This window comes from Pinus tabuliformis, chromosome 5_2 (genome assembly GCF_031772625.1).
Source record: "Pinus tabuliformis cultivar Carrire ecotype Pingquan chromosome 5_2, CPIR1, whole genome shotgun sequence".
Classification (NCBI taxonomy): domain Eukaryota; kingdom Viridiplantae; phylum Streptophyta; class Pinopsida; order Pinales; family Pinaceae; genus Pinus; species Pinus tabuliformis.
In genome coordinates, this window is record NC_142306.1 from 250,468,250 (window position 1) to 250,540,338 (window position 72,089).

A 72,089-nucleotide genomic window follows, 5' to 3' on the forward strand; every position below is an offset into this window, starting at 1 on the left:
TGACAATGGAGTAATGAAGAAGACAACGGTTGTACCCAGGCGAGTGACCATGACCAACACGACAAAGCCCGAACATGAGAATCATGTCAATGAGAGCAACTCCAACCAATTGAGGTAGCATTAGCAATAAAAAACCCAAACGCCAAGAACAACACTTGCAAGTGGTCATGGCGAAGCACAAACCAATTGAAAAAATAGAGAAGACAACATGAAATACAGGGTGAAGGCGGATAGGGTTTTAGCCACTAGGTCCACCCCTATTTCGTGAAGTGAAATTCAATTTTAAATATTACTTATATATATTATAAATTAATAATTACACATTAATAATATAGACTAAATTTAATTATTGATACATATAGATTAATAATTACAAATTAACAATATAAATTAAGTGATAACTATTAAATTTAATTTCTCACTTTTTTTTTGAGTAAGATATGATGATGATGATTAGAATTCACTAAGACTTATATGGTATCCCCGACCTTAAGAAGGTAAGAGATTAATTAGAATTTTTTAACATTTTCTTTCTATGCTAAAAAAAAGTGAGAGAAACTCTCTCATATCACCATAGTTTTGCTAAGATAATAGGTCAAGAAGGTTGGTAGTGTGACAAATATTTTGGAAATTAGATCGAACGTGAGTATAAGATGGACGATCTGAGAGAAAATATTTTTCATCTTCAACCCTGTAGCATTGCACATGTGACAAACTCTTTCATCACATGGTGTTTTGGGAATTGGCCAACGCTCAGTTTCACTATGAAGCTTATGAGAATTAGTTCTAATCTTGGTGATGTTCATTTTCTTCTTAACACTAGTTAACACAAAGATATAATTTTGGTTTTCAAGATTGGGTTAGACCACCTCCTTATAATATCACAATTTCCTTTTTCCCTCCACCTCTTTATATCCCCACAATTTCTCCTTAAATTTGGAAGTAATATTTTTATATTATCCAAATTTTGCAAGATTATCTCCTCCTCTGTTCCCCAATGGTCTAGCCAAGACTAGGTATCCTTATGTCACCCTTGCTTGAGTTGAAGGTGGAAATTTTGGCTAGAGATAGAAGCAATTTTGGAAAACTCTTGGCATCCATGTTGTATAACTTCTTTTTATACATAATATACCTAGTCATAGTCATGCTCTCGCTAGGGAAATTATTGTTTTAATTGGGAGGATAGGGTAGGGAGTATTTCCTTTAATCTTAAGGTTGTAGGTTATGAACTACTTTTGGATTTGTTTCCAACTTGCATTCGCGCTTTTCTCAATGTTATAATTCCAAGTGAACATATGATGGATGTCAATTCTAAGATATTTGTCTGAAGGAACTTCCTCCAAGGATTTGTTGTCATAAATCAAAGTATCATAAGTGATCTTTTGTATTTAATTATCATGACTTTATTTTTGTTGATATTTACAGGCATATCCATCTTGGAATAGAAATCATAAAATATTTTGAGGTGCTTGCCAAGATCATAACGGTTTCTTGCCAAAAAAACTATATCGCCACCATAAAAGAGTAGAGTTATGACAATATTGTGAATAATGTTAGAGCTTGTTTTGGACAATGTTATTATTTGTTTATTTTAAACTATTTATTGATACATAAATAAATATCTATTTTTTTAAGATTTGAAAATACTAAAATTGGGAAGAAAATAAAAAGATATGGAATATTAATATAATAATTTAATTTTTAAAAATTAAAAAAAAAAAAAAAAAAAAATATTTTAAATAATAATTAGTATTGATTTAAAATTAACAATATTTGTTTATTTTACGGAATAAGGAATAAAATTAACATTATTAAATAATAATAAAATAAAAATATCTCTCATTTCATAATGAAATTGTGTGTTGGACAATTCTCAAAATATCATAAAATGAAATAATTTATTTGACAAGAAAATTGAAGATGAAAAACACTTTTTCTTAAAATATCTTATCTATACCTAAATTAAATTATAGTTCCAAAATATTTAACATAATATTGACTTTCCTACCTTCTAAATCATTAAAATTACATAATATAATTTATAATGATAATGATTACTGATATAATTGAATAAAAATGAAAAAATAACTTTTTTTAAAATACCTTGCAAATTCCCAAATTAATATATAAAAAATTTAATTATAAAGTAAATAATTTTTATATTTAATTTATAAATTTATATATAATTTATATTTCTTTATTCAAATAAGTAAATTTTAACAAATACAAATTCTGAAATATTAAATTTACTCATCTCACTTTCAAATTATAAAATTACACATAAACATAAAATAAATCTTCCTAAAATAATAAAAATAAACATAAGATAATGAACAATATGGGTAATATGGGTATGTTTATTTTGTTCTCATTTTTTAAATTGTGATTCTGTGTACATTTAAAGAAATAGGTTAATGGAGAGAGAGAGAGCGCATGCAAATGAATTATTATAAGTGATGTGATTTTTCTTAATAATGATGATGCCACCATAAATGTGTGAATAGTAATTACATCAAGATGTGTTAAGATGTGTTTTTCAACCATAATATAAAAGAAATGTTATAATGTTATGTCGTAATGTAAACAAAAATAATAAAATAATAAAAATAAAAATAACTATACATTAAAATAAAAACAATGTATTGGGCCATGTTATGCATGTGGAATATTGTTTATTTAAATGGGAAAAATTCTTTATAGGGGGAAAGACCAACCTAGATCCATCTTAACTCTCGATCTACCCAGCGTTGAGAGGGGTCAAATCGCTTTTCATTCTAAAAGAGGTTTGCACCTCAAGAGATTTGATCTCTCTCGATGTTTGGTAGATTCAGAGTTAAGATGGATCTGGGTTGGTTATTATTACTTTGTGTACTGCATTATTCAGAATACCGGAGGTATCCCCACCTTCCGCCATTTCTTTGATCTCTGCTAAGCAATGCAGTAAGATGATCTCTGAGATTGGGATTTTTTTGTCTTTTTTATTGATTATTAAAGTACGAGGGAGACCATGGCCACATAAATGGGCCCCATGAAGGGTTCCTTCACGCAGCAGAAGCAGGTGGATAAGGTCATGGAAAAATATAGGGACATCTTCTCCTCGCCCACAATGGTACCTTCATACTGTCAGGTCAAGCATTCTATCAACCTGACTCCCATAGCACCTCTACGCAATGGGATAATATACCACTAATCTAGTCTAGAAAATGAAGAAATCAAGTGACAGATCTAAGAGTTGCTACAAAAGGGTGTTGAAAATAGCAACAAGAAATGCTAAAAATAGAATTGCTATAAATAGCACTGCTATAAATAGCAGTTCAAGTACCAGTGTTAGACTGAGAAACAAGAAATGAAAAATGGAAGTGATAAAAATAGCATTGCTATTTTTAGCTGTTCGGGATAGATTCTTATTTTAGTTAGTCCCTGAACTAAAATAGTGAAGTAAAATTCGAATTTGATCTTAGCAGCTGTTTGTAAAATAATTAATTAATTCATCTTGAGTTAATTAGTTGTAGAAAATCAAACATGAAGTCTATGTGGGGACATGCAACAGTTTCTCCATTAATTGAGGAATTTATCCATCAGTTAAAGAGATAAGGATGAGTTGTAATATTGAGTTGTAATTAGTTGACTTAGTTAATTGAGTCAAGTCCAGTTAGATTAATTCAAATAGTTTGTTGAATTAATTGTGAGTTCAGTTAGTTAATGCTTGCATGCATGTAACTGCTGCTGTCCAGACAACTGAATATTCTCTCATAAATAACTCATGCTTGTCAGTTTAGTCAGAGACCCAGTTGACATTAGAGGAAGAGACAGTGTACTATCAGTTGGAGGATTTTTCCTATATAGGAAACTCATCCATGTAGAAGGAATAATCTCCTTCAGGTTTGTGCAGTTATTTCAGAGGTTAGTGTTGTGTGAGGTGAGAATCACATAGGTGGCAGCCAGAGGACCCAAGAGAAAATGTGCAAGGAAATAGGAGGCTTGGAGGACCGAAGGAAGGCATATGTGTTGTCTATTCTGTCTATGAGCAGTAGTGAGGATTGTACTGAGAGCTGGATAGCTTGTGAGATAAAACTTTGTGTAATCCGAACATATTTACACTTGTATGATAATACAGAGATTGGGGTTTTAGGCTGAGGCTTTCCCCGGGTTATTTCTTTTGTGTTATGTGTGATTGATTTCTCATTCTCAGTTATATGTGTTCTCTTGATCTTGCTCAATTCGATTAAGCTTCCGCAAAGTGTTGTAGAAGTAGATCTTGTATTGTGTTTTAGTATATTGCATAATTTGTTGATCTACAGTGGAAATTTCTACATGGTATCAGAGCCAAGTTGATTAGAGCTATGAAAAGTATACAAAGAAGAGAAATCGAATAAAAAAAATTAATAATAATAAAATAAATAAATAAAATGGGCCCCGAGTTTGCAGAGCAGATATAAAAAACTTTTGTGCAAAATTTTCAGAAACAAATAGCATATCTGGATTCCTTGCGAAAAAATATCCAAATTCAAAAAAAAAAATCGGTTGAATCGGAGTTTGGATGAGGGAGATATCGCCGATTTAAAATGAGTTATTTTTCCAGAAAAATTCGTGACAGCGGGAAAGATGAAACAGATTAGTGCACTACCAAGAACCTGTATGCTCTTGAGGTTCAAGATGCATGCAAAGCCTTGAGGAGCAAGGCAAAGTTTAGGGACTTGGTGGTTGAGAGGGAGAGTACATTACCTCTCAACATGCAGTGCCAGAAGAAGTCTTAAACAATTGTGGAGGAGCCACAATTGGTGAAGCAACTTCAGGAGGTTGTGGAGCAGCCACAACTAGAGAAGCCATGAGGAGATTGAGTAGAGACATCTACTCATGCAGAGACCTCCAGAAGGGGGAAATTTTGAGTCAAGTATGTAGAGGGATCACATGCATCCATACCTCCAGGTAGGAGGTGGGGCGATGTGGAGTGACAGTCCCAAGAAGGCTAGAATAGGGGCAGGATCATTGAGGTACCCAACCTCTTTGATTAGACCTTGCTATGGGAGCCCCGATGAGGAGTAACAGGACTTGCTAAGTGGGTAGAGATAGATGCAGATGGAGCGGTAGAGACAGATACAGTGTAGGAATCCCAAGACTGTGTAGAGCTAGTAGGCTACAACAATGCTAGAGGCACAGGAGTGTTGCATCAGTGCAGGATGGCACAAAGAGGTGTGCAATGGTGCAAGATGCATGGAGTGTTGCAATAGGTCAGAAGTCAGAGAGGGAGCACTTGTCAGTGGCAGAGGAAGCTTCATCAACAGAGAATGTTTCTAGCCCAACAGGGAGGTCAGTTGGGAGATTTTTTGTTTCTAGAGTTGTTGGAGCAACAACACTTGAGAGAAGTGTTGCATGCAGAACATTCCAAAGGTTCAGGATTGGGTTTGAGTTGAAGCCTTTCTTTTTGAGAGGGAGTGTTGAAAATGGAAACAAGAAATTCTAAAAAGTGCTAAAAATAACACTACTATAAATAACAGTTTAGGCACCAGTGCTGGACTAAGCAACAAGGAATGAAAAATGGAAGTGCTAAAAATAGCATTGCTATTTTTAGAAGTTTGGGATAGATTCCTATTTTATTTAGTCCCTGAACTAAAACAGTGAAGTAAAATTCGAATTTTATCTTAGCAGTTATTTGTAAAATAATTAATTAATTCATCTTGAGTTAATTAGTTGTAGAAAATCAAACATGAAGTCTATGTGAGGACATGCAACAGTTTATCCATTAATTGAGGAATTTATCCATCAGTTAAAGAGATAAGGATGAGTTGTAATATTGAGTTGTAATTAGTTGACTTAGTTATCTGAGTCAAATCGAGTTAGACTAATTTAAACAGTTTGTTGAATTAATTGTGAGTTCAGTTAGTTATTGCTTGCATGCATGTAACTGCTATTGTCCAAATAACTGAATATTCTCTCATAAATAACTCATGCATGTCAGTTTAGTCAGAGACCCAGTTGACATCAGAGGAAGGGACAATGTACTACTAGTTGGAGGATTTTTCCTATATAGGAAACTCATCCAAGTAGAAGGAATTATCTCCTTCAGGTTTGTGCAGTTATTTCAAAGGTCAGTGTTGTGTGTGAGGTGAGAATCACATAGGTGGTAGCCAGAGGACCCAGGAGAAACTGCACAAGGAAATAGGAGGCTTGGAGGACTGAACAAAGGCATATGTGTTGTCTAATCTATCTATTAGCAACAATGAGGCATTGTACTAAGAGTTGGATAGCTTGTGAGCTAAATCTTTGTGTAATCTAGACATATTTCCACTTGTATGATAATATAGAGATTGGGGTTTTAGGTTGAGGCTTTCCCCAGGTTATTTCTTCTATGTTATGTGTGATTGATTTCTCACTCTTAGTTATATGTGTTCTTTTGATCTTGCTCAATTCGATTACGCTTTTGAAAAGTGTTGTAGAAGTATATATTGTATTATGTTTTAGTATATTGCATAATCTGTTGATCTACAATCGGAATTTCTACAAAGGGCACATCTGATCAAGTTCCTCACCTTTTGGGAGCTTGATTATACTTGTATAGAATAAGGATGGGACCTTGAGACTCTGCGTTTATTATCGGACAATATACAAAATCATTGTTAGGAATATGTATCAAATCCCATAGATTCATGAACTTCTTGACAAGATCAAAGGGACCACGTATTTTAGCAATATTGATTTAATTTTTGGTTATCATTAGGTTCGAATTGAACCCACAGATGTATGGAAGACTGCCTTCAAATCCAAGGAGGTAATTTTTGAGTGTTTGTTCATGCCTTTCAGGTTGAAAAAATCCACTACAACTATTATCAGGCTGGTGGACGACATCTTGTATCCCTTTACCAACTTTTTATTTGTATTATATTTAGAAAACATCCTCATATTGAGCAATAGTTGGGAAGATCACTTCCAACACATTCAACAAGTCCTTCAAATCCCACGGTAGCACAAAATATGTGCCAACTTGGAGAAATTCACATTTGGCATTAGACATGTCAAATAAATGGGTTACATCATTGATGAGAAAGGTGTGCATGTGGATCTAGCTAAGATACAAGTCATTCAAGATTGACCAGCCCCAACCACTCTAACAGAGGTTCATAGTTTTTTATGCCTCACCAATTTTTATCAATGTCTCATGTTGAGATTCTCTCATATCACTTGCCCTTTGAGTCAATTTACCTAGGGCAGAGTGAATTTTTTTTTATGGTCTGATTCCCAACAAAAGGAATTTATTGAGCTAAATCACCCCCTCTACAATGCACCAATACTCACATTTTCAGGCCTGCAAAAATTATTTGAAATTGAGACAGATGCCTCTGACTATGCTATTGGTGAATTTCTCACCCAACAAGGACATATGGTGGCCTATCACAATGAGAAACTTTCCAAAACAATTCCAAAATACATCAGCTACGATAAGGAGATGTATTCCATCATGCAAGCTTGTCGGAAATGAAAATAATACATTTTGGGGAAGGAGACAATCATCCACACAAATCAGTAACCCCTATAGTTTATACAAACCCATGGGTAGTTGCAGAATGAAGGCCATCAAAAGTAGTACACATATCTACAAAAATTAATTTTAATATCAAATACAAGAAGGGAAACACTAATCATGTTGTAGATTTCCTCAATCATCCACCGGTTGGAGCAATTACCATTGCTCTCAATTCTTGTTGCCACGATATCTATGGATGCATACAATTATATAAAACTGATCTAGATTTCACCACCAGATACCAAATGGTAGTGGATGGCAAGAAAGTTCTATACTTCCAATTTTAGAATGCATTATTATTCTACCTAGGCCACCTTTATGTTCCTACAAGTGAGTATGCCAAGCTAGTTTGGGAGGCACACTATAGTTGGGTCATAGAACACTTTGGTGTGGAGAAAAATGTGGCCATACTATAAACGTATTTTTATTGGGAAAATATTCAATAGGATGTTGGGAAATACATTAGATCTTGCACTGCTTTTGTCATCCCCACGCCAACTATTAAGAAGCAAGCCTTCTATACTCCTCTACCTACTCCTAGCAGACCTTGGGAATCCATCTCCATGGAATATATTGATGGCCTTCCTTCTACCAAACATGGCAATGATTGTGTATTTTTGGTCATTGATAATTTTTCTAAGATGACCATATTGGCTTCCCGGAAGAAGAGTATCACAACAGAGGCCACTACTAGACTCTTCTTTGAACGAGTGTCAGTACATTTTGGGATCCCACAGAACATTATATCAAATTAGGATAGGAGGTACCTAAACACATTTTGGTCAAGACTTTGCTCATCGTTGGATTCCAAGCTCAATAAGTTGACTGCATTCCACCCCCAGACTGATGAATAGGCAGAGGTCATCAACAAGATAATTGTGCAAATACGATGCATGTAAAACTCTAAGCATCCACGAACATGAGATAAGAGTCTTCCCTATGTGCAAGAAAACTATAATAGAGCTCTCCATAGCTTGACTGTCCACAAACCCTTTGAAGTGGACCTAGGATTTCATCCATTACATCCTCTTGATGTTGCACTGCCTTTTTGAATTACACATAAATAATATGCCCATGTTTAGTCCGAATTTGATAGAGCCACCAAGTTTATTAAGTGTGTTCAACACATCCACTAGTAGGTTCATGACATCTTGGAGAAATCCAGTTCCAAATGCAAATAATAACATGATCAGCATCGAGTGCCCCGTAAGTTTTAGGTGGGAAATAACATTTGGTTACATCTGCAGAAAGAGCACCTCATTGGAACTCATTATAAGATTCAACCACTCTAATACAGGCCTTACACCATCACCAAGGGTGTGGGAGACAATGCTTTCAATCTCAGTATCCCACTATTCCTTGACTTGCAACTTGTATTCAATGTGGCCCACCTTCGACCACAATTTCTACCAATGTTAGATACATCAAACATTATCGATGAGTGAACACCAACAAAACTCAACCTAGGCTTCAATAAATAGGCCACAATTGATCAGATCATGGACACATAGATCAAGAACACTCACAAATAGAGTATCCAAATGTATCAACTTGTAAAATCTAGCCAACTCTTGCACGAGGGGAAGTGGTTGTTAGGTCCCTATAATACTAGTTATCACCCCATTACTATTGTAGTTGTATCCCTTATTAATATTGTTGTGCCCCTATTGTCCCCATATTGTTATTATTGTGCCCCATAGAATCCCTCTATTGTTATTTTTGTGCCTTTATATTATTATTGTTAGGTCGGCTGGGTTATATTGTGACTCCTTAGACTCCTATATATAGGAAGGAGGTTTTTTCATTTGAATCATCAAAGAATCATTCATTTGTGTAATGTAAAGGAGGTTGCCCCCTTGAGGAGACTGAATTCTAAGGTGTTGATCTATCTTTTCTATCTTTTTGTGAGTTGGTTTCATAACATTTGGTATCAGAGCTTTGGATTCTAGGGTTTCGTTGCTCCAAATAGGTCATCGTGGAATTTTCACTATAACATTTTTTCTGTGACATTTTCAGAAGAAAAAAAAACCCATTTGAGATGAAATCGCACTGAAGCTTGGATCCGAATTTCAAAGCTTTTCGTGCTATGTTTGTGGAGATATGATCTGAGGAAGTTGGTTTTGTTGCAGACTCTTGAATTACATTCCAAACAGGTGACTTGGGGAAAATCATCATAACTTTCTCTTTGAGGATCGGATTCAAATTTTGTAAGAAGGTACAAAAAGAGTATGGATTGTAGTTTCTTGTATATATTTTTTAGAGCCAAAGGTCGAAATAGGGACATGTGGCATGTCATACAAGTTCGCTCTACTGAACTAGTCTATAATCAGGTCGCTGTGGGAGATTTGGCATAACTCTCCCTTGGAGAATCCAATTGGGATTAGACTGGTGGCATTAGAAAGAGGACATAGCGGGCTACTACAGGTCACAATTTTAGAACTGGATGATCAAAATTACAGAGATACATCAGAGGCAATATTGAGCTCCTACAAAGTGAAAAAAGGTGTGTAGATTTTTTTTTAAATTTTTGCTTAAGCCTGGTTTGAAAAATTATTTTGAAGGAATTCAAAGGGCATAGTAGAGAATTATTATCGGTAACTGATGCCTCGAGGAAAGAAAATGCAAACACCTAGTAAACAACCTGAAAGCTCTAGCATGACTCATGAAGAAGAGGAAGAAATGCTACATGATATATCAAAATTACAAGACCAAGTGCAACAAATTTCACTCTCACAAAAGCTAGCAGAAGCTAAGATAAATGGTGTGGAATCTAAGATAAAGGGCGTGGAAGCTAAGATTGATGATTTGAAGATAGATTTGAAGACAGATTTGACAGATTTCCTACAAGAAATACTTACTAATGGTGAAAAGGTAGTAAAGGAAACTCATGATGCGAACAAAATAAATGTTAATCATGATTTCATAGACCCTAATGTTGGATCGAATACACACCATATTCCAAAAATCGATATGAGGAAGTTTGATGGCAAGGATCCCACAACATGGATATTATAAATGGAGCAATTTTTCGATCTCAATAATGTGCAAAACACACAAAAGGTACATATTGCAACTTTATATTTGGAACCAAATCAGTTTGTATGGTATCAATGGCTTTTCTCTTGTAAACAAATTATCACTTGGGAAATTTTTACGGAAGAATTGACAGCACATTATGAGGATATAAAAAGCAACACTTTTTTTAGCCAATTGATAAGTCTCAAAGAAAAGGGTTCAATAATGGAGCACATTGAGGAGTTCCAAAAATTTAACATAAGGGTAAAAAATATTCCAGAGGAGCATAGGATTGATGTGTTCATAGGGACTTTAAAGGATAATATCCAACATGATGTTCGCCTTTGGGAACCTGATTCATTAGAGAAGGCATTTTGGTTAGCAAGAAAAATGGAAAGCAAAATTATGGCAACCAGGAAGCATACCACTCACAACTATAAAGATGGAAGTGTTGTTGCCCCTAGTCTTCCACAAACTATAAGGTTGACACCATAACAATTGGAAGAAAAAAGAGCAAAAGGGCTTTGTTACAGTTGTGATAGCAAATACACTAAAGGTCATAAGTGTGCTGAGAAGAAATTATTCTACATAGATTGTGAAGAGGAAGAAGAAAAGGAGCAAGAAAGGTCAAAAGAAGAGGATATACTCTAGGAACAAAGCCTAGATAAAGAACAATGAATCCGACCATATCTTGTAATGCATTGGCTGGAATTACCACTCCTCAAACCATCAATATAGAAGGACAAATCAAGAAGAAAAAGGTAATTGTGTTGATTGATTCAAGAAGTACCCACAATTTGATTCAGGAAGTACCCACAATTGTAAGGTAGCAAAAGAATTGAATTTCTTCCTATATCCAGCACCAGAGTGTCAAGTGATGGTTGCAAATGGAGGAACAATAAATTTCTCTGGAAAGTGCCATAATATCAAGCTATCCATGGGAGAATATGTATTGACTAGCCCAATGCTTTCCATTCCAATGGGAGGTGTTGATGTTGTACTAGGAGTCCAATGGCTACAATCCTTGGGTACAATAGCTTTTAATTTTCAAGAAATTTTCATTAAATTTTTTGCAGAAGGACAGGAAGTTGAATTAAGTGGTATTACAGGGAAATTGGGAAAGATAATTAGCTCTAACTATATGACAAATCTTCTAAAAAAGGAACAATGAGGTGTAATTGCACAATTATGTTCTCTAGATGTTTCCACATTGAAATCATCTATTTCTCTAGTTCTCCAAAAAGTCTTGGACAATCATTCCAAGGTATTTGAGACTCCCAAAGGTCTCCCACCTATTTGTGATCATGATAATTCTATTCATCTGATTCCAGGAAGTGTTCCTCCAAACATCAAGCCGTACAAATATCCCTATGCCCAAAAGAGTGAAATTGAACGTATGGTTGCAGAAATGCTAGAGGCTGGTATAATTCAACCTAGTCAAAGTTCTTTCTCTGCTCCAGTAGTATTGGTGCACAAGAAGGATGGATCATGGCACATGTGTCTGGATTATAGGGAGCTCAACAAGCTCACTATTAAAGATAAGTTTCCTATTCCTGTCATTGATGAATTACTGGATGAATTGCATGGATCAATTTACTTCACCAAGTTGGATCTTCATTCAGGATATCATCAAATTAGAATGAAGACTAAAGACATTCTGAAAACAACATTTAGAACTCATGAGGGTCATTATGAATTTTTGGTCATGCCTTTTGGCCTTACCAATGCACCTTCTACATTTCAAGGTTTGATGAATTCCAATTTCAAACCTTCCTTAGAAAATTTGTGTTAGTATTTTTTGATGATATACTAATCTACAACAAGTCTTGGAAGGATCATGTTGAACATGTTGACAGGGTGCTACAACTATTGGAGGAGAAACAATTATATGCAAAAAGATCCAAATGTTTCTTTGGAGTACAAGAGGTGGAATATCTGGGTCATATTGTATCTCATGAAGGAGTTAAGGTAGACCCTAGCAAAATTAAAGCCATTAAGGAATGGAAAATCCCCACATCCATAAAGCATATGCGAGGATTTCTCGGGTTGACAGGGTATTATCACAAGTTTGTTAAGAATTATGGAAGAATAGCAGCACCTCTAACAACATTATTGAAGAAAGATGCATTTTCATGGACTTCGGAAGCAACAAAGGCCTTCGAACATCTTAAAGAGGCAATGTGACAAGCACCGATCTTAGCTACATTGGACTTCACAAAAACCTTTATTGTGGAATGTGATGCTTTAGGAAATGGAATTGGTGCTATTTTAATGCAAGATGAAAGACCCATTTCTTTTGAAAGTTGTCCAATCAAGGGAAAGTTTTTACACAAAGCTATTTATGAGAAGGAAATGTTGGCAATACTACATGCACTTAAGAAATGGTGACCCTACCTAATGGGAAGACACTTCAAGGTAAAAACGGATCATGATAGCCTTAAATAATTTTTAGAACAAAGATTATCCTTTGAAGAGCAACAAAAGTGGGTCACAAAGATGTTGGGTTATGGCTTTGAAATCATCTACAAAAAAGGGAAGCAAAATGTGGTGGCAGATGCACTCTCAAGAAAGGATGAGGATGTGGAAGCATTGTTGTGCACCATTTCTATTATCCAACCAGATTGGATAAATGAAGCAAGGGAGGAATGGAAGAATGATGAAGAAGTGTTGGTACTTAATTCGAAAGTTACAACAAGATTCTAGTACATCTGATACATTTAGCCGGAAAAATGATTCATTATGGTATAAAGATCACTTATACCTCTGTAAGAATTCCCAACTCAAACAAAAGATTCTTATGGAATTGCACACTTCTCCCTTAGGAGGGCACTCAGGATTTCTAAAAAGTTACCACAGGTTAAGAAGGATTTTTTTTGGGATGGCCTTAAATTGGATATTCAAAATTTTGTGGCAAAATGTTTGGTTTGCCAACAAAATAAAGTCGAAAAAATTAAGACGCTGGGTCTATTACAACCTTTATCCTCCAAGCCAACGTTGGGAGGAGGTTTAAATGGATTGTATCACAGGTTTACCCAAGTCTAAGGGAAAGAGTGTCATCATGGTGGTAGTTGATAGACTTACCAAGTATGCACACTTTTGTGCATTATCACATCCATTTAAAGCCAGTACAGTTTCTACTGCATTTATGGAAACAATTCAAAAGCTACATGGAAACCCAAAGATTATTGTAAGTGACAGAGATCCCATTTTCACTGGAAATTTTTGGACAGAATTATTTTCTTTTCTCGGTACTCAGTTAGCTCATAGCTCATCTTATCATCCTCAATCTGATGGGCAAACTAAGATAGTAAAAAAATGTTCGGAAGGATATCTTCATTGCTTTGTATTTGATAAACAGACACAATGGGTCAAATGGTTGCCTCTAGCTAAATGGTGGTATAACAATTCCTTCCATACAGCAACAAAAATGACCCCATTTATGGCACTTTATGGATATCAGCCACCATCCATCACATCATATTTAAGAGAAAATTCTAAGGTTCAAGCAGTGGAACATCACATCGAGCATCAACAACAAGTCCTCCAGCTCTTAAAGGATAACCCCGGGTTGGCACAGAATAGAATGAAACAACAGCAGATCAACATTGCAGTGTAAGAAGTTTTGATGTAGGTGATTGGGTATTCCTACGGCTACAACCATATAAACAAATGTCCCTCAAGCAAGCTAAGAATGATAATAAATTATCACCAAGGTATTATGGTCTGTACAAGGTGTTGCAAAACATTGGTACTATGGCATACAAATTGGAGCTTCCTGCAGCTTCTCGAGTGCACCCAGTTTTCCATGTTTCATGTTTAAAGAAGGTTATAGGCGAAAAGCTCCTAGTTCAAACAATATTGCCAGAACTTAACGAGGAAGGAAAAATTATATTGGAACCAGAAGCAGTCACAGAAACAAGAACTCGACAACTACGAAATCGATCAATTTCAGAGTATCTCATCAAGTGGAAGAACTTATCCACTGAAGATTCCACATGGGAGGATGAGAATTTTATATAGAAGCATCCAGAACTACTCAAGTGTTGAGGACAACACTTTTTTGAAGGAGAGGGGCATGTTAGGTCCCTATAATACTAGTTATTACCCCATTAATATTGTAGTTGTATCTCTTATTAATATTTTTGTGCCCCTATTGTCCCCATATTGTTATTACTGTGCCCCATAGAATCCCTCTATTGTTATTTTTGTGCCTTTATATTATTATTGTTAGGTCGGCTGGGTTATATTGTGACTCCTTAGACTCCTATATATAGAAAGGAGGTTTTGTCATTTGAATCATAAAAGAATCATTCATTTGTGTAATGTAAAGGAGGTTTCCTCCTCGAAGAGGCTGAATTATAAGGCGTTGATCTATCTTTCCTATGTTTTTGTGAGCTGGTTTCATAATAGTGGCTCACTAGGAACCATCTTTAATATAAATTTCCCATCTCATGGAGGTACTCATCACAATGGGGACCATTACTTCCTTAGGAGGGAGTAATGGTTCAGGTGAATATTAGTGGCCACCCACCCATTCCAATTGGACCTCCAAAACTATTACTTTCAGTTTCCTTAAATATAACAAGATTTACTATTTTTGGCAGTTTTTTGAGTCTTGAACTTCTGAAGCCATTTTTAGGCCCTAAACAACATTTTTCTGGAAAACAGACAAACTAATGGCCCATGGTAGGGTTTTTAGTCCAAATTTGTATTCCTTGGATAGATATTTCTAACAATTTATCGTATGTGTCAAACAAAGATCGAAGTCCAAAGTTACGACCCCTAGAAGTTGGCGTACCAACTAACAACAATGGGGCCCACAAACTTTTGGATCTTCATCTCCTAGGGTTAAGTTTTTAGATGTTTGGAGCTTTCCCTTGTTTCTCAATAATTAAAAGGAATGTGAGTATCATTTTAACACAATTAAGAGGCTTGTAACCGCCACATCTTGATCTAAATTGGATCATTATATTGTTTGTGATCCATCTCAACGAATCATGTCCACTTCCTGTCATAAAAAGTCAAACTAGAATATTTGACCAAATCAACATGTATAAAATATCACATCAGGATAGCTCGAAACATAACCATCAAAATCCTAAATCACATGCATAATAAAACTGTAATAAAACACTGATACTTATCCTTTAATCAATCCTTAGCTTCCACATTTTTCCTTATGCTATATGAACCTCATATCGGTTGCCACACCCGACAAACACCCAGTGCCTTCTCCTCAACCATGTGCACAACAAAACACAATACATGTGCCTATGTCCGATGTACGACACAACACAATACATACATACACCCACACCCGGTGGACAATATAAGACAATACATCTGTACACAATGTGTGCAACCTCAAAATGCATACGCATATACTCAATATACAACTAAACACATACATCTATACGCAATATGCAATGCCACATAATGCATGTACCTACATCTAGTGTACAATAGAACAAAATACATGTACTACATAAAGTACAACACAACAAGTACACATGTAACAATACCACGACTATACAATGCACACACATAGTACCGCATGCCCGCAACCCAACATATATGACCTGCACACAATAACACACATACAATAGTACCATATATAGAACATGTACACAGTTACACTGCACCACCTGCACAGTGTGTTCACAACATCACATGTACATAATGCCACCTTCACAATGTGTACATAACGCCATATGTACACTGCACCACTATACAATGCGTACACAATACCACATGTACACAATACCACACACATGACATGTACGCGACACCACATGTACACATCGCCACATGCACGACATGTACACAACACCTACACACAACGCCACTTGTACAATAGGTACACAACACCACATGCACGTAGCACCCCTTGTACAATCATGCACACCACACCATATGTACATAGTACCAATGTACAACATGCACACAAAACCACTTTTACATAGCACTACATATCCAACATATACATAGCATCATTTGTGCACAACACTGCATACCCAACAGGTGCACAATACCATATGCACACAACATCGCATATCTGTCATGCACATAATACAATATGTACACAACATTGTATATCCAACACGTACATAGCGCCATCTATGCAACATTCATACAACATTATCTGTACTAACACACTGTACATAATATTACATAAACAACATGTACACACACTACATATGGACAATTCTGCATGTGCACAATCATCATAGATGCAACATGTACAACATGTATGACATATGCACAATAATAATACCACACATCCGAAACCACACTACCTCTACCAAGAAACCTTGCTTCTAGTGTCTTATCCATGCTTATCCTAGAATGCCGCAGACCACATTGCTTTCACTTTGCTGATGTATCCCTCGATATAACCTGTCCATAAAATAAGCATTGTATAATTACATAATATAAACTCATAACTACATGTTATTGACCTAGTATATTTGTCATGACTATTATTCCACTTGATTCTTCATAAACCATGAACCTCTTCATGCCATTCTCCTGCATAAGTAATCATTCCTCCACAAGAATGATCCTTGGCAACCTTCCCGAATAGTGACATAGATACATGGATAAAAACATACACACACACACACACACACATATATATATGTCAACATAGAATAATAATGATCTAGTCAGTCAACGACATACATACATACGTTAAACATTAACATAAAATAATCATGATCCATGATAACCATGTCAGACATGACATACATACATACATACATATAAACATCAACATATTCATGATCATAACATAATTACCAGATAACATAAAGTCCAGGCTAAGATAACTTCCTTATTTGTGCACGACATGCACAACATCGAGAACAACCATTCCCAACATAGCCAAGGAATCTAACGCCTCATATCCATTTATTTTACCTTTTTTGGTTACCATTCACATGTTTGTACTGCCACCATCCATTTACCAAAATGGACCCAACCAGTCCAACCAATTGCCACAACCTTACCTTCCGATGCACTTACTCATGCATAGAGCTTCATCTGAATCTTATATTACCTTTCAAGTGCCACACAACTCTCTCGAGCTCCATCAACTTTCCTTTTTCCCAACCAATTCCCAAGACTCAAAACATAAAATTCAAGACAAGAAACAAACAAGAAGAAGATCATGAAAACCAATTACAACAATACGAAAATGCAACCAAAGTGTCAAGGCCTTGCACTAGACATAAACAAAACCGTAAATCAAGCTCAACAAATCATAAAAGACTAAAAGCACAAGACTAGGAACAAACACCATGACTCAATCCCCATGGTTCCCAAGGGAAGCTCAACCTAAGCCTTCTTCAAGATTTCATGAAAACCTCTCTTGTCATGCAACTCCCTGCATTATATGGCCATAAACACATAATGTTAATGCATAAATAAACATAATAACATACTATTTACCTTACCTTGTTGTGCCAAGCACGCTACCTTGCAACTAAACACATCCACACCATCTCTCAAGGAACTCTGATCCTTTGATATCTCCACCTGTAACAAAAAACTAACTAATATACCTTTTAAATACATGTTCATGAATATAGCATGTATCCACATAATGTCAAACAAGATTAAGGTTAAGAAAAATTCCTGTAGCAAAGCACTCATACATTTGTACTTAGGGTTTCCAAACATAGCCAAGGAATTCTTGCCCAATTCCTTTCTTTGACCTTTTCCTTGCTAGAATTGAGTGTTACTTTGCACTATCACATCACCCAACTATTAGTGATTTAAGCACATTAACTATTACCCTATCAGGCTAATACCCACATGATTCCTGCAACTGTTCACACATTTCAACCACATGTTCCAAATATCAAGACAATAGTATCTTTCAATTTGAAATCAACATTTAACAAGATTAAAAATCATGTCATAATCCATAGTCAACTCATAGTCATTAGACCTAATGCTACAACTATCACCTACTACAGTCAAGTACCTATCAACTGTCTAAACACCTATGTGTTAGTACAATCATCATAAAACAAAATCGTTTGAACACATACCCATATTATGCAATTCATAAAACATTCAACCAACTTGCAACATACCATGTTAAATAAATTAACTAGATGACATAATCAAATAGTCAAGTACCAAATATGTGACATAAGCAAACTCGTACCTTACTGTATCTTAGGGGAGGCTATCTTGTCTGCAAAATCAGGCTAGTTATCACGATATAACTTCTCAACACATCATTTTAACATAAATAAGACCATGCTATCCATAACAATCACTAATTAACATGTTCACCTCCTAACTCATAAACAATCATCATTTATGCATAGGAATCACATATGTACGATTAGTCTATATTAGTATGACACTATATCAAAAATATGTCGACTCATACTTGAATATCACAAACCATAACCATTTGCATAGGTCAAACCAGGTTAACACAGTGCATATAAAATCAAGATCTTCAATGCAATTAACATAACCATCATGCATATGACCAATCCAAATTACAACATAAATATCTCAATGAAATAACCCTAATCATCAAGTTAACTAACCTAAGACAATAATAGAAATGCATACCATCATAGGTTACTATCATTCATGACTATCTGACACGTGTGCATATAATTACACTAATCAACCAATATCTATCATGAATGTAACCTTAACATCAAAAGACACTTACATAAATCTAATGCACATAAACCTAATGCATATAACAATCCTTGACATACATACCTACATGCCAAACATACAATACCTATATGGTGATCTTCTTTTACCCAAAAGTCCAATGCCACAACCTCATTATGATGTTCTGCCTCTCCTGCTCTATCTCAACCAACACATTAGCATCATAACATACCAATATCACCCCGATGACCTAAATTGCATACCATGACTTCACAAGGCATGTTTGACATACTATTCATGCATACTATAACCAAGGCCATACATATATAATAACTGCATATAGACATATAACACATAAGTACCAAACCATATACACCTCATTCTAGCTAGAGTCGAATCGTCAATGCATGACCATATCAACTACACAAACCATGACCTCATGCATGACAACAACCATTACTCCATTGTATGCATTGCAACATGCAAACATCAACATGCATAAGCAATACCTAATCAACTATGCATACGCATAAACACACATAGTCGAGCATAAGCAATCGATTATTGTAATCAACCTGCAAGAATTATACATGTAATCCAAAATATTAAAGAATGTAACATAGCATACAAGGATGTAATCAAGTGACATAAAACAACATATAAGAGATATATAACAATATGTAATCAATCATGTACTCATGACAATGCATTCCACAAAATCAACATCAAATTCCTCAGGACAACCTTACTACAACCGTGATCAACATTATGCAATGTAACAAGCACATGGAATGCAAGTGTAAGAGACACACATGCAAATGACATGTACGCATGAACAACACACACTGCCCATCCAGTTCGAGAGTTGAGCCACACTTTGATACCACTTTGTAACACCCTCCTCCCACATCCACCCAAGTAACTAGTCAACCAGAGTAAATATGTGACGAGAGGCTACTATGATGGGATTCGACCTCCTATATGACCTTAAGGAAGTGGAATCGACATAATCATAACATGCAAACATCCAACATCAGCCTAAGGACCCATAGGAACCAAACACGAACTTCAGACAACTTGCCCTTCGGTCCTACTGAAGTTTTTACCAACTTAGGATAGAGTAACACACCTTAGAAATAACCCAGGACAGTTATAATTCTCTCCATCCCTCAACCAAATGCGTTAGTTTCTAGGCTAATGCTCTATTTTTCCAGCATCCCGGGATTTGAGCCACTTTTTCAAGCCCAAATCCCAGGGCACTGCCGAGATTGGAATGATAACTTAAAACCAATAAAAGTACAGGGAAACAATGATGCAAAAGCAATAAGCTAAACAAGACCATATCCAGACCCCTACTAGCCATGACAAGAATTTCGTCAAACATGTCATCAACATTTAACCTATAGGTGTAAACAATAGAATTAAGTGTATGGATCTCATACTTATCTGATAATCACCATGAACCATTGTTTCCTCATGTCATTTGTTGCCTTATCATTTATTAGGTGATAGATACATTATCCATTCATATACAAGTAAAAACATGCTGAGAGAAATACATAGATTTTGTCACAAAAAAAGAAATATATATATATATATATATATATATATATATATATATATATAACTGACATAATAGGAACAAAAATACCATAAACATATCAGCCATCAAAATCCACATATACATCACTACACTCACACATGAAAACCAAGGGAATGAATTTCTCATTAATGAATGCAATGAACCTACCGGAAATGGGACTACCACATTCCACCTGACCATCGATTGGTTGAGCCAAGTCTCGCTTCAGCCAATGATCCCCATGCCATATTCCAAGCATGAATGTGGGACTCATAGAACACATAAGAAAAACACCAATCAACATGGATGCCACGGGAGTTCTTCGCCTACACCGTGAGGAATTTGAGTGCCTCCTAGTCTCTCAGGCTTTACCATGCATACATAGTCTAATCCATGGATCATTAGGCCCTACACTGACACATACTCTCCAGGATTTACCGTGCATTCCATCGTGGAACGACTAGGCCCAATGGAAAGAATATCCACCTCTTGGATTTACCATATATCCTACCATTCACCGACAAGGATTCCTAGGCTCAACAAGGCACACAATCTAGCTTACCTCCACCTACAGTCATGTCCAAGGGTTACTAGGTCAATGGCTTTGTGATCGTTGGTCCGGTTCAGGAACCACTACACCATGTGTTTGTAAATTCATAGATCCACCCCGCTCAGATTCGAATCCAATACGACCATCCCACATAAACCTAATGAGAGAACTCATCTCATCAAACCTATCAGGAAATGGAAAGGATAGGTTGAAAATATTTTCACACCTGGCAAAACCCATGCCATGGTAGAAAAGAAACACATGCAATCTCATGCATGCCAAATCTAGCAAGGAAAATACACATGAAAGTCGATATCTACAATTAAGCTTGTTGTAGTTGCTTGATCCTTGCTCTAACGTGCTTGATCTTTGCTTCCTCTTGCCTTCTTTTCCTTTCTTGCTCCAAGGCCAAAGTACTCCAAGAAAACTCTAAGTGTCCAAGGGTATGTGAGGGAGAGAATAATGAGAGAGCTCAAAAACTCAACTGATCAATCCTTCACTGACCAAGCTTGCCAACTGATCCTCAAAAGCCTTTTTATTAATGAGGCCTCTATTTTCTTCATTTTCCATTATTTTCCTTCATTTTCCTCCTCACATGCAACCTGTGACCTTTCACCTTCCTTTACTTCTAATTTCCATTATTTTCATAAATAATTGTGCCAAAAATTCCATCTTGCCTTCTGAAGCCTTAGCCATTGGCTTTGCCAATTTTTCTTAGCCATAAACAACCAAATGAACACCCACTAGGATGTTTTGTCCAACATTCAGCTTGGAGTACATGTCCCATCAACCATGGTTTTTATATTTTTACATGGAATTTTCACCAAGGTTGTTACATTGTCTCAACATTTGGTCATCTCAAAGGGTTGGTTGGCTCCTAAAGGTGTTGTAGCATGTGTGGAAGGTTAGAATGGTTTTGTATTACTAATCCCACTTCTTTGTTTAAAATTTGGTCCTACATGGACACAATAGACTGGGATGATCATACACAAATTAAATTTTCAAAAGAATAGTTTGATAGATGTGTACCGACAATGAATGGATGTGATCAACATCAAATAAATATTTATTTTAGACTCAATGTTGATGATCATCCTTGCTTGAAGGACACACAACAAATATTTCAATATGATCCTATCATTTATTATGAATAATTTCTTAAGTGATTTGAGTGTCATATCACATTCAATGGAAGATATTTCCTTCTAAAGAAGGCATGAATATATATATATGTCAATATAAGGCAACATGGGATCTGTGTGACGAGTCAAAACTTTATATTGATTAAAATAGAGAAAATAAATATAAACCAAGTTGAAATGATGACAAATTGAATATACACAACCGTGAAGCATTGATGATGTGGAGGGATAATATAGATTGGAAACATATTCTCTCAAAACACGTCGTCATTAATTACATATCAAAATATGCTGCAAAATATGAAAAATGATTAGAAAAATTTCATGATATGTTACTGTGTGTCTCTTCTATTCAAAATACGAATGGGTCACGAACCCATGTATACAATATTTTATTGAGTGAAACCATTATTGACGGGGATATAGGTGCATAAGAGGCAAGGCATTTGCTTCTAGAGTTCCCTCTTTCAAAATGAAGCCATTGGTTTGTGGTTCTAAATGTTGGTATGAAGGTTTTGAAACAAGTACATGTACATATATATAATGTCAACAATGATAATTCCCTTATTGATGCATACTCAAAGATAAATATTGATATTAAACACCTTCCATTGATGGATGCCACAAAATCATGGTCATATGAAAAATATCTATGTGGGAAGAAATTGCTACAATGGAAGAATGTAGCTATTGTACATGTGTTCCCTCGACTTATCTCAATTCCCAATCGAGAAAATGACAATTTTGTTGAATTTTTCTAGTTCATTAGTTCTTTTAGCTCCTACGAGGTTTGCAACTCATTCCGCACTTCAACTTCCAATCAAATACATAAACCTTTAAAATGAAAAGGTTTACCTACATTCTAGGAAGAGATAAAGCATGTGAAATATATTCTCTTAGAGACAATGAGTTTAATTGGAAGAAATCTATTAATAGACATTGATTCGAAAATTTTGACAAAGTTTTAGAGAAAGTGAAAAATATTCAGCTTGGAGTACGTGCCCCATCAATCGTGGTCTTATATATTTTTACATGGAATTTTCAGCAGCGTTGTTACATTGTCTCAACGTTTGGTCAACTCGAAGGGTTGGTTGGCTCCTGAAGGTTCTGTATCATGTGTGGAAGGTTAGAATGGTTTTGTCTTACTAATCCCACTTCTTTGTTTAAAATTTGCTCGTACATGGACACAATAGACTGGGATGATCATACACAAATTAAATTTTCAAAAGAATAGTTTGATAGATGTGTACTGACAATGAATTGACATGATCAACATCAAAGGAATATTTATTTTAGACTCAATGTTGATGATCATCCTTGCTTAAAGGACACACAACAAATATTTCAATATGATCCTATCATTTATTATGAAGAATTTCTTAAGTGATTTGAGTGTCACATCACATTCAATGGAAGATCTTTCCTTCGAAAGAAGGCATGAAGATATATATGTCAATATAAGGCACCATGGGATCTATGTGATGAGTCTAAACTTTATATTGATTAAAATAGAGAAAATAAATATAAACCAAGTTGAAATGATGACGAATTGAGTTCACACAATTGTGAAGCATTGATGATGTGGAGGGACAATATAGATTGGAAATATATTCCCTCAAAACATGTCGTCATTAATTACATATCAAAATATGCTACAAAATATGAAAAAGTATTAGAAAAATTTCATGATAATTTAATGTGTGTCTCTTCTATTCAAAATACGAATGAGACACGAACCCATGTATGCAATATTTTATTGAGTGAAACCATTGTTGACAGGGATATAGGTGCATAAGAGGCAATTCATTTGCTTCTAGAGCTCCCTCTTTCAAAATGAAGCCATTGGTTTGTGGTTCTAAATGTTGGTATGAAGGTTTTGAAACAAGTACATGTACACACATATAATGTCGACAATGATAATTCCCTTATTGATGCACACATGAAGACAAATATTGATATTAAACACCTTCCATTGATGGATGCCACAAAATCATGGTCATATGAAAAATATCGACGTGGGAATAAATTGTTACAATGGAATAATGTTGCTATTGTACATGTGTTCCCTCGACTTATCTCAATTCCCAATCGAGAAAATGACAATTTTGTTAAATTTTTCTAGTCTGAGTTGGTATTATACAAGACCTTTTGTGGTTCTCGCAAAGATATAGGTCAAACAAATGATGAGATAATGCATAATTGGGTAATCTTTTGATACCAACCATGGCATGTTGACCACAATCCATTCCCTCTAGTTCATCCATATGACTCTAACGAAGAAGAAGTTGAAAATCCACTTGTAGATTCCAAAGAGAATGAATGAGTGATTGTTTATGGATTGTATATAAGCACATATATAAATTATAATGAGTTTGAAACATTGGGACATAGATATCGTGATCGTCTGTACAATTTGAAAACATTTTTTGTTGATGAAGTCACCTCTAATTGTGCTAATCATTTCCTATTTGAAAAGATAAAGTGGAATTCTCTTTGCACTAGCAAGCATGGAAATTCTTACTCCTTTGAAAGTCTTGGTGGTGAGAAAAGAAAACATATGATATTATCATTCACCTTTATATATCAGGGTTTGATCCATTGCCCATAATAATCCAAGGAATTGCAAGTACAAGAAAGTATGATTTGATCACAGCTATTAAAACTGGACTTGAAACTGAGTCCTTTCCTAGGAAGAGTTCATTAGTTCTTTTAGCTCCTACGAGGTTTGCAACTCATTCCACACTTCAACTTCCAATCAAATACAGAAACCTCTAAAAGGAAAATGTTTACATACATTCGATGAGGAGATGAAGCATGTGAAATATACTCTCGTAGACGAAATGAGTTTAATTGGAAGAAATCTCTTAATAAACATTGATTCGAAAAGTTGACAAAGTTTTGGAGAAAATGAAAAAGATCTTTTTGGTGGGAGGTCAATTATCTTGGCTCATGATTTGGGATAGTTGCCACTTGTTATGGATTAACCTGTATATGCATGTGGTTCTCCAAAAGAATTATGGAACTCATTGACAATGGTCGTGACACTTGATACTATGTTTTGACAAGATGGACAGAGAAACCGACAAAGAATTTTTCCCTATTGGCTCATGAATGTAAGGGATGTAACAAGAACTACGGAAGACTCAAAAGTACTTATGACTTATACAAATACACACTTGGATACTTCCACAATAGAGTCATTTGATAAGGAAATACATTTGTTTGCGAGAAATGATAATGTGCAAAATCATAATAAGCATTGTTTAACAAACCTAAAGTGTTCCATTGGAGTCACTGTTACTACAAAACGAAAAAGCAAATACATGGAAAGTAGGAAGAAATTGAACTAGACTTATTTATTGTATTTAGAGCTAGAGCGACCCTTACATCAAACATTTAGACTACTCTTAAAATTGTAAAAAAGATTGTGTATAACATTGATGTTTCACATGAGAAAGGTACACATATCTTTCAGTAAGATTTTATAATTACATGGGAGTATCATGGGATCAATCATTCCCGCAAACATTTCTTATTACACCCATTGAAATTTTGTTGAAGCTTAACAATCCATAAGTAACAAAGGTTGACTTTAAAAAAACTATGCTTAATATCTGCAAGAAATAGAGATAGGTATAATATTTAGTGCCATATCTTGAATGGTCTATAATTTCAACTTCCCTTTTTATATAATTAACAAATATGAAAACAAGAAAAGCAAAAAAAAAATTAATATTTTCTAGCTAAAATTTTATTTTTTCCACATAAAAGAACCATGGTTCTTTTCAAAGATGTGATTTCGTGCTGCAACCTTTTCTAAATTACATAAATCATTGAACCAATCAGGCCGACATGATAACCAAACTCCAATTAGTTTATTTTTTTCTAAACGCAACATCATATAGAATTGAGTATAAAAGCATGGACCAATCTTTTCGATTTATATCACGAATACGACACATCCATCTTTGGAGCGTGGAGAGGAGATATACTTCTGTTGTTGAGATAGCGAATTAAAGTAGAACCCCATTTTTTCTCAGTTTATCGAGCGTGGAGCTATATTTCTGTTTTTAAGGCGAAAAGCACAACGCAATACAATTAAGAACTGTATTGAAGAGAAATTAGGAGCGTAACCCATGGAATCAAAAAAGATTCCCATTGAACCTATTGTAGATATAACACTGAGTGCAAAAGATTTGTTAGAGACGTATTTCAGCCATGATGATGATGATGATGATTTGAGGAGCAGGAGCAGGAGATGGTATTCTAGCGATGACAACACAGCTAGCATGAGCATGCTGTTGTCTGGCTCTGATGATCTTTACAGACCCACCACCGACGATGTAGGCAAGGTATTAGTTCTCGAAGTTGAAGGAAAGGGACGTTTTGTTACTCAGCCTGTTATTCCATTAAATCCAAGTCCTCGGCAAATGATACAAATGAAGAACGACACCAACAATGATGGAAGTTTGACATTCACAGTTGTGACATACAATGTTCTCGCAGACGTATTGGCTACTTCACAGCAGTTCCCAGACTGTCCTTCATTCGCCCTCAAGTGGGCATATCGCAGGCAAAATTTGTTGAACGAAATTTTACAGTGCGACCCTGACATCATTTGCCTCCAGGAGGTCCAACAGAACCATTTTCTTGACTTCTTCCATCCAGAATTGAAGAAATTAGGATATGAAGGGGTGTTTAAGGGAAAGGAAAGAGAACCCGGCATAATCATTCCAACTGTTGATGGTTGTGCAACGTTTTATAAACTGAACAAATTTGAGTTGCTAACTCACTGGTGGATTCATTTGATGCATAGAGACAACATTGCTCTGCAAGTGATCCTTTCATTCAAAAATATCAATCGATCTCTATGCATAGCCAATACCCACATCCATGCAAATCCTAAAAATAGAGATATAAAACTATTGCAGGTTCATTACTTGGTCCAACACTTGGAGACATATGTCCGGAATAACCCTGATGACACTCTTGTACTATGTGGTGACTTCAATTCTTTGCCCGGAAGCGCCGTCCACTCACTTCTTACCAAAGGCAGGGTCGATGCATCACACAAAGAATTAAAGAATTTTAATCGATCTGAGTTTCATCATACAATAGGTTTAGGAAGTGCTTATTTTTCCTATAGCCAATGCAATGTTCCCCTGCAAGACGTGGTGAAGAAAATAGCTGTTACAGGGGAGCCACATTTCACTAACTTCGTCCACCAACGGGCGAAGAAAATAGGTGTTACAGGGGAGCCACGTTTCGTCGAATTTAAGGGAACGTTGGATTACATTCTGTACAGTCCCAGGAAGTTGAAGGTGGTGTCGTTACTGGAGCTAATTGACGAGGACGAGGTGAAGGACCGCGCACTTCCTTCAGTTAAGCGTTCTTCTGATCACATCCCGATTGCAGCTGAGTTTAAATACATCTCCGGTAATAAGCAACGCACCAGTTATGGTCGAAACTACAGATAGATAGAAAAGTGGAGAAACTAATTTGCCTTTGGTTTACGCTCATTGTTGCTGTCTTTTAATTTTCTTTGCTTATTTTTAAAACCTGGTTATTCTCGTATTGGGATTTAATATTCAACGTAGCTACTTTGTATCTGATTTATTTAGTCTTGTATATGTTGAATAATCGTTAGTATGTTTACATAGATTAACTTGTATTTGTTTTATTTAATCTTTGTATATGTTGTATGGGGTAATCCTGAATAATCGTTCTTTAGTATGTTTACATTTTTATACTTGTTAAATTAAATTATACGATGATTAATTGGATTTTTTTGAGTATATATTTTATTATTATTATTCAGGAGAATGACTAAAAATTTTTTAGGTAAAAAAGGAAACTACAGAAATTCAACCCTATTTTATGAGAAGTAATGAAACACCTATTTAATGTGGTTAATATAAAAGGTTGGGTGGTAATTTTATAGTTGGTAGGTGTATTGTATGATATTGACTCGTCAAAAAGAAGAATTCTAGACAATATAGTAGCAAATGGATTAAGCCCCTTCTCGAAGCTAACAAGGTTCAAATCGATATACTTAAGTGTTATAATCTTCAAAGTGTTGGATTCTAGTTGAATGCATGAACAATAGGTCTTCAAGAGGCATATCAATAAATGTAGTAGTTCCTAGCAACATATTTAAGTGGGGAAAGTTAGATATATAAAGATACAAATACTTCCTTTTAAAATTGTATGTTTGATTACTAGGATCCACCCACACTAAATAGTCTATTTAGGCGGTAGTGGTTAGGGAAACTCTACACTAATGTAATTGTGATTAATTCAATTGGACGTTCTTTTTAGTGACAATGTCTATCAAATCCACTTATAAAATGGCATCTACACCCAAAAATGGTTTCACAATAGAATAAAAGTTACAAAAAAAAATGATAAGAGCACTTTAGATTTTTCTATTGGAAAAAATTATCAATGAACTAGAAAGGCAATCCTAAAAGCAAATAAACTTGTGAAATATAGATTATCACCTTTATATGAAAATCAAAAATTAATTTTGATTTACACATCATTAAGCAAAAGAAATTGTAGCACTCACATCAAACCAATCTTTTACTTGTTAACCAAAACTTAGATGCTAGCCATGAAAAATATCCCTGGTCAAGGTAGTTCAAATCTCTAAAATAATATGATCATGTCGAGTACACTCATATAATTTTCAAAAAACAATGACACAAAGTTATAATAGTTATATATCATATGAATTATATCTAGAAAAGTGGGGTATTTTGTAATTTGTTATTGATTTTTCTTTTCCTTAATATAAATTTGAATGCAATCTAACTATTAGACATCATCTTCAACGTTTAGCTATATAATACACCTCAAGAAAATGTTTGAAAAATAGAGGAATAAGATTTTTGTAAGTTATTTGAAATTAGTATTTAATTGGAGATGGAAAAAACATTAATTTTTATGCAATAGAAAAGGAGTTGAGCGGGATGCCCAAACTGAAAATTTTGAAAGTTCCCACAAAATAAAATAGGCAACCCACAAGCTATGTTTGAAAATACAAACAAAAAACTGAACAACCTAATTTTCTTTTGGTTGAGACTCGCCGCAAAATTGTGTCATGATTTCTCATTTTTAATCTTTTAGATAAGATCATGATAAATATGATATAAAATAAATCATGGTTGGTGAATTTTAATTTAAATTAGTTACTAAAAAACATGTTATGCTCTTATTTGGATTTTATAAACAACAATGTTCAACATAGTTATTTTCTTGTGTGGATCGTAACTTTTTTTTTTGTTCAGTGTAGTTACAAATATTTAATTAATAAAAGTAATTAAATTTATATGTTTTATTATTTTTGGATTTGATAATCTTCTAGATTTAATTTTTTAAATATTTGTTTTTTTAATATATTTAGTAGATTAAATTTTTATAAATGTTTTTTTTTTTTTGACTTTAACGGTTAGATTTTTATTTAAAAGGCGGCAAAACAGCTGTCGCTTGCATTTACATTGGATTGAGTTTCTCAATTTCATTTCTCTCTGAGTTCATGAAGTCCACGAATCCATGATCAATCTTTGATTCAGGGTCGTCTTTTGGAGAAGCAACGCTGTATCTCTGCCGGATGGTTCTTTACCTTGATGTTACCAGCTGATTCTGACAACCTGAGTATGCCTTTCTGGAGCCTTCCTCTAACTCTGTTGCCAGAGGAGCTAATCGGATATGAGCTATTTCCACTTGGGAGTATGAAAATCGTTTTCCATCTCTAGTCTTCATTCTAACCTTCCAACGCCTTGATTTTTGTCAAAGCAATTTCCCCTGGAGCAGAAAGAGCCGTGCGAAATGGGCAGCTGTCCGATTGAATGTACAGAGCCTGACGTCAAAATTTTGCATTGCTGAAACACCACGATCGGCGTTGCTGAAACACCAGTTTCAGCAACTGATAAAATAACTGTGTTGCTGAAACACCATTTCCAGCAAGCAAATTTCTGGGTTTTCTGTGTTAAAACAGAATTACTGGTTAATCCGATTATGGGATGATGCAGAGAGAATCTTCCAAATTGACTGATAGGGTTCTTTGGCTTCTGGCAGCTCCAAGGTTGGCTTCAAAATCAGCTTGAGTATTTTGTCAAAGCAATTCCCCCTGGAGCAGAAAGAGCCGTGCGAAATGGGCAGCTGTCCGATTGAATGTACAGAGCCTGACGTCAAAATTTTGCGTTGCTGAAACACCACGAGCGGCGTTGCTGAAACACCAGTTTCAACAACTGATAAAATAACTGTGTTGCTGAAACACCATTTCCAGCAAGCAAATTTCTGGGTTTTCTGTGTTAAAACAGAATTACTGGTTAATCCGATTATGGGATGATGCAGAGAGAATCTTCCAAATTGACTGATAGGGTTCTTTGGCTTCTGGCAGCTCCAAGGTTGGCTTCAAAATCAGCTTGAGAATTAAGCTGCCTCATAATGTGGTAGAAGGAGATTTTCTGAAACTTAGCCAGCATGGGTCTTATTTTCTTTAGAATTCGGCCTAAATGAATCTGCCACTGATTCGAGGGAGAATTCATTGCTTGAATGATGAGCCGAGAGTCTCCGAAGACCGTCAATGTTTGAATGTTCCGTTTTAGAGCCAGAGTCAGCCCCTGCCACAAAGCTAGAGCCTCAGCTCTATTATTTGATTCGATTCCCAGACCCCAATGGTACTTGAGAAAAGTAGACCCATCGGGTTTCAGCAGCACTCCACCTCCACCCGCAGCTCCTGGATTGCCTTTAGAGGCCCCGTCGAAGAAAAGACAATGGTCATCTAGTGCCGATCTCCACTTTAGAAATTCCTGTTCTTCCATACGGATTTCCCACTTAGCATGGCAAGTGGTTGGAATAGTAGGGATGGGTTGATTATTTGGAACGATTTCTTTTAGCCACAGCTCCTCCTCATTGTCCAACTTTACTTCATTCCTTAGGGTTGGCTTAGCTTCCAAAGTCTCTCCCAATAAAGCTTTAATTTTGGATATAACATTGTTTACAGTGCAGATTTCTCCTCTGAAGATTCTGTTGTTCCTTTCCAGCCATAATTTCCAACATATGTATTTAGGGGTCCACATCCAAGCAGTCCTAAGGAGGTTTTTATTGTTGGTGCAGATTGGAGGAAGCTTGGCCCACTCGTAGGACAGGGATGGCACACTTCTTGGTAGCTCAATCTTGTCCGCCCTTGAACTCAGGACCCCTTTCCAGACTGCCTTGGCAAAGGGGCACAGCAGCAATAGGTGATCAGCTGTTTCTTCCTCTGATATACATAATGGACATCTGGAGGGCCCTTCCATTCCCCGTTTTCTCAGATTGTCTCCTGTGAGAATACTATTATGAGCAAGTGTCCAGCAGAAAAAGTCTATTTTAGGGAGAGAAGGAAAGTTCCATATGAATTTCCATTGCGTTGGGTCTGGAGGGACATTCGGGACAGCAATTAAACTTTTGTATCCTTCAGCTACCGAGTAGGAGCCAGTATGGGAGCCCCACCCTCTTTTATCCTTGGCTGTTGCTGATAATGGTGATTTCCCTTGCAGATTGTCTAACAGTAAAGAAGCTTCAGATTGCAAATGGTGTGGTACCTCCCCGAGATTCCAGCTGTCCCATCTTCTTTCAGCATCCTCCGTCCAGTTGGTTATGTCCCATAGAGTTTCCTTGTTGTTGGAATGCAACCATAGCTTAATATTTGCCAGGCCTTTTATATGATGAAGAGGCTGGTCTCCAAGAATCTGATCATTCCAAATTCTTATTTTTTTCCCATTACCTGGGATCCAATAGAGGTTGAGGCTGAAGTTGTCCAGAGCAGCGATACAAAGTTTGGATATTGGGGAGCCTTTGGAATTTTTTGGAGGAAGATCAAGACATCTCAATCGTTGACCTTGAAAGTATTTCTTCCACAGCACTTTCTTGCTCCAGCTTATTTTTCCTGCCACAATATTCCACAATATTTTTGAGCCAAGAGCGAGATTTTGGGCAGCCGAGTCTCTAATTTGCAGACCTCCTTCTATGAAAGGTTTCTTAATGGTGTCCCAATTTACTAAATGAAGCCTTCTTTCGTTGTTTTTTCCCCCTTCCCACAGAAATCTTCTCAGCATACCATCCATTTTACTGAGAAAGGTTTTGGGGGCGAGGAGAATGGAATGCTGAAACAGAGGCATGCTTGTTAAGACAGATTTTATAAGGATAATTTTCCCAGCCGTGTTCAGCCAGGAGGCTCCCCAGGCATTAATTCTGAGTTTGAGCTTGTCCAAAAGGGGCATCCAATGGGAAACTTTGGGGATGGATCTGAAAATTGGGATCCCAAGATATTTGAAAGAATCCCAGTCTTGACAGATTTTCATTTCAAGAAGCCTAGCTATATCAGCAAGGTTTTTAGCTGAGCAATTCCAGCCATAAATTGTACTTTTTGAGTAGTTAATCTTGCTGCCGGATGCTTCCTTATAGATGTCCAGTTCCTTTTTGAAAGAATTGGCCGAAATAATACTCGCTCCACCTAGTAGCAGAGTATCATCGGCAAATTGAGCATGGTTTATTTCTTTGACATTTTGCACCATTCTGAGACCTGGCAGAATTTGGATTTGCTGACAGTAGTCGAGCTGGAAACTCAACACTGAGGCTTGAATGGCATAGAGAAGCGGGGACAGCGGACAGCCTTGCCTTAATCCCCTTGAAGCTGTAAAAAATTCAGTTGATCTTCCATTTACCAGCGGAGCAATCCAAGGAGAGGCGATGCAGGCTTTCACCCAATTTGTGAATTTTGTTGAAAAGCCCATTTTTGTCATAACTGCAAACAGGAAGTCATGCCTCACCCTGTCAAAGGCATTAGCCAGATCTAGTTTTATTACCATTCCTTTCTCTTTTCTCTGGACACTTGAATGTACTGCCTCTTGAACCAGTACAATATTATCCAGTATCTTTCTCCCTTTGATGAAGCCTCCTTGGTTCTCCGGTATGATGTTCGGCAATATATTCTTGAGGCGCATGGATATTATTTTGGTAATAAGTTTATAGCTAGTATTACACAACGAAATGGGGCGGAATCTACTGAACTCAGAAGCTCCTTTTTCTTTCGGAAGCAAAGCCAGGAAGGCTGAATTGGTGCTGCCTCCTATCTTAGTACAAAATTGGGATTTCCTTACCATTCTTAGAAGGTCTTTGTTGATAATTGACCAGCAAGACTGAAAGAACCTGGCAGTGAACCCATCAGGCCCTGGCGCTTTATCCGGGTCCATGCAATCCAAAGCTTTCTTGAGCTCATCCATGCTGATCGGGGCAGTCAGCATATTATTGACGGGGTCTTGCACACAGAAGGGGATCAGATTGTACGGATATGCTTGGGGATCTATAGGCTGGTAATCAGGAGCTGAATAGAGATCTTTAAAAAAGGAGAATGCTGCTCTCTTTATGCCCTCAAAATCATTAACCACTGTGTCTTGGAATCGGATTTCTGAAACATTTTTGTATTGCTTTCGGGCTTCGGCATGTTTGTGGAAGAAACTAGTATTTTTGTCGCCGGCTTGTAACCATAGGTTTCTAGATTTCTGTCTCCAATACTCCTCTTCGTCCCTACTGGCTTTATGAAAGGCTTTTTGTAACTCAACTTCTTTTTGGAGCAGACTTTGAGTAATATCTGAATTCTCCATTGAGGATTGGAGGGCAGCAAGATTTTCTATAGACTCTTTTCGATTGGCAGCAGGAGTTTTCAAAGCTTTTGCCCATTCCTTGAGCTTTCTCTTAAGAGCCCGCAATTTTTCTTCCCACACGAAGAAAGGGGAACCCTGAATTTTCCGGTTCCAGACTTCAGCAACCACCTCATTGAACCCCTCTTGCTGAATCCATAACGGGCTAAATCTAAATGGAATGGGTCCAAGATATCTATCCACGGAGAGTTCCAGACTTATGGGTTTGTGGTCAGAGGTGCAGTTGGGCAGAATTTTGGATGAGGTCATTAGGCCACTAGTGAGGAAGGAGGTTTGGACAAGGAATCTGTCCAAGCGAGCTGCTATATGGCTGGGACCTAGTCTTTTATTAGACCAAGTATATTTCCCGGCTGAAGGTTTGATGTCCTCCAAATCCCAATCGTTCATGATGTCTTCTACCCATTCTCTGGCAGGGTCCCTTACAGGTGAACCACCTTTTTTCTCTTCAGCAGCTAGAGTAACGTTCAGATCCCCTGCAATAATGATATTTCCTGGATTGTGCAAAACAAGAAAGGACTGGAGCGAGTCCCAGCAAATTTTTTTCTCCGATGGCAAGACTGGAGCATAAAGGTTAAATAAACTTACTTGTTGACCAGAATCTTTGTGAAGGAGTTGAGTGAAAATCCAGTGCTGGCCACTTTCTTCTTGAATCAAGTCGTATTTGGAGCTGTCCCAGAAGGAGGCGATCCCACCAGAGGCCCCTCTAGCACTGACAGCTCTTCCAGGGCCTTTGCGCCAGAATGTTTTGCTGGATTGGAGGAGAAGAGAGTCCTCCATCTTTGTCTCCTGGATGAGAAGGATTTCAGGCATATGCAACCTTACAATGTCTTTCAGGGCCTCTTCTTTCAGCCTGCTACCTAATCCTCTGCAATTCCAGGAGACGTATTTCATTATTTACTGGAGAGGGGGGGAGTGGCTCCTTTTGGAGCCTTGTTATTCTTGCGCCCGAATCTGGTATTCATCATTCCCTTGAGGGTTTTCTGGGAACCTTGGAGAACATCCATGTAGGTTTTCTCCTCTCTTTGTTTCTTCTTGGATTTTCGGCCCCTGGATGTTTTGATAGGAGAGATTTGAGAACTGTCTGATTCAGATTCTCTTTCTTCTGATTCTTCTCCTGATTCGGAGGCAAGACTAATGTGTTCGTCATCGCCTGCTTTTCCCCCTTGATCTGCCTTGGTTAGTTGGGGATTTGATTCTTCTTCGGATTCTTTCCTTTCCTTCGGCTGACCTTCAGTTTCTTCATGTTTCTCTGAGGCCTCCCCCTTTTCAGCTGTGGATGGGCCTTCATTTGAGACTGGTTTGGTTTTGTCGTTGGGCTGGGGATTTCCCTTTGATTCTGTCTGCTTCTTCTCGTTTGGCTTTGAGACTACCTTTCCTTTTTTTATTTCCTTCCATCCTTCTTCTTCCTCTTTATCCCCTGATGGTGCTTTAGGGCAGTTTCGTTGAAAATGGCCATGTTCATGGCAGATCCTGCATTTAAATGGGAGTTGCTCGTAGTCTAGCTTCTGGTAGTGATGCCAATCTCCCACTGTCAACTTGATAGCTTCCGGTAGCCCAGCTTCGAGATCCACTTCCACGCATATTCTGGCGCAGGTGTATTGGCCCTTGTTATCAGCTTTGTCGATGAATCTTCCCAGTCCATTTCCTATCTTTTGCAGTGCTTGGTAGCTCCAGCAGTGTATTGGAAGATTGGGGAGCCGAACCCAAACAGGGACCTCCTTTGGGACATCGACTGAGGGGTCAAAGTCGGGTGTCCATTTATTCAGAAAGAGACCTTGGTTTCCCATGAAATATGGGCCATTTCTGAACACCAAATCTCGGTCTTCCTTGGTAGTGAATTCAAAGATGAAGTAGCCCCTTCCAATCGGGTAGCTGATTACATTGTTTGGGAGCAGGGGTCTCCAGTTTCTTTGCACCCATTCATCAGTCGATTTGGTTGTTGGCCATCGTCCCATAAACTGCCCTACTAAACCTCTGTCAGCCAGGGCAAGGGCGATTTTGATTGTCTGGTCTTCTGGCAGAGCAATTTCTGGGATTTCTTCTAATTTTTTGATAAACTTCGGAGCTTCAGGCTGCATTCGTTTTTTCCCTCTCTGCGTAAGGATCTTCTTGAAGGCTTCTGCAGGCGAAATCGGAGGGGTGGGAGAGGGCTCTGCACCCCCTGGAGCAGCCATGGCGGCGGCAGCTGGTCGAAAACCTAGCAGAACGCATTCCCTATCGCGCGCGCGTTTCAATATGTCAAAATTTTATATGTTAATATTATGTTTTTGTAGTTAAATTTTTATATTTGTTAAATTCAATTATATGATGACTAAATCGATTGTTTAAATATATATATATATTTTATTATTAATATCGATAAATTTAAATTGTATAATTAAAAAATTATGAGAATGAATATATATTTTGTAAAAATAAAATCAATTGAAATCTTCCATGTTTTACTACAATATCACCTTCAATGCCAAAGGGGGAGACTGTTCCACATAGGTTGTTATTGACGTCAACTAAAGTGTTGTCATTGATGTTAAAGGAAGTTTTGAAATGTCATTGATGGCTAAGGAAGTAGCTTAGGTGGATCCCTACCCAAGATCAACCACCAGAGGGATGAATAAGGAAAATGAATGAAATTTGGAGTTTCCTCAACATGGAGAAAAATTTGGCATTTCCATGATGTTCTTGCATGGAACATTGTATTGTATATCAGGTGCCAAGGGAATATTTGAAATTTGAAAAAGTAAGGACATGGTGGAGTATAAACCAAATGTGATGAAATACTTTATAACTTAAATGAATGCTTGTTTCATGAAATATGGGTTTCTTAATCTCACCAACTTGATTAAATTATTCTTAAACCTTGAATAGCAGGTACCAAAGTGGGTTAATGATGTTATGCATAGAATCAACATGAAACAACCAAGGTGGATCCTGTATTGGGGTAGTGGAGCACCTGTCACCAAATGCTTTGTTGATTGCACATCCCAATATGGCATAAGCTTATATTTAGTATGATGTGTAAAGGTGGGCTCCATACTGGGGTATCAAAGCACCACACAAGGGATTCTTATTGATTGAGCATCTCAATATGATATGGCACATCTACGTGGACGACATGTGGTAGGAAAAAATCAAAATTTTGGTTAGCCAATAGAGCTTTGACAAGTGACAAATGGAAGTGTCATAGGGTGATACATGGTAGATGACATGGCAGATGGAACACATGGAGAATGGTGATTGGTCCATGATGGCTTAATGTTGCAGACCCATAGGTCTCAAGACTTGAGACAAGATCATGTTTGGAAAGGTTTTTCCATCTTATTTTTTCTTCTGAAAAGCCATAAAGTCAAGGTTACAAGCCAAGGGATTAACCATTGTCGGCCCTATAGACATGTATCAAAGTACTGTAATGAAAAAATATCGAGTGATCAGATATGTAATTGTCCAAAATGGATGGTTAAAGTTTTATTCAATCAAGATTTTGCATAGAGGATTAGGTCACAACACATGGTCTTGGGTGTTCGATGGTTTAGATCCAAGAGCTAAAGAGTTTTGAAAGAATCTAGGTATTAATACATCTAGTTTGTATATAAGAGGGTCCTCTTCAGTGGACCTTGACCTTGAATCTATTAAACTAAATGCTTAAGATGTGGTCCCAAGTCAAGGTATTGAGGGCTCAATGTTTAAATCCTAGATCTAAAGGGTTATAAAATATTATGGGTATTAGGGCATCCACTTATATGAAAGTGTACCCTCCTCACTAGACCCTGATTCTAGATTTAGCACAAATAACAAAAAGAAATATGGGCATATAGTAATTTAAGTGTTTTTCAAAATATCTTCATTAACGTAGACATGGATTTTGGATCTATTAGATTTGATTGTTTAAGAACATGGTCTTGACACAAGATCATGTGGGATGATGGTTAACACCCTAGAGATGGAATCAATATTAAATAATTTGGGTAGGCAATTCACCCATATATTTTCATATCCATTATATGAATGTGGACCTAGATTCTAGATCGCTTGGAATAGTTTTTTTAGAACACGGTCATGACAGACAATCATGAGCATTGAATGTTTAACCCATGAGGGCCAATAAATTAGGAAAATTGAAAAAAAATCCAGGTCATTTGGATTAGATCTCCCAAGGCATGATATATTTGATTAAATTATTCTCATGTTGTGTCGGACCTAACCAAGTCTATTTTGGCTAAGGTTTTGAAATGCGGTATATATAACTCGAGCTAAAAATGTTTGGGGTGTTTATGCAAAGATGATTTGAGAAAATATAGTTTGTAAGCCACACTTCCAATATTCTACACCCCCTTATAGGGGCTATAATACCTTGGTATTAATTCATTGTTCTTATTTTGTTGCTTGAGGGATGTCTGTTTATATGGTTGTAGTCTCACGAATACCCAATCCCCTTCTTCAAATTCCTTTTCACTATGATGTTGATCTACTTGTTGTTTCATCCTATTTTTTGGCATAACCAGGTTATCCTTCAATAGTTTGAGAACCTCTTGTTGGTGCCCTATGTGGTCCTCCACTACTTGATCCTTTACGATCCCTTTCAAGGTTGATGTGATGGATGAAGGATCATATGCATAAAGTTCCATAAATGGGGACATTTTTTTATGAACTATAGAAGGATGTGTTGTATCACCATTCTGCCAAAGGTAACCACTTGACCCATTGTGCTTTTTTATCATATGAAAATAAATGTAGATATCCTTCTAAATATTTATTAAAAATATCAAGTTTCCCATCATATTAAGGATGGTAAGATGATATGTGATCAATTGAGTACTAAAAAATAAAATAATTTAATTCCAGTGAAAATTAGATTTATATCACTTATATTAATCTTCAATATTCCCTTTATCTTTTGGATTTTTCCATTAATGTTTCTACCATTGTACTTTCTCTAAAATGATGAGTTTTGTCACAAAATCTATCAAGCCTTAGAGAAGGGGGGGACCCTACAAGGCTAAAGCTAGAGTGAGTGTCAACAATTCTGTCATGAACCATTGTCACCACAACCAAAACCCCTTGCTCTTTATATATTTTCACCATTGTAAGGAGGCCCGACATGTGAGAATGTCATCTAGTGGATATTATAGAGTTAGGGTACAAGGTGACTCAATAAGACCTTCTACAAAAAATGACACAATTTAGGCTTAGGGATCCTATTGGAGGAAGTTAGATTTCCTTATAGAGGCATAGGGTTAAGGGCACAATACTTAGGGCTTGATTTATTGGTTGAGTTTTGGGGTGGCCGAAGGTCAAGGCAAAGAGAATGGGTTTTAAATAATGTGTATCAGTAAGATTAAGGCACATGAAACCCTTAAACAAGCCCCTAAGTTGAAGTGAGACTAAAGTAGGGTTTTAACTTAGGGAAAACAACTAGGGGAAAGACATTTATGGACAAGATTGAAGTGTATGCCCACCAAAAGAAGATATTTTTTGGAAAATACCTCTCTCTTTATGTTTAGGCTCCCTAATCCTACAAATGTAGTGTTCCTAGGGATTCACACCAAGCGCTAGTTAGAAAGCTCGCCCTTAAAGGGTCCAAATTAGGGGAAAGAGAATTTATGGATAAAAGTCAAGATTGATCACCACCAAAATGGACCAGTCCCTTGTTGCTTGGGAGTATGAAGTATATGGTGTGATATATGAGCCAAAGAGTTTCTAAGGAGGCTAAAATCAAAATTTCAAGCATTCACCTATATCTAAAGCCTATTGGAATTTTCATGGGATAGAAAATTAAAGTTTATTTTTAGGACATTCATTCACATGTTATGTATGAGTAATGCATGCAATAGATCATCTATATAGCATTCAATAAATTTTCAATAAATTAGGGCTCACTACCAAGACCTATATTCAACAATACTCCATATATTAGACATGTAAAAGATAGATATTAAACAATAAGTACACTTAAAAGATAACATGCAAAGATTCCATCCATCGATCCAAATAATAGCTCCAAAGATAAGGATTTAGCTCCAAATGTCGAAATGCATTCATAGATCCCAAACTCTCCACAAGAAAAGAGGTTGAATTGCTCAAGAAGCCTGAAATTCCAAGTGATGTGATCATTTACAAGAATGAATGTGTCTGCTACTTATATGATGAGTTCAAATCAATAAAATATCATGCTAATCTCAAGCTAGGTCACAAGTCGACCTAGTATCCATGGAGAAAACATAATTCTAACCCACATGTGAGACGTAGGTGAGAGAAAGGTGACTTCATGCATGTGTGAGGCCTTAGAGGGCTAGTGTTGAGGCTTCTTGGTGCTAATGAGTGATTATAATCCCTCTAAAATCATCTCATAATGGTTATCCCTTTGATCTTTTTCAATGCTCCTCCGTGGACACCAATTTTCATCTTGGGGCACAAAATTGGTCTCATGGGTCTCTAGGTGGGAAAAATGGTTGTATCTGCTTCAAGGTTGGGGTATTTCAAGGTGGTGCATGCCATCCCATGTCTCAAGGTATGATATCATCCTCATTTGGGCCCCAGATTAGCTACCAATCCCTCATGAAGTTCTAAGTCGATTAGGGTCATGTTGGGTCTAGGTGCATCATCCCATAACATTTATCAGTGTATGAAAAAAATGTTGGAATGTTGTGGTTGCTAGAGGTACCCGTGGCTAAGTATGATTCTCTATTGCTGCTTAGAGTCCCATGGATATCAAAGCTCCACCTATGGGATTCGATGTGTTCCTCTAAAATACCTGGGCCCCAGTTAAGTTGCCCATGCCATGACTATGGAACCACATGACAATTACACACGATAACTAGTGCTAGCAACTAGATCATTAGGTACATTTAATAAATTTTACATCTAATTGAATTAAGCTTGAAATAAATTGGTAGTTTGACACTTCAAACTAGGATTCACTTCCAAAAATAAGGCTTTGAACTTGTAATGGTGTTTCCTACCTAGGTAGGGGTGGCTAGTAGACCACCCTATTAAGTGTTTCTAGCCCCTAAGGGGAAGTGACATGTCCTTTGTCCATCCTTCAATTGATAGGATTCATGTGAATGATGATGGAACAAAGGGGAGAAGACTTCATGGCCAAAGGGACTAGCTATGATGGGCTCCTCATCTCGAGTGTATATATGTGGGAGGGAACAAATGTGGATGCATGAGTTACCAACTCAACCCTTTTTTTTCCACCCCTCTTGTCTGCCTTTTACGTTTTCTTGATTTTTCTTTGTATTAATTCTCATAACTCAAAGGGTTAGAGCTTGCTTTGTTTGTTGTATAATGATTATTACCCCATTAATAGTGAGGCAACTCATTTCCCACCCAAGGTTGAGAAGTGAAAGTGTTCCTTCTCATAATATGAAAGAGAAACATGTGCTCAGGAACCGGGTGACAACCATAATGAGTGAAGTAGAGCTCATGCTAGGAATTTTTTCATATGTTAATGTGTATGTGACGACTATATTTTTCATTTTTATCTTCTTTTTTTTCTTGTTATTCTAGCTACATAAACCTCCTTGGGCCATATTTTTGATCCTACCCAGGTATGAGGATATTTGGTGCCAAATCCTAGATAATTAATGGTTAGTTGAACCCAAAGAAGGGACGTGGAATATAGGGCTTATAATGTGAAATGGAAAGTGGTAAGTATGGAATAAGGAGAGATGGGACTATGTTATTTTAATTGGGGTTTCCCAAGTAGTGATCCTATAGCCATTGGACCCCTATGGGAGGTTCCAAAGGACTAGGATGAAATATTAACCTTCCATTTAAAGTGAGGGAAAAAGATGATGGTCAAAACCCCTCTTCCTTTTAGGTTACCCCATAACCCATGCCAAATTCCAAAAATACAAACAAGCACAAGCACCTAATAGAAAAATGATTAAAGTACCTTTTGATCAAAATCCCACCTTCCAAAATGTGCCCTTTTGAAATGGGTGAGGAAACATATGAATAATGTAAGTGGTAGAGATATGAATGACACATCGTCATTGGTTACTATTGGTTGTCAGGTGTTGTTGGCTACTAGCTGGAAGCGGTGATGGGAGAAATATTTCTCCAATGGGGTCACCCACTTTTGGTGGGTAACATCTAGCTCCAACTGGGACATGACATTACCATAGAGTGCATGGTCCATGTACAATGGGGAGTTCATGAGAACTCCAACAATCTTCTGGGACCGTAGAACTATAACCTACACATTACAACAAACTTGTTTGGGAACATGTGCACTGGGTGTAGGGTATCACCCTTGTTTTATATGAAAATAATAAATCCACATAGAAAGCAAAGTCTAATATAAATGAAAGGTCTAATCTAAATGTGAACATGAGATGAATGTTATTAGCATGAAAATAATATGCAATGCACCTATGTGATCATCTGATTCTAACATATAATGCACGAGCCAAATATAGTCATACAATCAATGTAACCAACATATCATCGGGTCAATAAAATAACCTTTTCCATTATGAGTCATTATGAGATAAGGCAACCAAATACCGCTTCCTCCTTCACAATATTTGCATGATGAATAATAAGACAGGAGGTGGGAAAATAAGGTGACCACATATCAAGAAAAAGAGTTATGGATGAGGGAAAGGAAGAATCACACTTAAACCATTGGATACTCTCTCATAAACAAAGAATGGAGAATTCAATAATCAAGCTCATGAAATTTTGGTGAAGAGTAACCTCAGGCATACATTCCTCTAGGCTATCTCAAATCAATTTTAAAGTGATCAATAGATAATCATGGGAGGACTCTTGCTCAAGGTATTATTCCTCATCACTAGAATAATCAAGATGATCAAGGGTGATACTTTCCTTTGAATGACATTGAATTATTCAACTTATTCATTATGGTTGTGGAGGCCTTCTTTATTAGAAATTAAAAGAAATATATAAAATATTGTGGAAACACAAATATAGAAATGCATAAAACAAGAGAGACACAAATATACGTGGTTCACCCAATTTGGGCTACATCCACAGACAAACAACAAGTCCTTCCTTTTATATTATCTAGCAAAATGAAGAGATTCAACCTACAACATATCTGTTGTAATTTCCTCTTTTCTCTCACATAACCTCCTCTCTCTCTATCACTCAAAATAATAACACACAATCACAATACAATTCCCTAATATAAATCAAGGGTTACCTTCTAGGGAAAAAACCCTAAATTAATGTAACTTTTATCATCAGATCATCCACCTAATGAACGGCCTAGATTGATTATGAAATTATAATATTTTAGAAGGAAATTTCATCTATTTTTATGGCCCCTTGATCCCCCTGATGGCAATTAAACGAGCAACGTTTCAACCTTGTTAGGAACAAGGATCCAACGTGACTGAAACAAAAGAAACCTCTAAACAATTAGGAAGATAATCAGGCTCCATACCTAACAATCTCCCACTTGGAGACTGATTATATAAACTCCATCGTTGCTTCACTTGTTGGACAATGACTCCACTTGGACTCAGATGTTTCTCATCTTCACTATCATACTTGAAGACCAATTGAAACTAAGAAGAATCTCAATTTCTCCATGGTTACAACTTTTGTTAACATATCTACAGGATCCTTGGTAGTGTGTATCTTTTCGAACTTCAACTGTCCATCTTCCAACACTGACTGTATTAAATGGGACTTGAGTTGTATATGTTTAGTCTTGTAATGAAATGCTAAGTTCTTTACAATATGAATGACACTTTGGCTATCATTATATAACTTTCCCATCTCCTACCTCTTTCCCAATTCATCCATAAGCCGATGTAACCAAATAATTTCTTTACTGACCTCTATAGCAACAACATACTATGCTTCCGTTGTTGAAAGTGCAATAATGTTTTGCAATTTTGAAAACCAACTGACATTTGTTCCACCTACAATAAAAACATACCCTGTGGTGCTCCTCCCATTATCTCTATCACCTACCATATTTGCATCAACATATCCCTATAGAGAAATGTTTGAACCACCAAAGCATAATACTTAATTTGTGGTACCTATCAAATCCCTGAGAATCCATTTCATTTCCATCTAATGCTCTTTTCCTGGATTGTTCATATACCTGCTTACAACTCCCACTACATGTAAAATATCAAGCCTTGTGCATACTATTGCATACATTAAGCTTCCAAATGTTGATTCATATGGAACTTTACACATATAATCAATCTCTTCCCGAGTCTTGGGGCACATCTCCTTACTTAGTTTGAAATGGATAACCAACGGAGCACTAACTAGTTTTTCATTCTGCATATTAAATCTTTCCAACACATTTTCTATGTACTCACTCCGAGACAATGTTAATTTGTGATTTTTCTCGTCTCTGGTTATTCTCATATAAAGGATTTGTTTTGTAGTATCCAAATCCTTCATTGCAAATGAATTTACTAATTTTCCTTTGAGCACAATTGTTTCCTGCATGTTAGAACCTGTAACAAACATGTCATCTACATTAATAATAATATAATATTATACAACTTCCATCATTTTGATTTTTAAGATAAACACAATGGTCATAGTGACATCTAGTATAACCTTGTTTAGACATAAACCTATCAAATTTTAGATACCACTACCTTGGAGCTTGTTTTAAGCCATACAAGCTCTTCTTCAATTTTAATACTAACTTATCCTTCCCTTTGACCTCATACCCTTGTGGCTGGTGCATATATATTTTTTCCTCCAAATCCCCATGGATAAAGGTTGTCTTTACATCTAACTGCTCAAGATGAAAATCTTTTGCTGGCACTAGACTTAAAATAGTTTTGATTGAATTCATTTTAACAACAAGAGAAAAAATTTCATCAAATTCTATACCTTTCTTTTTTGTAAATTCATTCACCACAAGTCTAGCCTTATACCTCTGTTTACCTCCATATTCTTCCTTCAACCTGTAAACCCATTTATTCTGTAATGATGCTTTACCTGCAGGTAGCTTGACTAAGTCGCACATTTGGTTATGCATCAAGGGGTCCATCTCTTCTTCTATGGCTTGCTCCCACTTCTTCCTGGTTCTATCTGCATTTCTTCTTCATACCTTTCCAATTCACTAGAATCAGTAAAAAATACATAATATAATGAAGGAGAGAATCGTTCAGGGCATCTAATTATCCTGGTAGATATTCTAACACCACTTTTAGGTGTTTAAGGAGAATTTTCTTGTTGTGGTTGTTGTTGTTGTTGTTGTGGATGCCAATCATTATGAGTTTCATGCACCTTTACTTTTTCTATGCTCTCATCAAGAACTGCATATTCTTTGTTTTCTTTTCCTGTTTCCTTCCCTGCATTTGATCCTTATACAAGACCTTTTCATTGAATATCACATCTCTGCTCCTAATGGTTTTGTGATTTTCATAATCATATAAGCGATAACCAAAATATTTTACACCATATCCAATAAAGGTACATTTCTTTAATTTTTCCTGAAGCTTTGTTCTATTTTCTTGATTATTGTGGACAAAGGCTTCACAACCGAAAGTATTTAAAAATGAGTAGTTTACCTTTTTACCTATTCATGCCTCCTCTAGAATACCACCCTCTAAGGAACTTGAATGCCATATGTTTATTAGATAAACAATAGTATCTACAACATATGCCCAAAATTGTAACAACAATCCTGCATGCAATCTCATGCACCTTGCACACTCCATGATTGTTCTGTTCATCCTTTCTGACACATCATTTTCCTGTGGTGTTCCTAGAACTATCTTCTCTATGCAAATTCCATGCTTTGAAAGGTAGTTATCAAACTCTTTTCTACAATATTCACCTCCATTGTTTGATCTGAGACACTTCAAATTCTTTCTTGTCTCATTCTCAACCAAAGATTTCCATTTCATGAAAGTATCAAATACATCAGATTTATTTCGAATACAATAAATCCAGGTTTTCCTAATTGCATCATAATTACAAATAACATAATAGCGAGAGCCACCGAGAGATGATACATGAGTAGGTCCCCATACATCTATATTCACAAGCTCTAATTTTTCGCTCTTCTTTTCCTTCCCAACACTGACAAATCTAACTTTCTTTTGTTTTTCATAAACACTTTTTTCACAGAAATCCAAATAAACATGCTTCAAACCTGGAAACAAATTTCTTTAGTGAATAATCTGCATCCCCTTCTCACTCATGTGCCTAATCCTATGATGTTAGAGTTTCGTATATGCTCATGTGCAGGTTAAATCATTAACAAAATAGTCTCCACGCCCAACATTCTTCTTGGAGGAAAATAGTCAAGTCTTGGATCACATCTTCAACATGACCCATTGTTCCCTAATACTTAAGGAATTCTTCAATAAATACCCCAATAGAAGGGATGCTCTTTGGTTTGCATCATTGAAGCCAATCCATTTGATATTCCCAAAAAGAATTAATGAATATCCATATGAGAGAATAACAATGAACCACATTGATCTCCAAGGTATACTTGAAAATTTTCAAAATAAAATCCACAGCTAAAGAAGGATCGCCATCGAATTTAAGGACATCGTTCATATAGTTTGCAGTCCACAAATTTGTAAATCTAGGGATTTATTTGACATCCAAAGTAGGGAACGTCTCATGCAAATCCCAAGGAGCCATTGCTTCAAGTATTGCATAGCAAACAAATGGGGAGTTGCCAGGGGGGATTCAAAATGCATTGATAAATGATTTCTCCACCGTACAAGCATTCGATTTTGATGTTCAATGAAGAACAAGAGCTTCGTTCTTGGAATGGAGTTTCCAGATAAGGATTTATCTTATCATTAGGGATGAATCTAAATCTTTAAATTATAGAGAGGTAGATTCACTTCGCCCCAGACAATGGTGCCAAAAATGTTTCCACTAAATCTAACAAGCCTTGGAGAAGTGGGGGAACCTACAAGGCTAAAATTAGACCAAGTGACAATAATGGGGTGATTGCCCACTGTCACCACAACTAAAAATCCTTTCTCTTTTAAAGATTTTCAATGATGGGAGGAGTCATGGTATGTAAGAAGGTCACCTAATGTATATTCTAGGGTTAGGGTACAAGGTGACACAATGAGACCTTCTACAAGAAAACGAAAATTAGGGTTAGGGATCTTATTAGAGGAAATTTCTTTCTTTATAAGGACCTAGGGTTAAGGGCTCAAGACCCAATTTTTGATTGATTGGTTTAGTGTTTGGATGGCAGAAGGTCAAAGAAAAAAGAAATAATTTCCAACAATGTGTATCAACAATATCAAGGCACATGAGACCTGGAAACAAGCCACCAAGTTGAAGCAAGAATAGACTATGGTTTTACCTTAGGGAAAAAACTAGGGAAAATAAATTTATGGAAAATATTGAAGTGGATGCCCACCAAAAGAAGATATTTTGTGGAAAATACCCCCTCTTTATGTTTAGGCTCTCCAATCCCACAAATGTAGCTTTCATGGGGATTTTCACGCAAGCCCCAATTAGCAGCTTGGCATTAAAGGGGCCAAATTAGAGGAGGAATAATTTATGAATAAAAGTAAAGTTTAATCACCCCCAAAATGGACCAATCCCTTGTTCCTTAGAATTATGGAGTATATGATGTGATATATCAACCAAAGAGTTTCTTCGAACACAAAATCTTGATGCCCTAGTAGTGAGATTTCAACCATTTACCCATGCAAATCATAATGGAAGTTTCATGGGAAAGATAATTAAAGTTCATCATTAGGACATTCATGAACCTATTACATATGAGTAATGCATGCAATTGATCATATAGATAACGCTCAAGAAATTTTGAATAAATTAGGGCACAATAACAAGACCTATATTCAAAATTATTCCATATATTCGACATGCAAAAAAAAAAAATCAAAAATAGGTACACGAACAAGATAAAATGCAAAAAATTCCATCAAATGATCCAAATCGTATCTCCAAAGACAATGATTTAGCTCCAAATGTCAAAATGCATTCATAAATCCCAAATTCTCTACAAGAAAAGAGGTTGAATTAATCAATAAAGCTAAAATTCCAAGTGATGTGATCATTTACAAGAATGAATGTCTCCTCTACTTATATAAGGAGTTTGATTCCTAATTTAGGTTTAATTCCCCTCAAAACAATAAAATAATGTGCTACTATCAAGCAGGTTCACAATCTGACCTAATGAGAACACCTAACTGTAACCCACATGTGTGAGTCAAAGGTGAAAGAAATATGACATCATGCATCTCTGGGTCCTTCTTTGTATAACATTGAGGCTTCTTGGTGCCAAGAGGTGAGTAGAAGCCCTCTAAAATCACCTCCTAAGGGTTGGTGCTTAGATCTATATCAATGCTCCTATATGGATCCCAATTTTCATCTTGGGGCAAAAAAGTGGTCTCATGGATCTCTAGGTGGTCAAAATGGGCATCTTTGCTCCAAAGTTGGGGTATTTAAAAGTGGTGCACACCCTCCCAAGTCTCAAGGTATGAGACCATCCTCCTATAGGCCCTTGATCAACTTCCAATCCATCATGAAGTAATAAGTTGGTTGGGGGCATGTTGGGTCCATGTGTGTCATTACATAAAAGTCATCAATCTAGGGAAAAATGTTGGAACGTTGTGGGTGTTAGAGGTAACCATGGCTAAGTATGATGCTCTTCTACTGCTTGGAGTCTTAAGTGTATAGATGTTGGGAGGGAAGAAAATGGATGCATGAGTTACCAATTCGACCTTTGTTTTTCCACCCCTCTTCTGTGCCTTTTACTCTTTCTTGATTTTTCTTTTTATTATTGCTCAGAGCTGAAAGGGTTAGAGATTTATTTGTATGGCTTATAGTAATTAATACCCACTTAATAGTTAAGAAGCTCATTTCCGACCTAGAGTTGGGACATGCAAGTGTTCCTTCTCACAATATGAAGAGAAACATGTGCTTAAGAACAAGGTGATGGGCATAATGAGTGAGATAGAGCTCATGTTAGGCTTTTTCCAACGTGCTAATGTGTATGTCCCAACCATTTTTGCATTTTGATCTTATTTTGTTTTTCCTTGTCACCATTATATGTTTTTTCTTGTTATTTTAGTAGCATCAACCTCCTAGGGTCAAGTTCTGAGCCCTACCTAGGTATGAGGATATATGGTGCCAAATCCTAGAGAACTAATGCTTAGTTGAACCCAAGGAAGGGAGGTGGCTTAAAGGTATTGTAATGTGAGATGGAAAGTGGTAAGTATGGAATAAGTAGAGATGAGACTATACTATCTCAATCAAGGTTTCCAAAGTAGTGCTCCTATGACCCATGTGGATATTGGCGCCACCCATCTATTCCACTTGGACCCCCATTGCTGTTTCTTTTAATTTTTTAGTTTCCTTGGTTGTAGCACACTTTACTATTTTTGGTAGTTTTTTGGGTCTTGAACTTCTGGAGTCGTTCCGAGGCCCTAAACGATGCTTTTTTGGAAAATAGGAAAACATCAATCTTTTACCCATGATTATAGTTGAAAGTTGTAGTCCTCATATAGATATTTCTCATGAGGTATTGTGCACGTCAAACGAAGATCATATGCCAAAGTTACGACCCCGGGAAGTTGATGTACCAATTTACCCAAACTAGGCCCATAGTTTTGGCACTTCATCTCCTAGTGTTAGGTTTTTGGATGTTTAGGGTTTTCCATTGTGTCTCAATAATAAATAGGCCTTTGAGCCTCATTATAACACAGTTCAAAGGCATGTAGCTGCCACATCTCTTCTCAGAGGTAAGCTACCTTCGCCCAAGCTAGTTTATTGCCATTCTGTTTGTAAGCATATTTCAGTTCTTTGATATTAATGAAATGAAGTGTTATTTTTTTTTTTGCATATATGTGTTTGTGGTTATATCTGTATTTTGTTGTGTTCTTGTTTAAGTTCGGATCAGTGGAATCAGAGTGATGTTCTCTTTCTCTATTTTTCTTTGAATGTCCCCAACGAGGTTAGGGTATAAGGAGGTAGGGCTCGAATTGGTTGAACCCATGCAAGAATAGCCTTGTAAATCCTGATGGAATCCCAAGGCGAAAGAAAAGAATAAAGAGGGATGAGGAAATACTTTCAAAATATTGCAAGAAGAAACCCTTGAGCAACAGAGGAATGCGATGATGGACAACTTTTCCCAGATCCTTCGGCAACTACCCACAGGCAACACATCTTCTTCTGACAGCCACTTTGGGGGTGAAACTCCCTTTAAGGTCCAAGTTAACTTTGAAATCCACATATTTGAAGGTGAGATAAATGAGGATGCCATAGATAAATGGTTAAATCTGATAGAAGGATATTTCTCGATTCATGACTTTTCCAACCGGGAAAATAATACTTTTGCACACCTCAAATCCTCCTCCCACGTCAAGGATTGGCAGAAAACCAACTACAAGAAGAGGTACAAAAGTGAATCCTCACTATTCTAAGATGCACCCAGTTGAAATTATTTCCGAGACACCATTATGGAGCAGTATTACCCTGTTGGGAGCTATGAAGAGATAAATACATAAAGTGGACCACGCTACGATAGGGAATGGACCAAGATGTGCCAGAGTTCACAAATATTTTTCATACCCTTCACACGAAGTTGAGTATCAAGGATTCAGAGTGGAATTTGGTACTCAATTTTTGCGACTTTCTACACAAGTATATCCAGGATGAGATGGACTTCTTGGACATATCCTTGTTCGGTGCTGCCTATCGATACATTGTCAAGATCACGAAACAATTTAAACAGAAGAAGCAAGACTTTGGATCTATGAATCTGAAGCAAGGAAAAGGCACTCCCAAGCTGCAGAAAAAAGAATAAAACAAAGGTAGGGAAACCTAGGGAAACCCGCCAAAGCTGAAAGGAAAGAAAAACAACACAAAGACAAAGAAGGACATGTGGAAATCATGTGAGTTCCAGAATATCCCCACTCACAACACAAGTGAGTGTTGGGCCAAGAAGTCACTGGTGGCTTGGATGAAGGCTTCTGAATCAAATACATGTTCTAATTCTGAGTCAGAGCCTTATAAGGGGAATAACAAAGGGAAGCAGATTATTGATGTGGAGCCCAATGTCACCATTTCAACCACCAAGATCCATAAGAATGAGCCTGAAGATCTAGAGGAGGAGGAGCACCTCTTCCACTCCCAGATGTGGGTGAAGGGTTCTCTGTTGCAGTTCATTTTTTACAGTGGGAGCTAAAAGAACCTCATTTCAATAGAGGTCTTCAAGTGGTTGGGACGATCGACTACAACACACCTGTAGTTGTACACCATCAGGTGGCTTCACGAAGGGTGAGACCTCCACGTTAGCTAGCAGTGCCACCTTCCCTACAACATCAAGCCCTTCACAAATGAGGTATTGTGTGATGTTTCCTCTTTGAAGTTTGTGATCTATTATTAGGACAACCATACTTGTGGAAGCGACATGTTGTGTATGTGTGTAGGCCTCGCACTATTATTATTACTTTGGGAAATAAGTTGTACATGATACTAGAGGTAGCCTGCTTACCACCATCTCTTTGACCACCGCAAATCTATTCAGTAAGTTCATTTACTAGACTGGGAATTTTTTTCCTTATGACTCGCCCTCAGGGAAAGAAGAATATTGTGGCCACGGCCTCCAAACATGGCTCCTCCATACAACAACAACAGATGGACAAGGTCATGGAGGAGTACAAGGACATCTTCACCTCACACACATGGGTATCTCTACACTGTTAGGTCATGCACTCCATTGATCTAACCTTAGGTGTGTCATTTCCCAATGGACCAATCTATCAATGTTCTATTCTAAAGAATGATTAAATCAAGAGGCATATTTAGGAGTTGTTGCAGAAAAGACACATCTAGCCAATTTCATCACCATGTAGCAGCCTGATCATGTTGGTATAGGAGAAGGATGGGATCTAGAGACTCTGTATTGACTATCGAGCATTGAAAAATATCACTATCGAGAATAGGTATCCAATCCCACGAATTTATTCCCTTCTGGAGCAGCTCAAGGTGGCCAAATATTTCAACAATATTGACTTGAAGTTCGAGTATCACTAGGTACCAATTAAACCCTATGATGTGTGGAAGACTTCCTTCAAATCCAAGGAAGGCATTTTTGAATGGCTAGTCATGCCTTTCGGGTTAACAAATTCCATCATAACCTTCATGAGGCTTATGGATGTCATCTTGTAACCCTTCACCAACTCATTCATGGTGGTGTATTTGGATGACATCTTGATCTTCAGCTAGAGTTGGGAAGAGCAACTCTGCCATATTTGTCAGGTCCTCCAAACTTTGCGACAACACAAGTTGTGTGGCAATTTGGAGAAATGCACTTTTTTTATGACCGAGGTTCAATATATGGGGTACATCATTGATGAGAGGGGTGTGCATGTGGACCCAACCAAGATAAAAGTCATTAGGGATTAGCCAGCACCAACCACTCTAATGGAGGTCCACAATTTTTTGGGTCTTGAAAATTTCTACTACAGGTTCATGTTGGGGTTCTCTCATATCACTTGGCCTTCCAGTGAAGTCACCAAGGGCAGAGAAAAAGAAAATTTCTTTGGGTCTGAATCCTAACAGAATGCATTTTCTGAGTTGAAGAATCATGTCTTCTCTACACTAGTGCTCACATTACTAGACTTGCAACAACCATTTGAGATTAAGATAGATGCCTATGACTATGATATTGGTGTAGTTCTTACTCAGCAGGGTTATCCAATGGCATATCACAGTGAGACACTTTCAGAAACAATATAAAAATATCCCACCTATGACAAAGAGATGTATTCCATAATGAAATCCTGCCAACAATGGAAGAATTACATTATGAGGAAGGAAACAATCATCCACACAGACCACTGACCTTTGCAGTTCATACAAACACAAATGAAGTTGCAGAACGATCACCATCAGAAATGGTCCACACACCTACAATAGTTTCATTTGAACATTAAGTATAAGAAGGACATCACCAATAATGTTTTAGACTACCTCAGTTGACCACTAGCCATGGCGCTGACCATTGTGATCAACTCTTGTGGGAACGAGACTTGAGGGTGGATCCAGAATTCGGCAACACATACTAGGCACTCCTGGAAGGAAAGTAAGTTCCAAATTTTCACCTCCAAGATACACTATTATATCACTTAGGACCCCTTTGTGTTCCTTCAAGCGAGTGTGACAAGATGATTTGGGAGGCACAATATAGTCGGGTCGTTGGATACTTCAGAGTAGAGAAAATAGCGGCAATGTTGCAGAAGTATTTTTATTTGCTGAACCTTCAAGAGGATGTTGGGAATTACATCAAATCCTGCACTTCTAGTGCCATTTCCAAGACGAATCAAGAATAAAGGCCTAATACTCATTTGCCTACTCCTAGTTGACCTTGGGAATCCATCTCCATCAATTATATGTTAGGCCTCCCTTCTACTAAGCATGGCAACGACTGTGTTTTCATGGTCATAAAAAGTTTCTCTAAGATGGCCATTCTAGCGGCCTGCAAGAATCTTATCACAATAGAAGCCACTTCTAAGCTCTTCTTTGAATGAGTATGGGTACATTTTGGGATCCAACATTTCCATTATCTCAAGTCAAGTCTTTGGTTGATGCTGGATACCAAGCTCATTAAGGCAATGACTTTCAGCCCCAAACTGATGGCAAAACAAAGGTTGTCAACGGGATGATCATACACATTTTGCGCATGTACAACTCGGATCATCAATTTACATGGAACGAATGCCTCCCCTATGTCCACCATAGCTACTACAAAGGTCTCCATAGCTCAACTGGTCACAACCCCTTTCAGGTGAGGTTAGCATTCCATTCATTATGTCCCATTGATCTTGCCATACCATTTGCATTTACTCAGGTAGCTTCGACCCATGTCTAGTCTAAAGATGCTAGGGTTAACATCATTATTGAGTGCATCTTCCAGTAGGTCCATGACATATTGGAAAAATCCAATGCTAAGTACAAGAAGTGACATGATCAAAATTGGGTGTCACACAAGTTCCAGGTGGTCGACAAAGTTTGGCTACATTTGTAGAAGGAGCGCCTTGCTGGACCCCACCATAAGCTTCGACCGCTCTGATATGGGTCGTACACCATCACCAAGGCTATATGGGACAATTATTTCAAGCTCCTGCATCAGATCCTGCACTTCCAGTGCCATTTCCAAGACGACCATCAAGAATCAAGGCCTATATACTCCTCTTCCTACTCCTAGTCGACCTTGGGAATCCATCTCCATAAATTACATGTCAGGCCTCCCTTATACTAAGCATGGCAATGATTGTGCTTCATGGTCATCAAAAGATTCTCTAAGATGGTCATTCTAGCAGTCTGCAAGAAGATTATCTCAAAAAAAGCCATTGCTAAGCTCTTATTTGAACGAGTATGGGTACATTTTGGGATCCCACTGTCCATTATCTCATATTGGAATAGTAGGTTCCTAAGGACATTTTGGTCAAGTCTCTGGTCAATGCTGGATACCAAGATCACTAAGGCCACGACTTTCCAACCCCAAACTGCTGGAAAAGTAGAGGTTGTCAATAGAATGATCATACACATTTTGTGCATGTACAACTCGAATCATTCACACAAATGGAACAAAAGTCCCCCCATGTTCATCACAACTACATTAAAGGTCTCCATAGCTCAACTGACCACAACCCCTTTCAAGTGAGGTCAGGATTCCAACCACTCTTTCCCATTGATGTGGCCATAACATTTGCATCTACTCAGGAAGCTTCGGCCCATGTACCAGTATAAAGTTGACAGGGCTAACAGCTTCATTGAGTGCATCTTCCAGCAGGTCCATGACATACTGAATAAATCCAATGCTAAGTACAAGCAATGACATGATCAACATCGAGTGTCACACAATTTCCAGGTGGACCAAAAAAGTTTGGCTACATTTGCAGAGGGAGCGCCTCGTTGGTCCCCATCGTAAGCTTCAACCACTATTATATGGGTTGTACACCATCACTAAGGTTGTAAGGGATAGTTATTTAAGTCATCATTCAACTGTTCCTTGGCTTGCACCAAGTGTTCAATGTGGACCACCTTCGATCATATTTTCGACCATTACTAGACACATCCAACATTGCAGACATCTCACACCAACAAAGTTAAACCCTGACTGCATGGAACAGCCCAAAAATCATTGAATCATGGACATACATATCAATAATACTCACCAATAGAAGATCTAACTATATCGGGTAGTCAAAGCTGGCTAACTCCTGCACCAAGGCAAGTGGCCCACCAGGGACCAAGTTCAACAGAATTTTCCCCATCTCATGGAGGCACTTAATGCAATAGGTATCATTGCTTCCTAATGGGGGAGGAATGATCCAGGTGGATATTGGTGGCCACCCACCTATTCCACTTGGACACCCACCATTTTTTCTTTCATTTTTCCAGTTTCCTTAATTGTAGCACAATTTACTATTTTTGGCGGTTTTTCGGGTCTTGAACTCTCAGAGCCATTTTGAGGACCTAAATGACATTTTTTTAGAAAAGGGGTAAACTTGGGTTTTTATTTGATGTTTTCAGCCAAAATTTGTATTCCTAGGATAGGTCTTTCTAACAAGGTATTGTGTGCATCAAAACGGAGATCGTATGCCAATGTTACGAACCTGAGAAGTTGATGTACTAATTTACCAAAACTGGTCCCATATTTTTGGTGCTTCATCTCTTAGGGTTAGGTTTTTTGATGTTTATGGTTTTACATTGCATCACAATAATAAGTAGGCCTTTGAGCCTCATTGTAACATAGTTCAGAGGCATGTCCCTGCCACATCTCTTCTCAGAGTTAAGATACCATTGCTCGAGCTAGTTTATTTCCATTATGTTTGTAAGCATATTTCAGTTCTTTTATATTAATGAAATGAAGTGTTATTTCTGTTGCATCTCTGTATTTCTGGTTATATCTATATGTTTTTGCATTCCGGTTTAAGTTTGGATCACCCTCCTATACCCATTGGGCCATTAGGGGAGGTCCCATTAGATTAGGATGAAGGATAAACCCTCCATTTAAGGTGAGGAAAGAAGATGACCATCAAAACCCCTCTTTCTTCTAGGTTACCCCATAATACATGCCAAATGCCCAAAATATAAACAAGCATAAGTGGCCAATTAAAAAATGAATAAAGTACCTTTTGATCAGAAGCCCACCTTCCAACATGTGCCCTTACCAAATGGGTGAGGAAACATATGAATGCTGTAGGTGGAAAAGATACGAAAAACGCATCATCATAAACTATTAGTGGTTGTTACAGGATATTGGCTGCAGATTGGAAGAGATGATGGGAGAAAAAAATATTCTATGGGGGAACCCACTTTTGGTGGGTAATAATGAGAAATAAAGCAAAAATGGGTGTATTTTTTCACTCAATCTACCACCACCAAAATGATAACATGTCCTTTTGATTTGGGAAAACATGTAATAAAATACATTTAAAATTCTTCCAAATGCTATCTTGGTATGGCTAATGGTTGTAGGTTTTAACACCCCACCCCACATTTACCTGCTTTTACAAGTTCTCCAAGGTAAAAATGAGGTGAGAGTTACTATGCATGACCCAACAACCAATTTTCAGTTATGGAAGTGGGGCCTACTATCTTTAAAATTTAATGCAACCTCTAAGAACACTTAATCACTCAGATGTCAGACAACATCCATTGATCATATTTTCCTGGAAAGGAGCCATCTTTTTACCTAACCTTACAACCAACAACATGCATACCAAACCTTCCATGTGGCTAGAAGGCTCCAACCACATGCACAAGCCATCCTTTGTGTGACTACAACTTAAAATACTTGGTTCTGTGCCTACAACCATAGATTTAGTGTCTGAATTTCAGGGCTAGCCTACAGGCCACTACCCAGAATTTCCAAGAACTTTCCAAAATCAAGTCTAAGATAATCACAAGTAAGCATAAGATATACTTAGGCTTAGATCTTTCCCAAACATGCTAAACACATGATAAAAGTTTAGACAAACATATGACAACATAGTAGCTACAAGTTATGAATGCATATCTAATCATTGTCTCATTAGTTTCACCAGAGAATCATCAAGAAGGCTCACTTTACTCTCAAGCTAGCTGCATCAAACACTTGTTAGCTCATACATTCATATAACCATTCAATAACTCATCAAATCATGAATGATATCCATAACAAGAGCACATCATTTAACCATGCCTATAACCAACATTTAACCAGACTGAAGCCATGACAAACTAGTCATAAAATAAGCATAATAACCAATACATTTTCTCACTAATCTCAATAAGAATAACACATAATAACATATGCATAAAGCCAACCAAGTCAGGGACTTCCATGTAACACCCGACCATAGATTGGGCTGAACCAAATCTCTCTTTCATCCAATAACCCATGCCATATTCCAAGCATGAATGTGGGATCTAATAGGATAAATCAAAACAAAACCAACCAAGGCATCTAGAGGCTAAGCCACCTCAACCCACCACCACAGTCATTTCACCTAAACTAGTCTAGAAATCACCAAACCAATACAAGCTTGGATGCCTCAGAATTTCTTCATCATACCCAGAGGAATTTTCCTGTCTCTACCCACTTGTCAATGGCTTTCCAGAGAAAACCATCTCCACCCCCAACCCTTGGCATTTTCTTGAGACCACTTCACCTAGATCCAAAATCTTCTAGAAATCCAAAGCTTAACCAAGAATGAATCCCGTCACACCATGGATATCCAAGAAATGGAAAGGTGAGGTTGTAGCCACTATCAATCCAAGTAAATCCCATGCCATTGATACGAAAGTGATAAAGTAAACCAAATGCATGCACCATGCATTCAAATCCTAGCAAGGAAATCACACTTGAAACATGTTACCTGCAAAATCTTCCTGTTGTAGATGCTCTTCCAAACTTCTCCTTGCACTCCCTTTCTTTCCTTTGCTTGCTTGTGTCCAAGTGCTCTTCCTCTATCCTCTTGGAGCTTGATTCCTTCCAAAACTAAAGTTTTCCAAAGATGAAACTGATCAAAACCTGAAAACTAATCAAAAGCCGAAAACTATTCAAACGCTGAAAACTGATCAAAATCGAAAACTGTTCAAAAGTTGAAAATGATTTCTCAGATGTTTTTTTATCATTCATGTATGGTGTCTCTTCCTTTTCCTTTCCTCTTTTCTTTCATTTTCATTTATTTTCTCTTTAATTTCCCTTGCATGCATATTATTGTCTCTTCATCTTATTTTTCTCCTATTTTACTTTATTTCTCAAATTAATAGCTATTTATTACCCTTTACCTTTTTCCAATGGCAATGCTAATTTCCATAGCCATTAATTAACCACAAGTTATACTGTTGGGACCGTATAATACTAGTGATTACCCCATTACTATTGTAGTTATACCCCTTATTTATATTGTTGTGCCCCTATTACCCCCATGTTGTTATTTCTGTGCCCCATAGAATCCCTCTATTGTTATTTTTGTGGCTTTATATTATTAATGTTGGGTCGGCTGGATTATAATGTGACTCCTTAGACTCCTATATATAGAAAGGAGGTTTTGTCATTTGAATCATCCAAGAATTGTTCATTTATGTAATGTAAAGGAGGTTTCCCCCTCGAAGAGGCTGAATTCTAAGGCGTTGATCTATCTTTTCTACCTTTTCTTGAGCTGGTTTCATAACATTTGGTATCAGAGCTTTGGATTCTAGGGTTTCGCTGCTCCAAACAGGTCATCATGGAATTTTCACTATAACTTTTTTTCTATGACGTTTCAAAAGTCATAAAAAAAACCCATTTGAGAAGAAATCACGCTGAACCTTGGGTCCAAATTTCAAAGCTTTTCACGCGATATTTACGGAGATATGATCTCAGGAATTTGGTCTTTTTGTAGACTCCTGAATTACATTCAAAACAGGTGACCTGGGGAAAATCGTCATAACTTTCTCTCTAGGGATCGGATTGAAATTTCATAAGAATTTACTGAAAGAGGACGGACTATAGTTTCTTGTGTGCATGTTTTAGATCCAAAGGTTGAAACAGTGACTCGTGGCACGTCGTACAAGTTCGCTTTACTAAACTAGTCTAGAAGTAGGTCACTGTGGGAGATTTCACATAAATCTTCGTTGGAGAATCCAATTTGGGTCAGACTTGTGGCATTGGAAAGAGGATGTAGAATGATACTACAGATCACAATTTCCAAACTGGATGATCTGAAATTACATAGATACATCAGATTCAATATCAGGCTTCTACAAAGTGAAAAAAGGTGTGTAGTTTTTTTTTTTTTAAATTTTTGCGTAAGCTTGGTTTAACGGAATTCAAAGGGCATAGTAAAGCATTATTATCAGTAACTGATGCCCCAAGGAAAGAAAATGCAAACACCTAGTAAGGAACCTGAAAGCTCTAGCATGACTCATGAAGAAGAGGAAGAAATGCTACATGATATATCAAAATTACAAGAACAAGTGCAATAAATGTCACGCTCACAAAAGCTAACAGAAGCTAAGATAAATGGCGTGGAATCTAAGATAAATGGCGTGGAATCTAAGATAAAGGGCATGGAAGCTAAGATGGATGATTCAAAGACAGATTTGAAGAGAGACATGGCAGATTTGAAGACAGACATGCAGATTTGAAGACAGATTTGACAAATTTTCTACAAGAAATACTTACAATGGTGAAAAGGTTGTAAAGGAAACTCATGATGTGAACAAAATTAATGCTAATCATGATTCCATAGACTCTAATGTTGGATCGAAGACCCACCATATTCCAAAAATCAATATGAGGAAGTTTGATGGCAAGGATCCCGCCACATGGATATTACAGATGGAGCAGTTCTTCGATCTCAATAATGTGAAAAACACATAAAAGGTACGTATGAAAACTGTATATTTGGAACCAAATCAGTTTGTATGGTATCAATGGCTTTGCTCTCGTAGAAAATTTATCACTTGGGCAATTTTTACGGAAGAATTGATAACACATTATGAAGATACAAAAATCAACACTTTTTTTAGCCAATTGATAAGTCTCAAACAAAAGGGTTCAGTAATGGAGCACATTGAGGAGTTCCAAAAATTTAACATAAGGGTAAAAGATATTCCAGAGGAGCATAGGATTGATGTGTTCATAGGGTCTTTAAAGGATAATATCCAACATGATGTTCGCCTTTGGGAACCTGATTCATTAGAGAAGGCATTCAGGTTAGCAAGAAAAATGGAAAGCAAAATTATGGCAACCAGGAAGCATACCACTCACAACTATAAAGACAGAAGTGTTGTTGCCCCTAGTCTTCCACAACATATAAGGTTGACACCACAACAATTGGAAGGAAAAAGAGCAAAAGGGCTTTGTTACAGTTGTGATAGCAAATACACTAAAGGTCATAAGTGTGCTGAGAAGAAATTATTCTACATAGATTATGAAGAGGAAGAAGAAAAGGAGCAAGAAAGGTCAAAAGAAGAAGATATACTCCAGGAACAAAGCATAGATGAATAACAAATAAATCCGACCATATCTTGTAATGCATTGGTAGGAATTACCACTCCTCAAACCATCAAGATAGAAGGACAAATCAAGAAGAAAAAGGTAATAGTGTTGATTGATTCAGGAAGCACCCACAATTTTATTCATTGTAGGGTAGCAAAAGAATTGAATTGCTTCCTATATCCAGCACCAGAGTGTCAAGTGATGATTGCAAATGGAGGAACAATAAATTGCTCTGGAAGGTGCCATAATATCAAGCTATCCATGGGAGAATATGTATTGACTAGCCCAATGCTTTCCATTCCAATGGGAGGTGCTGATGTTGTACTAGGAGTCCAATGGCTACAATCCTTGGGTACAATAGCTTTTAATTTTCAAGAACTTTTCATCAAATTTTCTTTGGAAGGAAAGGAAGTTGAATTAAGGGGTATTGCAGGGAAACCAAGAAAGATAATCAGCTCTAATGGAATGACAAAGCTTCTAAAAAAGGAGAAAAGAGGTGTAATTGCACAATTATCTTCGCTAGATGTTTCCACATTGGAATCATCTATTTCTCCGGATCTCCAAAAAGTCCTGGACAATCATTCCAAGGTATTTGAGACTCCCAAAGGTCTCCCACCTATGCATGATCATGATCATGCTATTCATCTGATTCCAGGAAGTGTTCCTCCAAACATCAGGCCGTACATATATCCCTATGTCCAAAAAAGTGAAATTGAACGTATGGTGGCAGAAATGTTAGAGGCTGGTATAATTCAACCAAGTCAAAGTTCTTTCTTTGCTCCAGTAGTATTGGTGCACAAGAAGGATGGATCATGGCACATGTTTCCGGATTATAGGGAGCTCAACAAGCTCACTATTAAAGATAAGTTCCCCATTCCTGTCATTGATGAATTGCATGGATCAATTTACTTCACCAAGTTGGATCTTTGTTCGGGATATCATCAAATCAGAATGAAGATTGAAGACATTCCGAAAATGACATTTAGAACTCATGAGGGTCATTATGAACTTTTGGTCATGCCTTTTGGCCTTACCAATGCACCTTCAACATTTCAAGGTTTGATGAATTCAATTTTCAAACCATTCCTTAAAAAATTTGTGTTAGTATTTTTTGATGATATACTAATCTACAGCAAGTCTTGGAAGGATCATGTTGAACATGTTGACAAGGTGCTACAACTATTGGAGGAGAAACAATTATATGCAAAAAGATCCAAATGTTTCTTTGGAGTCCAGGAGGTGGAATATTTGGGTCATATTGTATCTCATGAAGGAGTTAAGGTAGACCCTAGCAAAATTAAAGCCATTAAGGAATGGAAAATCCCCACATCCATAAAGCATCTGCGAGGATTTCTTGGGTTGACAGGGTATTATCGCAAATTTATTAAGAATTATGGGAGAATAGCAGCACCTCTAACAACATTATTGAAGAAAGATGCATTTTCATGGACTCTGGAAGCAACAAAGGACTTTGAACATCTTAAAGAGGCAATGTGCCAAGCACCGGTCTTAGCTACACCGGACTTCACAAAAACCTTTATTGTGGAATGTGATGCTTCAGGAAATGGAATTGGTGCTGTTCTAATGCAAGATGAAAGACCCATTGCTTTTGAAAGTTGTCCAATCAAGGGAAAGTTTTTAAGCAAAGCTATTTATGAGAAGAAAATGTTGGCAATACTCCATGCACTTAAGAAATGGCGACCCTACCTAATGGGAAGACACTTCAAGGTAAAAACGGATCATGATAGCCTTAAGTACTTTTTAGAACAAAGATTATCCTCTAAAGAGCAACATAAGTGGGTCACAAAGATGTTGGGTTATGACTTTGAAATTATCTACAAAAAAGGGAAGCAAAATGTGGTGGCAGATGCACTCTCAAGAAAGGATGAGGATGTGGAAGCATTGTTGTGCGCCATTTCTATTATCCAACCAGATTGGATAAACGAAGCAAGGGAGGAATGGAAAAATGATGAAGAAGTGTGGGCACTTATTCGAAAGCTACAACAAGATTCCAGTGCGTCTGATATATTTAGCTGGCAAAATGATTCGTTATGGTACAAAGATCGCTTATACCTTTGTAAGAATTCCCAGCTAAAACGAAAGATTCTTATGGAATTGCACACTTCTCCCTTAGGAGGGCACTCAGGATTTTTAAAAACTTACCATAGGGTTAAGAAGGAATTTCTTTGGGATGGCCTTAAATCAGACATTCAAAAGTTTGTGGCGGAATGTTTGGTTTTCCAACAAAATAAAGTTGAAACAATTAAGACACCGGGTCTATTACAACCTTTATCCATTCCAAGCCAACGTTGGGAGGAGGTTTCAATGGATTTTATCACAGGTTTACCCAAGTCTGAGGGAAAGAGTGTAATCATGGTGGTAGTTGACAGACTTACCAAGTATGCACACTTTTGTGCATTATCACATCCATTTAAAGCCAGTACAGTTTCTACTGCATTTATGGAAACAATTCAAAAGCTACATGGAAACCCAAAGATTATTGTAAGTGATAGAGATCCCATTTTCACGGGAAATTTTTGGACAGAATTATTTTGTTGTCTTGGTACTCAGTTAGCACAAAGCTCATCTTATCATCCTCAATCTGATGGACAAACTGAGATAGTAAACAAATGTTTGGAAGGATATCTTCGTTGCTTTGTATCTGATAAACATACATAATGTGTCAAATGGTTGCCTCTGGCTGAATGGTGGTATAACACTTCCTTCCATACAGCAACAAAAATGACCCCATTTATGGCACTTTATGGGTATCAACCACCATCCATCACATCATATTTAAGAGAAAATTCTAAGGTTCAGGCAGTGGAACATCACATTGAACATCAACAACAAGTCCTCCAACTCTTAAAGGATAACCTCGTGTTGGCACAAAATAGAATGAAACAACAGGAAGATCAACATCGCAGTGAAAGAAGTTTTGATGTAGGTGATTGGGTATTCCTACGGCTACAACCATATAAGCAAATGTCCCTAAAGCAAGCTAAGAAGGATAATAAATTATCACCAAAGTATTATGGTCCGTACAAGGTGTTGCAAAAGATTGGTACTATGGCATACAAATTGGAGCTTCCTGCAGCTTCTCGATTGCACCCAGTTTTCCATGTTTCATGTTTAAAGAAGGTTATAGGCGACGAGCTCCCAGTTCAAACAATATTGCCAGAACTTGACGAGGAAGGAAAAATTATATTGGAATCGGAAGCAGTCACAGAAACAAGAACTCGACAGCTACGAAATCGATCAATTTCAGAGTATCTTATCAAGTGGAAGAACTTATCCGCTGAAGATTCCACATGGGAGGATGAGAATTTTATGTAGAAGTATCCAGAACTACTCAAGCGTTGAGGACAACACTTTTTTTAAGGAGAGGGGCATGTTGGGACCCTATAATACTAGTGATTACCCCATTACTATTGTAGTTATACCCCTTATTTATATTGTTGTGCCCCTATTACCCCCATGTTGTTATTTTTGTGCCCCATAGAATCCCTCTATTGTTATTTTTGTGGCTTTATATTATTATTGTTAGGTCGGCTGGATTATATTGTGACTCCTTAGACTCCTATATATAGAAAAGAGGTTTTTTCATTTGAATCATCCAAGAATTGTTCATTTATGTAATGTAAAGGAGGTTGCCCCCTCGAAGAGGCTGAATTCTAAGGCGTTGATCTATCTTTTCTATCTTTTCTTGAGCTGGTTTCATAACATATACCCACTAATTTTTTTCCCTCCATTCATCTTGGAATACGTGTCCCATGAGCTTGATCTTATTTTACCTTTATAATATCCTTGACATTTACACGAAAAATCAACTCGAGGCTATTATATAGGTGCCCTCAGGGGTTGATTATCTCTCCTTTGTTATATTAGCATACTATACATTCAACCACAAACTTTTGCACATCTTCTTTAATACGTTCCCAAAAAAAAATTGTTAATCCATAAACTATCGTGGACATTCCTTTGGATAGTTCATCACAATACATATAATAAAATAATCTAAAATCTATTCTATGAAGGGTAAATTCCTTTATATTCCAGCTCTATTATTATTGATTTTAATATTTACGCATTCAATATATAAAATGTGGAAAACCTAGAACATGCAAAAACAATCACTCACAAACAACGATAGCACCAATATATGACATGTGAAGCCCTTTCAAGAGAAAACCCAACTATAAGGTGAAACTAATCTACTATTTTTTTCTTCTCAAAATGAAATGATGCAAGTACAAAGGAGAAGAAACTCTCATTTGAATTGCCTAATATTGTGGCTCATGGCGTTGAAGCCTCGAAATTTGCTGGATGACCTTAAAGAAACTCCTTTTCCGTTTGGAATGGTGGTTCCGACTGGTTTAACTAGATCTAGTTACCTTCGCTCAATCTCCAAATGGCTTAAAATATGAATTTCATCCACCAATGGAGAAGAGACATCAAATTAGCCCTCTTGTTGATCAGGCAAAAAAGTGATCGTTAAGATGATCTGGGGCTCAGCCAAGACACAACTAAACTTTGCCTCTTTATGAAGAGGACTTTTAAGAATGTAAAATTAAATCTATATGCAAAAATATTCTAAAATGCAAGCACAAGGAACTAAATCCAAATCCTATCTCAATTAGGCAAATATAAATCTAACCGAACCGAGAGAAATATATTTAAATGATTGGGATTTAAATATGTCTGGATTATAATGAATATCAAGTTGACGAAGTAGTTCAATTAACTGGCATTATGAATACCAAGTCACATTCTATTAAGGGACCTCTTCACTAAAATAATCAACCAAAAAAATTTAGGAAGCAGTTCACAAAATTATATTGATTGTTAAATAAAAAATTCGAATAATTAAACAATAATATGAGGAAATAGTTCACAACATATCACTATTTGTTAAATCAGAAGATAGAGTTCTGAGTAAATAGTTACTCAGAAATCAGAAATCAACCCATAAGAGCAGAGATAATAACATATAATTGAGACACATTACTCATATTGACAATACTGCATAAATATGAATAAAATGACACTTTCCTGCAATCATAAAATGAAGCTAGTATTTAAAACAATAGTATTATAAATACCAATTTATTAAATAAGTTTATGTGCTCTGGTCTTCAACAATACTCTACAATATTTAAACTTTTGTTGTTACAACAAGAGTTGTAGTAGTGCAATCTATGCCCATCATATATAATTCAAAATGCAAAAGAAAAATCCTCAATAATCTCCAGATCTGAGTTTTTCTCTCCTCTCACCTACAACTCTAAATCCTTATTATAGTAGTGCTTTTAGAATTCCAGAATTGTAAATAAGAGAAGCCTCTAATACATTCTACAATCTACTATTTATAATATTTACAAAGGAATTCTTAACAAGAAAGTTTGTTGAAAAATAAATTTGCTCCATCAATTTTCATAGGCTCAAAATTTCATTCTTCTATTTCTGGAGCATTCTCATTGATTGAGATATTTTTCTTCTAATCACTTCAACTATTTTCTTGCAATAAACAAATAAAAACTAAATTAAAATGGAAAAATAAAATCAAAATACCAAATCTGGAATTAAAAAAAATCCAATCAAAACTTAATTACATAATTAAAATAAAATAAATTTGAGTTTTATATTGATGCTCGTGAAGATTTAATTGGTCGATTAGAACATAGGTGAATGGATCTGCACTCAGAAGAACTTGTGGGTAAATGAAAATGCAGAAAATTAAACTCAGGAATTAGTTTTGTTAAAAAAATTGGAGCTTGATATTATGCTGGATTTTAGACCCAATAAATGATCAGATATGGGAATGAAACTACTTCCGAAATCTCCTCCATAATTTAATCTTTCTAATGAGCCATCGTGGGCCAAGTTAAACTCCATTTATGAGCTTCCAAAGTTGGTGTATTAAGATTGCGAGAACTCTAGAATTTATGTTGCCTTGGCTAACAATCAGAATTTTAAATTCAATTCTAATCCCAAATTAGATCATAGTTATTATTTAATTAATGCTAATTAATTGTGATTAAAAATTAAATTAATTATTTACATAAATTAATTAATATGGAAATGATTTAATATAAACTATTAAAATATAATAATATTATAATTCAAATTATATTAAAATTATAATAAATATTATAATATTAATATAAGATTTAAAATAGAAACCATTGGAATCAATCCATATTAATAAAACAAGTTAACATGAAACAAGTCACGTGAGGGAGTAGTGGAGTTATAAGGTGTGAGAGTTAATGGAGTTTTAGCGTGGAAGTGGGAGGAGTGGGATGGTGAGCTTAATGGAGTTTGAGGTGGAGGGATAAGCAGGTGAGGTGAGCATGAGGTCATGGTGTCGAGAGGCATATGGAGCTGAGACAAATCAAACCTTGTGTTAAACAAACTTAACTCCTTATATAAACCAAATCACATCGCAAGTTTTTTTTTTCAAATGAGGAGCTTATGAAATTTGTTTTTTGCGATATGTGATATGCGATATATCGTAATCGCAATATCACATTTCAAATTTTATTTCAACGATTTTAAATTTCAGGATTTTGGAAGGGAGGATTTGATCAGAAGTGGGGCTAGTGAATTAACGATTCTACAAATTGGACTTCAACCATTTTGCAATTTTGGGGTTTGAGTTTGGAAATTTGTTTTAAAATAACAAATTGGAGTAAATTACCAAGATCTTGAAATGTGTTTTCATCCATTGTACAATTTAGCTAGGTCGTTTTGTAGGACTGTAATGAAAGAATTGGTAAAAATTAACCGAGAGTTAATATTCACAATGAATGTCTATTTTAATTGAAAAAATTGAAATATCATACATTTATTAACATTTTTTAATCCAAGAGAGAAAATTATCAAACTTCAAAAGAGTGCTATTTACAATCTGGTTGACCAAATGAGTTGAAACAAGTATTGATGGAAAGCTTATGAAAATTCAGATTCAATGAAACAATCAAAATAGAAATCCGACTAAAATAAAAAAAATGACAAAATTGTAAGACAATTAATTAATATGAAAATAATAAAAGATGTTTTAGCAAATAATTATTGGAAAGAGTTCCCATTATTTAAATAAGGGGGGGTGTTGGGTTTTACCTACAACAATGGAGACACACTGGGAAGAACCAGTTATCTTTGGTTAAAGATAATAAACTTTAATTTACCCAAAGGTTAAAAGTAATGAAAATCACGAAATCGTCTAACAACAAAGAATTTTCATAGGTCCCACATAAATAGATTAAGCAATATGAGTTTCTAAAGATAAGTATTTAAAACAGAGTCAAATAAAATTCATGAATTCAAATTTAGGAATATTTGTTTTAACACTACCTCATATAATAATAGAAAAAGGTAGAGATAGTAGTATTTTATCAAGCATATATCCATTTTATGATTGTCTCTGACATCGCTCTGCTGCCAGCAAGCTTGAACAGTACTCCGAAGTGTAGTCTTGCTGCTAGCGAGCGTCCATAACCCCGACGAGTTTACTTGTATTTCTCAGGATTCCTCTTTCAATCACTCTTTTGATAAGCACATTTGCAAGCTTTTAGTTTATGATTTTTTTGAGTGAAAGAGGTGGGATGGTAATAGAGATTTATGTTTAATGGATATAATACTTTCATAATTTTCAATCCAAATTCTTTCCCTAGAACTATCAATCATAGGATTTTATGTGGAGCGGTGTGACAGATTCATTATATTAAACTCAAATCAGTTCTTTCCTTGAAAAAGTAAACTCAATCAATTATTAAGGATGTGTGTTTCTCCATGAAAAATATTTAAAGCAAGATGATCATATAATTCCATGAGGATATGCCTTTAATGATAAATAAAACTCACTTAAATAGATAGAGTTAAGAGATTTTACATGAATGTTAATCATTGTCGGGTGAGGAAAAAAGGCCTTTAACATAAATCATGGCAGAGTCATCAAAATCAAAACAAAACTGAAATAAAAAAGAATTCATAAACTAAAGTAAGAAAAGAAATCAACAAACAAAAATAAAATTAAAGAAAACAAAAATTGAAATTAAAATCCAAATTTAAATGATAAACTCTAACAAGACTACTTATACAAATGTCTCAATCAAAAGATAAAATAAAATAAACATATTTACGTTCCTCCCAATGCTGAGATTTATTTACTTTTTTATTTTGCAGAGCTATAAAAAAAATGAAGCTCTCAAAATGTAGCGGGTGAATAACAATGATGATAGATAATATGCTAAATGAAAAGTCTCTCTCTCCTACAACTTTTCTTGTTTTGAAGCAAAACCTGCAAAAAACATTTTAACCATTTTCTAATAAAAGTAATGCTTAAATGAATAGTTAAAGGTTAAGAAAGCCCCCAGTTTAGCTGATCTGGTGAGCATCATTGCTGCTTCTTTCAAGAATCTCAAAGCAAACTGAACAAAAGAGAATGAACTTCAACATTGATCTGGTAGGGGTGTGAAATGTTCATGAATACCTATAAAATAGAGTTCAAGGTCAACAAAAACTAAAAAACAAAATTGAAACAAAAGTAAATTAATGAAAATAAATGAAAGTGGGTACGTGAAACTTACCATTGGATAATTTCATTTAATATTACGTGAAATGTATCATTTTATTGAATACTAGCTAACTTATTCCTTTAATTATAACTAAAGCATGAATAATTTGAACTAACTGTAATCTTATAATCCCAAAATCATCATTTATTAAATCTATACTAAAGCGAGCAATAAACTAATTAAACAATGTTTCGTGTTCAAGGAATTAGAAATAAATCAAATCCATCAGAAATGAGAATGAAAGAATGTTTCTTAATGAATCAAAACAATGACTGTTCTCATAATATTATAAGTTTCATATCCGCTCCATGATTTACATAAGTTGTTCAGTATTAAGACCAAATTGAAGATAATGAAATGTAGTTGCATAAATGGGGATGTCTTGAATTTCATATATTAAATATAGTGATATATCTAAACCTCAAATATAAGAGAAATCAAAATTATTTAACCATGTTCCAAATTTCTTGTGAATTTATGAATTACCACAATGGCTGCCCAAGAGTGCCTTAAATTCTTTTATACAGGACAACGCCTCATTGAATGTTTTGCATTGCAAGTTTCTCTCCCATGCATAATTTTGAAACTACAAGATTCACCTTGACCAATATGCGATTGAATGTTATCTAATGATTAAAAGTCATTGGCAGATAGGCATATACCAGATTTTATTGCATCGGAGGATGTCAAGACAATATGTGATTTGAGATTCACGATGCAATATAAGTGTTGCAATGGCAAGGTTGCAATATGAGCATATGCAATGGGAAATTACGATAGGGCTATTACTATATCAGAGAATAGTCATATCGACAATCCGAATTGTTAACGAAAGGAAATGTTGATATGATTCTTGTGATAATAGGATCACAATAACTGTAGTGTCTCACTGGTGGGACTGACTTTGAATTTTATAAGATATCGACAATTAGAAGATTTTGAATACGAGATTTAATATCGTTGATATGTTGATATGTGATATAGAATAGACTCAATCATTTAATTATATGGATTTAATCTCATATTGGATCCAGGATATCAGAAGTTTAAACATGTGCATTAATCGAAATTGCAATTTATGAGCAGACGCGAAATATTTTAAAATTGAATTTAACTATCGTATCAGGTTTGGGATTGTGTGGACATCGCAATATTGGCAACATCATTTTATCGGAGAATGAGCAAAAAGGTATGTCAAAGGTCTGTCAATGGAAGTTTCTTATCGGGAAATGTTAAGAGCTGCTTCTGATCAAATGTTTGCGATACATAGGTTTTGTGATATGGATCATGTGATACCGGGTGGAAAGGTTCATCAGAGATCAGAGGGGATGGGAAGATCAAAGAATCGAAGATATTTGGAATATGCACATTTGAGATCCTCAGATATGTGAAATGAAATATGAGACGTGGTATTTTGTGGGTTCGACAACTTCTTGAGGTATTCAAATAAAAAAGAAAATGACTAATTTAAATTCTCTTTTAAATAAATAACCCTTTAATAATTTAATTAACTGTCAAAATAGTTAATTGGAAAGTAATTTTATCAGAACTTTCTTATGAAGAGAGTTATGAAATATAATGATCCGACATGACTTTTCCAAGAATTTATTAAGACTTATCAGGATTTCAATTAATAGAAGCAAAATTAGATAATCCTCAAATTTAGACGAAGTCATAAATACTTCCCTGAACATGAAACAAATTTAGAAAATGTCCGGCTGCTTGCTTATCTTAAGTCTCCACAATCAAGTCAATGAAGACCTGGAAAAAGAAATAAAACAAAAAAATAAGAAATAACCTTTGAAAAAATAAAACTAATAATAGATGACAATGAACCTATAAACACATCCCCGGGAGAATTTTGATTGTGATTTTACCTCATCAATCTTCAAGTTCTCCCAAATTTTCTCAAAATTTGTATAAGTTCAAAATCACCTACTTGTTTAATCTAAAAATGCTAAATAATGAACTTTCAAATTGCATCCACCTCAAATTTATATCGGAAGACAAGAGTGGTGAAAACAATCTCTTTTTTAGAAATACTTATGAATAAAAAAATTGTCAAGTTGTAGCAAATTCTTGGGTGAATTTTTACAAAACAAGATAATCAAGTGCTTTCACAAATATGCATGATCTAAGAGCTTAAATTTTCTTAAACCACTTTCTAAAAATGAAAGGGTATGCCTAGAAGAAGTTATATTCATTACTTGCTTATTGAAAATTTGAAATAATGAAATAAATGCAGATAAGAAAAGAAATATAATCTAAGTTAATCTATTCCTATTTCTAACTTATTGAAGGAAACATGACTAGGTATAATCATACTTCCAATGTAACCATGTAAACATTTTAATTCCTGCATGTATGTACAAATTAATCATTAGAAAAATAAAAATATAATTAAACTAAGAAAAATAAATCTGAATAAGGAACATGCAGTTATTGCTAATATATTATTTAAAATTACCTTCTCTTGAAATTCCCTTTCCAACTGAATTTCAATTGGATCATATAATTCTAGATGAATTTTGATTAATGATTGGAAGGGATTGAAAAGAGAAGATCACATGGCAGATCATGGAAATGATCTTTTAGATTCAATGGCTTGCATAATTTTGTTAGTGTTATGTGCAAATTCTAAACTATTAAGAATCTTCCGCGAAGGAAAAAAATTCCAAATATTTTTCATATGGGTCAATGAAAAATGAATGAAAATCTATTAGACACAATGGAAGATTATTAATTGAATTAGATTGCTGGTCATATTGTGAAAATGCACTTGTTGACACTACTTTTGATAAGATAGAAGCAGTTGATAAGAAATGAACATCAATTGAAATTGGAAGATTAATAGTTCTTCATGTTCATGATTATGATACGAATGTTGATTTTTTAA

The 72,089-nt window shown here is 36.2% G+C and overlaps 2 protein-coding genes across 2 annotated transcripts; one reads left to right on the forward strand and one right to left on the reverse strand.

Moving 5' to 3' along the window:
- The first annotated feature begins 26,596 nt into the window (after window positions 1-26,596).
- Window positions 26,597-27,937, forward strand: LOC149158477 (carbon catabolite repressor protein 4 homolog 1-like). Its single transcript, XM_089434002.1, has one exon. It carries the CDS (start codon window positions 26,597-26,599, stop codon window positions 27,935-27,937), a length of 1,341 nt encoding a protein of 446 aa, XP_089290128.1.
- A 2,865-nt stretch (window positions 27,938-30,802) lies between these two features.
- On the reverse strand, window positions 30,803-34,417 carry LOC149158478 (uncharacterized). Its single transcript, XM_089434004.1, has 3 exons — window positions 33,657-34,417; window positions 32,953-33,278; window positions 30,803-32,232 (listed from the first exon to the last, which is right to left on the reverse strand). The coding sequence occupies exons 1-3, from the start codon at window positions 34,415-34,417 to the stop codon at window positions 30,803-30,805; spliced, it is 2,517 nt and encodes an 838-aa protein (XP_089290130.1).
- Window positions 34,418-72,089: the final 37,672 nt, after the last annotated feature.

Bases quoted from the DNA above. Each gene is read 5' to 3' on its own strand.
- LOC149158478 (XM_089434004.1), bottom strand. From the start codon at position 34,417: ATGACCTCATCCAAAATTCTGCCCAACTGCACCTCTGACCACAAACCC. The intron at 33,279-33,656 runs GTTCTTTCAGTC...TGCCTTTGACAG, and splicing joins CCTGATGGGTTCACTGCCAG to GGTGAGGCATGACTTCCTGT. The intron at 32,233-32,952 runs GTATTATTTCGG...ATTGGATCCCAG, and splicing joins TCTGCTACTAGGTGGAGCGA to GTAATGGGAAAAAAATAAGA.
- LOC149158477 (XM_089434002.1), top strand. From the start codon at position 26,597: ATGGAATCAAAAAAGATTCCCATTGAACCTATTGTAGATATAACACTG.